The sequence below is a fragment of the Hyalella azteca genome, unplaced genomic scaffold, assembly GCF_000764305.2.
Source record: "Hyalella azteca isolate HAZT.00-mixed unplaced genomic scaffold, Hazt_2.0.2 contig9432, whole genome shotgun sequence".
NCBI lineage: Eukaryota > Metazoa > Arthropoda > Malacostraca > Amphipoda > Hyalellidae > Hyalella > Hyalella azteca.
Genome location: NW_025939504.1, coordinates 75308 through 135962, shown reverse-complemented (window position 1 = coordinate 135962; position 60655 = coordinate 75308). Strand labels below are relative to the sequence as shown.

The 60655-nt window shown below is 38.9% G+C and overlaps 4 protein-coding genes across 5 annotated transcripts in view; all 4 read left to right on the top strand.

Annotated features, from left to right (window-relative positions):
- Positions 1-4260: 4260 nt before the first annotated feature.
- Positions 4261-15314, top strand: LOC125178390 (titin homolog; the record flags this gene model as incomplete). Its single annotated transcript, XM_047882024.1, has 10 exons — positions 4261-5713; positions 6189-6449; positions 6661-6770; positions 7515-7635; positions 8159-8226; positions 8559-8647; positions 9305-9401; positions 10069-10201; positions 11025-11186; positions 12063-15314. Coding segments are annotated over exons 1-10 (5649 nt in total), but the record flags the coding sequence as incomplete, so codon positions are not given.
- On the top strand, positions 15308-20870 carry LOC108675260 (mucin-17). 2 transcript variants are annotated; one of them, XM_018163257.2, is made up of 5 exons: positions 15308-16953; positions 17191-17300; positions 17857-17968; positions 18858-19040; positions 19489-20870. In XM_018163257.2, exons 1-5 carry the CDS (start codon positions 15324-15326, stop codon positions 19569-19571), a joined length of 2118 nt encoding a protein of 705 aa, XP_018018746.1. In that variant the 5' UTR covers positions 15308-15323; the 3' UTR covers positions 19572-20870. The 2 variants fall into 2 exon arrangements, with proteins under 2 accessions (XP_018018746.1, XP_018018753.1); XM_018163264.2 differs by lacking the exon at positions 18858-19040.
- A 1160-nt stretch (positions 20871-22030) lies between these two features.
- LOC108675227 (cyclin-dependent kinase 12) lies at positions 22031-46769 on the top strand. The gene is made up of 13 exons (XM_047882022.1): positions 22031-22541; positions 28565-28698; positions 29323-31101; positions 31593-32488; positions 33027-33308; positions 33691-33860; positions 34318-34514; positions 35315-35516; positions 36290-36439; positions 38129-38250; positions 38919-38930; positions 40725-41376; positions 44397-46769. Exons 3-13 carry the CDS (start codon positions 29357-29359, stop codon positions 44403-44405), a joined length of 4437 nt encoding a protein of 1478 aa, XP_047737978.1. The 5' UTR covers positions 22031-22541; positions 28565-28698; positions 29323-29356; the 3' UTR covers positions 44406-46769.
- Positions 46770-56744: 9975 nt separating this feature from the next.
- LOC108675237 (ropporin-1-like protein) overlaps positions 56745-60655 on the top strand; it is a gene marked incomplete in the record, with an annotated part of 5729 nt that continues 1818 nt past the window's right edge. The window contains 5 exon segments of the mRNA XM_018163235.2: positions 56745-56833; positions 58562-58716; positions 59240-59348; positions 59793-59978; positions 60477-60505. Coding sequence (XP_018018724.1) covers positions 58589-58716; positions 59240-59348; positions 59793-59978; positions 60477-60505 — 452 coding nt within the window.

Sequence of the window (60655 nt, the reverse complement as noted above, 5' to 3'; positions counted from 1 at the left end):
TATTTAAAAGTCTCAAACCATAATATTCTTCCTATACAAACAGTTATTCACTATTTGGTAGAGCAAGGTCAACTGTCAAATTTGACACATTTTTCGATGATCTCACTGGTTAGCGTGCATCGTCTCTCTTTGGATCTCAATATTTTCCCACTAGATGGCCAATACCTAGTGTTTTGGAAGTAGTTTGACGCGCAAATGTATGATGTCACCATTTCAACCATCAACGAATGCATGGAACTAAAACAAAGCTTAATATAAAGAAAAAACTAGAGAGGTGACGGAATTACCCACGATGTCGGAATATACCGCATTTACCCTACTATACCTAAGTAGACCACTAAGACCAGTAAAGTATCATTGTACCTGGATATCAGCATTATCATACAATACAAAAGAAATTGGTTTAAATATTAAGTAGATGAAATAAATAATAATGAACTGATTTTACTAAATCTGTGGTTTGTCACTATGGTATTTATTGATTAGTTACTGAAACTGATGCAAAGTGTTGAACTGAGTAAATTTGCCTCTAGAGTCTAGATGAATGTCAATAGAAATTATTATTTTGGACAGGTAATAATTGCATTCAAAGTCTATTAATTCCATCTTGAATAAGAAAATTCTGAAGCTGTTTAATTGGAAATAATAGATCTCAACTGAATTTCTGAAAAGCTGACATGCTAACTCTAGGACTTGGGAGTCCATAGGACCATTAGTCCATAGCTACCTAGGTGTGCAATCTTCAAGGAAATATTTTGGGTTGACCTGTTGTTATTACATTCTGCAGGGAGTGCAGGATATTTTGGCAGGAATGTTGGGTAAACATACCATATTCTGACACATTAAGGACGTTCCAAGAAATGAATGGCTATAAAATGATCACTGTATGCGCAACTCTAGTTATAATTACTTTATGTCACTCTCAAAACACCACACTACGCGCCAGCAACAATAAAACGTCGCAAACTTTTGCCATATTTATTTAAAAGCCTTTAGAATTCAAATCTACAAAATCCCTGAATTCTGACGCTCTGTGTGACTAAATTTGGCATATTGCGAGACTAATTCTGACAGCGCTTCAAACTTTTACGAATTCGTAATTCGGACGCCCTGTGTTGGAATTTCGACGCCCTGTGTGAGCTGTATCAGAATGTGACACAGCTCGGAACAAGCTTAATTAAAAAATTTTAATTTTTTAATTAAGAGCTATTAGGCTTTTAATTAAAAAATTTTAATTTTTGAGCACAGCTCGGAACAAGCTGTGTGTGTCCAATTCCAAGCTGTGTTGGAATTAGTTTTTGTGTCTAAAACCATCTCTTAACTTAATCATCTATTAATTTATTTACCACTTAAAATCAGCAAATACAAGCATACATAAAGGATTCCTAATATATTCACAGACTTATTTAAAAGTCTCAAACCATAATATTCTTTCTACACAAACAGTTTATCGCTAATTGGTAGAGCAAGGTCAAGTATCAACTTTGACACGTGTTTCGATGTTCTCACTAGTTGACTTGGACTTTCGCTCTGAATGGTCTGAGGATCTCAACATTATCCCGCTAGACCTAGTGTTTTGTGGGAATCTGGCGCGCAATAGTATGACGTCACTATTTCAACCATCTATGCATGCGTGGAAGTAAGACAAAGCTTAATATAAAGGAAGAAGTTGAGAAGTGTCAGAATTCCCAATGATGTTGGAATATGGTGCGTTTACCCTAATAGGGTAAACGCACCATATTCCAACACTGTCACAAAGCTTAATATAAAGGAAGAAGTTGAGAAGTGTCAGAATTACCCACAATGTCGGAATATGGTACATTTACCCTTGTACTGTGGGTAATTCAGACACCCCTCAACTTTTTCCTTTATACCTATTAAGCTTGGTCTTAGTTCCACATGTGCGTAGATGGTTGAAATAGTGACGTCATACGGTCATACTATTGCGTGCCAGATTTCCACAAAACACTAGGTCTAGCGGGATAATGTTGAGATCCACAGAGCGAAAGTCCAAGTCAACTAGTGAGAACATCGAAATATATGAAAGTTGATAGTTGACCTTGCTTTACTAAATAGTGATAAACTGTTTGTGTAGAAAGAATATTATGGATAGAGACTTTTAAATAAGTCTGTGAATATATTGGGTGTCCTTTAAGTATACTTGTATTTGCTGATTTTAAGTAGAAGATAAATTAATAGATGATTGATTTAAGAGACGGTTTTAGACACGTAAGAACTAATTCTGACAAAGGGTGTTAGAATTACGACACACAGGGTGTCGTTTACTGTCATATTCTGATACAGCTCACACAGGGTGTTGGAATTCCAACACAGGGTGTCAGAATTACAATTTTGAAACGCTGTTGGAATTAGCCTTGCAATATGCCGCATTTAGTCGCAGCACAGTGTCGGAATTCAGCAATTTTGTAGATTTGAATTCTAATGGCTTTTAAATAAATATGGCAACAGTTTGTGACGTTTCATCATTGCTGGCTTGTAGTGTGGTGTTTTGAGTGACGTAAACCACTCAGAACTTGAGTTGCGCACATGGTGATCTATTTACAGCCATTTATTTCTTGCTACATCCTTAAGGTGTCTGAATATGGTGTATTTATCCTACTGCAGATTGTGCCATCATTGCGGAAGTTGAAAATTTTATGAAATAACACGTTTGCGAAGTACAAACTGAGATTTTTTCAATCAAATGAAAATGCATAACATTAGAGCCATAAGATTTAAACCTACTGAAATTTCGGGACAGTTTTGAGCGTTTTTTTGTTGATAACTTCTTATGATGATATATTTCACAAACAAGTTTAGGCTCATTTTATAGCTCTTTGCGAGGGCTATTGAATGGCATTGTCAAAAAAATTCCATATGCTATTCGTAAGGTGCCAGAAGCAAAAAAAAAGTGTCCCGAGTAGCCTCGTCAAATGGGGCTACTCGGGACACTTGGAATAAAACTTCATTTTAAAACATTTGAAGCACGCAGAGCGTACTCGTCCATTACTAACAGTACTCTGAAGTCCTCCTCTTTCATTGTAGATGATGTAGAGGTAGAATAAATGACATTTTCTGTGATTTTTACTTGTTTTTCTTTCCTTTATTGATATGATATACCATATACATTAATTAACGTATTATTGATGTGACATTATCGTATTATTGATGCAATATTACCATATCCATGAACATGCCATTGAGCATTTACAACAACCTTGCCCACTGCAAGCTTCATATCAGCAGCCTTATAGCATTTTTTCTGTATCTGTAAGCTTACAGGACGGCTTGTAATTTCACACCATTTTAATTACGTTAGGCAAATTTACTATAAAAAAAATCGTGAAAAACATACCTGAAACAGAAATTAATGTTTTAGTGGCAACCATCATATGTTTTGGAGAGATAAATCATAGTTTAGGTCAATTACTTTTCATTCTATGATGCCTGGTGCACAATTCTATATATGACATTCCATGCACAATTTTGTGATGGCCGATGATGCACTAATTTTTAGATAAGTGAAATTTTTTGCTGAGCGAGGTAAATGACTAAATGTAATAAATATTCTTTGTTTTTAATCAATTTTTTTCTTAACTGAAGCCTTTGCTAACTGGGGTTCTACTGTAAATGCGTTTTTGGTGGTGTCCCGAATAGCCCCGGGGGGGTGTCCCGAGTAGCCCTGCCGTGCGGAAATGGTCGCCATTTTTTTTGGAATGAGATAGGACAATTCTGTCAATTACTTTTTCAAGCCTACACCTGGGTGCATCTTTTATGTAAGTACCTACTTTTATGTAAGTAAAATTTTTTAATACGGCGAAAAATTTTTTTTTGCTACAGATCTTAGCAGAAGTAACTTTTCAAAATAGCATTTTTCACCATTTTTTTTCATGAATTTTTCAAAGCTAGTATATAAATGTAGTATTTTTCGACTTCCTTTATACTACATAGATAGGAAAAATGTTGTCGTTTATGCCACTATATTTAGTTTTGCAATATTCCAATTAGTTTTGCTACTATAACAGTTTTACGCCGTGTCGGAGGACTCTCCCGAGTTACCCCGGTTGACGGTATATATATAAGATTTGTTCTTAATAGGTTTCTATGAGGTTTTAACAAAAATAAAAATATAGTAGTTTGTCATTATTTATACGTACATTTTACTCTATTACCCCTGTAACTCAGGACAAATTCATTCAAGCAGTTATAATATTTCTTTAGTGTGAACTTCTTGATCATTTTTATAAATGCTGTCACTTTTTCAGAGTTCCAGCTTGGTATTTACAGGTAGGACTTTTTCAGTTAGAATATTAGGTAGGAATATTAATATTCAATTCCTAGAATTCACTTAATTACCATGAAAAAACCAGCACAAATTCCTCAGAAAAAAGAGAAGGAGCCTCTTCTCATCTCGACAATGAAGACAACCAGCAAGAAAAAGAAGCCCTCCAAGGTGAATGTAAAAGCCATGCAGTCAATGCTTGATAGTTCACTGATTACCTCAAATGTTCCCTTGAAGATAAGTTTTAATAAACCTTCAGTTGCTGTGAAGTCAAAGGATGTGAAGAAAAATGACTCATCTCAGCCTCCAAAAGTCAAGAAGAGTGAGAACATGCCACCTGTTGTTGGGTCTTCCAGCAGTTCTGCTTCAGGCGTAAAAATGAATGGCTCAAATAAAGCGTCTGTAACCAAGGCACCCGTTCCAGTTGTTAGTCAGCCAAAGAAGAATCAGAAAATTGCTACCACAACTAATGCAGAAAATAGACACAAGAATGTTCTTCCTAGAACTAAACCTTTTTCTGATGCTAGCATAAAGCAAAATATCAATTTGGAGCAGAATGAAGAAGTAGGAGTAGTGCAGAAATTGGTTAAAAAAATTAAAGATGCTCAAAAAGGTAAAAAAATTGATACAATTAAGACTAAGTCTGAAAACTTGGCTCAAAAAACTGCAGAAGTTTGTGACTCTGATGTTTCTACATCTAAAAGTCAATTAAAAAGTAATGACGGCAAGTCTGGAAGTAAACCCCTGAAGAAATCAAAGAATATTGAAGAAGTGTCTATTTTAACAGAATACAATGGCTCCTTAAAGAAGAAGTCAGTAAAAAGTAACAATCAAATGCAGAAAAGCCTTGTGAAGTTACCATTGAAGAAACTTGGGAATATTGAGCCCTGTAGTTCATCTCAATTGCCCCTCTTGAAAGTGAAGAAAGATAAATCCAAGACTTCAGAGAAGAAAGCAGTAGAAACAAAGGTGGTGGAACCCAGCAAAGCACAGCCAAACAATGAGAAAACCAAGCTGGAAAATGATATTGAAGCATTCATTGAAGCAAGCCAGGAACACTTCCAACCCAAACCTAAGCACCTAGTTTTATTGAACAGGAAGACTATCACCGAATCTTCAGAAGATGATGCTCAAAGTCATGAAGAAGCTTGCCGTCAGTATCCTATTGTTCCTAAAATTGTAAGTAGTTCCACGAGCAAGGGAGTTATTTCTTCCAAAATAATAAAGAAGGTTCTTGTGAAGGCTAACAAAAAAGTGAAAAAGATTGCCAAGTCAGAGCAATCTGTTCAAAATGCAGAGACTTTGCAGAAAGTTGAGAAGCAGTCTGAATCTCTTGATGATGGAAAGCCAACATTTGCAAGCATTATGAGTGAAGCACTACTTGCAAAGACATCTGTTCAGAGTGAAGAAAAAGCACTTGAAGAGAAAGAGGTAAGATTTATTATATAAATTCAAGTAACTTGAAGGTATCTATGATTTTCCTGCATAATTTAATTTTTTGGGTGAATATTTAAAGTAAATAAATCATATTCTATTATATGCTAACTGTTGCTTTAAGTATAATTTTCAGCCTCCTGGAAATTTTGAAGTTTTAGGCAATTTTATTTTTAAGCTAAAGTATTAACATCTATCTTCTCCCATTTTATTTTGAGCATGTATAATCTTTTTCTAAGCTTATAATGGTATTTGCAGGCTTTGAATGGTGTGTGCAGGTTTGTTCTCCATGATTCATCACTATTTGTTTGTACATGAGGTGGACGATTCAATTTTTACTGAAATAAACTTATATTGTTTGGTAAACATTTTTTTTCTGGCAGTAACTTGATAGGAAATGATTTAATAGAGGAAATGTACAAATATTCTCAACTTCATGCATGTTTTAATTGATTGTTTGCTATTATTGTAGAATGTGGCAGCTGATGCACCTCAGCTTGTAGCTGCTAAGCGCCGGCCTGGAGCTGTGTCTCTAGAGGAGAAGCAGGCTCGGCTAGCTGAGCGTGAAGCTGCCAAGAGGAAGGCTAGAGCTACCAAGAGGAAAATAAAGAATGCCCGTCTAAGAGGACTTGACCCGGCCCTCATTATCTTACGAGATGAGATCTCCTCTCCAACCTTGCCACGGAAGCGTGTTGTTGAGATCCTTGCTAAACTCACCGTCTGCAGTGAAGAAGTAAATATTTTTAAGTATTTCTTAGAAATGAATTGAGATTTCAGCTATTGGTTTATATATTGATTGTCATTGCTTTAATATGTATTGAATTACTCTTGATATTACCGAGTAACTTATTTGAATGGTAATAGGAATTTCAGTATAATTCCATGGTACCATGAAAGCTGCTAGTCATATTTTATTATTAACTTATGTTCCTTATCTTCCACAGAAACTCAACTTCCAGTGGGCAGTGGAGTGTGCTGGTTTTCTTTCCAAGTTTCCCACAAACATCTCTGCTGCCAGAACATTCTTCCTGATGTTTGAGAGGATCATTCATTTGTAGGACAGAGTATTGTATTCTTTTATTCTGGTGACACTTCTATGCTCTCATTTACAGTGTAATATCAATGTTTTAGCAATTTTTATTACATCTGATATCTCCTGGATGCCTTCAACTATGAGTCTTTCCTTTCTCTTCTTTTTATAACATTTCTCTTTAATTACACTTCTTGTTGTTTGTTTGTCTGCTACAAATCTTTTAATCAATATTTAACACACTTTTACTTGTCCAATCAATCTGAAATTTTGCACACTTGCGTAAAGCTGGAGATAATGCATGAATCAATTGACAGAATGAACAATTTTTAAAATGTATAGGTACACTTTGTTTAATATTAGACAAAATTTTGAATAAATTTTTTAAATAAATAAAAATTCATTGCAAATGTGCAAAATTGGAGACACTGGCCTCTTTAGAAGTGTTGTCTTTAAAGATAATTTTTAGACGCATATTATTTCTCAATGTTGTTCATATAAATTTCATGCAACTAAAAACGAATGAAAAAGTTGGCATTCTTCCCTGGCTCTCCTGTCATGTTAATGCCTCCCTGGCATTATTAATGCAGGGGCTGTGAGAAGATTATGATGGCTGTAATAGAATTTTTAACAGCCAATTTTTTTTTCAGGGGCTGTGAGAAGATGATGCTGGCGTAATAGAATTTTTAAAAGCCAATTTTTTTTCAGGGGCTGTGAGAAGATGATGCTGGCTGTAATAGAATTTTTAAAAGCCAATTTTTTTTTCAGGGGCTGTGAGAAGATAGTGAAGGCAGCATATAGCAGCCCTGGCTTAGTAACGCCTGGTGTTGTGTCGGCTCTCCTTGTGCTCTTCTCCAGGATGCTTTCTACCATCATTGGAGGCTCCTCGGTATGATATGAGTCTTATTTTGTTAGAATGAAACATTCTTAACATTTTTAGTGCTGCATTTTGTTACCCTGAATTTTTCTAACATCATTGGAGGCTCCTCAGTATGATAAGTCTTATTTAGTTATAATGGAACATTCTTAACATTTTTAGTACTGCATTTTGTTACCCTGAATTGTTCTTCCATCATTGAAGGCTTCTCTGTTCTATAATTCATTTTTAATTCTAATGAAATAGTCCTGAAATTTTTAGTGCTGTTATGTAGATGGCATGGATTGACTTGTATTTGTGACCATTATTGTGCTCTTTGTGTGTGGTACATGTGCGTGTTTTATGTGTCATTATTGCCCACTTTAATTATTTCTTCAAAGTCTTTGTCCTTTTCACCTGAATATTGAAGGATATTTGTTCTGATAAAACCCAATATTTTAAGGTTCCATATTTTGATGACGATTGTGCGCTGCTCACGAAAATGTTGATGTTTTCATGGCATAATGTTTCAAATTTTGATGGTAATTTCTAACAGGAATTCCACAGCAAAATGGCATCTTTGACCGGCATGGTGGCTGCAGCCTGGATTGACTTGACTGTCATGTAAGACAATATTTAATATCACTCTCTGAAGTGAATATGTATAACTTGAAATTAAACTAGAATTTGTACTCTTCACATATATATTTAGTTCATGAGCTAATTTCTAGCTAATAAGCTAGAAATTTAGTTTTCTCAATTCGTTAGTTTTTAGTTTTTCTCAGAAATAGTTTTCTCATTTTTCTCAACATTAATAACATTTTTCTGCATCAAATCGTATGTCAATGAGCTCTCATATGCAAAATTTTTCTAGTGCAACAAAATATCTTGATAGGAATATTGTGTCTTGTTATTATCTCAGTGAATTTTATTTCTGAACTGCTTTTGATTTTCAGAAGCCAGGAGGGAGTTCCTATAGATGACGACGAGGACGAACTGAAGGCCGTTGCCAAGCACATCCGTGATACCATCATCACGCCTCTGTGTCAGTTGCCATTTGTGTCACTAGTCTGTTACTTTGTCTCTGGCAGTTACTACTTTCAGCTTCTGTGTCAGTTGCCATTTGTGTCACTAGTCTGTTACTTTGTCTCTGGCAGTTACTACTTTCAGCTTCTGTGTTAGTTGCCATTTGTGTCACTAGTCTGTTACTATGCCTCTGGCAGTTACTACTTTCAGCTTTTGTGTTAGTTGCCATTTGTGTCACTAGTCTGTTACTTTGCCTCTGGCAGCTGCTACTTGTAGACTTTCTCTGTTACTGTGCACTTTCCTGTTAGTTAAAATTCGCGTCACTAGCCTGCCTCTTTGTTGCTACACTTAGAGCTATTAGTTACAAGTCTTGTCACTTCTCTGCCATGTTAATGACTGCGCTTCTTGGAGAGATTACTTAGCTGTACCTGTACTCTGAACTTTAAGCAAAGTGATGGAATTGAAATATTATGTTACTACATTTCTAGAAAATCTAATACATTAATAGCTTCATGACTACTGTAAATATCGAATATTAGGATTAGTCGCCTATACCCACCGTGAATATCATATATATTTAGTACCCCATAGACTCGTGATCACCGCAAATACTGTAAAAAAGAAGGACCTTGTATCTTGTAGTATAAGTTCTCCCGCTGATTCCATGATATTGCAGCGTCCGTGGAGCTGCTGGAGTGCGGACTGGATGCCCTGCTCTGCTCCTATACCCTTGCTGACGACGACCACAGAAAGCTGGCTAGAGCTCTTTGCGGGTATGGCTTATACTACGAAATTAATTATAAGTAAAAATTATTCTCCAATAACTTATTAATATATATAGTATCATCTAAATGATTTCTATCAAGAGCTGTTTACGAGTATGGTTTTACATTATCCTTCGAAATTAATTATTTATACCTAAACATTATTATCTAAAAACTTCAATTTATTTTCAACGCAAAAATTGAAAAAGACATGTCAGCCAATCAAATTAGTGACTGCGATGAAATAATGTTTCATTCTTTTTTTTTTACTGAAACGGGTGGCAACTGGTTAATTATGCTTTGGAATTATTGTCTAGGAACTAAAATTTTTATTTAAAGTTCTTTGCGAGTATGGCATTTTCAATGGTTCGTGTGTGGTACAATAACGCTTTACTTATTTACTACGCTAAGTCATGAGGCAACTATTTAATAATACTTAGTAATTACTATATTTGAACTATTACTTATTAAGCTCTTTTGAATGAGTTGAGAATAGCAAGTTTAGCAATTTAAGTATCGGCTAATGTAGCCACAAAAGGTATTGTTTTTCTAAAATACTCTATTTTAGCTTTTTTCAGTGATTGCGTGTCAAATAAATGATACCTACTGGTACTTCACTTGAGCTTGTGACAATGGTTGGTGGAATCATTATTAATAATTTTATCTCTTTTCACAGAAAGTACCTGCAAAAGATGCTGAACCCTAATATGGAAGTTCCCATGAACGTGCGACCTCGACTTCCTGTCGTGACGTACGTCAAACTGCTGTGCCTCATCAAGCATCTGCACAACTTGCAAGTCAAAAACAACGTCAGTAAGCCTTGATAAATTTGATAGAGCTGGTAACTAAGATTTTTCATAGGTATATATTATTGACAATTTAATAAAATTATTCAAATCTATTCTATGTGTTAGTAGCAGATGAACATCACCCAGAAGATGTCCAGATCCTTTCATACTAGAGTGTCATAGATTGTTCCAAATTATGTTTCATTAGATGTTGGCAAGTATTAGCTATCATCCTGTGATTTAGAGCACGGTTGCTGCGTCAGCTGCTGAGCTATTACCTCAGCACCAGACTCTAATAATGAGCATCATTATTTGAATCAGTCTCTAATAATGGAGTTTTTTTTATCATAACTTGCCCTAACGTGTGCTGATCAAGATATGTCTAGGTACCGTTGCTTGCCAATATATCATAACTTTATTAGGTCTGCAGGTCAAGACTTGTCTACCTTACCTTGTCAATATATCATAACTTGCACTAACGTGAGTAGGTCAAGACTTGTCTACTGTAGCTTGCCAATATATCATAACTTGCCCTAACGTGTACAGGTCAAGACTTGTCTACCGTAGCTTGCCAATATATCATAACTTGCCCTAACGTGTGCAGGTGAAGACTTATCTACCGTGCCTTGCTAATATATCATAACTTGCCCTAACGTGTGAAGGTGAAGACTTATCTACCGTGCCTTGCTAATATCATAACTAACTCGCACTAACGTGTGCAGGTGAAGACTTATCTACCGTGCCTTGCTAATATCATAACTAAGTCGCACTAACGTGTGCAGGTGAAGACTTATCTACCGTGCCTTGCTAATCTATCATAACTAACTCGCACTAACGTGTGCAGGTGAAGACTTTTCTGTCGGAGTTTGTGAAGCAGCACAGCTTGCCACGTGAGCCCCACGACCTGGTGTCCTGGTGCAAGTGCAACAAAGTATCGCTGGTGCACAAGAAGAACTCGCCCCTCATCATCACTCTGCGCACCATGGAGATTCAGTCTATGGCTCCTGTGAGTTGAACTTCATAATTTGGTAGCTTATTTTGACTTCATCCATTTCTCTACTTTTCTACATGTTGGACCATCCATCATTTTATCTGTTGATTGGTTGCATCTAATGCAAAATTTGTTTATGGTATGACCATCTAAATTCATCGTTTGTCATGAATACATAATTTAAGTCATTTCAAAAATACCCATCACCTTTTGATTGAGCTCAAACAATTTAATCTCGTACTATGTTTTTTTGATTTCTATACATAAAGTCTTGCTTGTGTTGGGAATTTTCTCTCTGGAGTGAATCTTAAAGCCATGCAGAAATCAATTTGCTGTATTTTATTCTCAAGTGTCCTAAAATTGTCTCAAGTGTCCTAAAAATCACTATTAAATATATATACTATTTCATCATTTAGAATCGCTTCGATCAGAATGGTGCTAATGACCAAGCAAATTATTTTGAAAAACCTATCGAAGGATTCCTGCTTGCTGGCTTTCACGCCACGACTTTGCATCTCTCTTTTTACAACACTTCTCTTTAACTTCACTTCTTGTTGTTTGTTTGTCTGCTACAAATCTTATAATCTAATCGATATTTAACACACTTCTACCTGTCTAATCGATCTGAAATTTTGCACACTTGCGTAAAGTCGGAGACAATGCATGAATCAATTGACAGAGTGAATAATTTTAAAAAATTAGAAATTCGTCATTAATGTGTATCATCGGAGATAATGGCCTCTTTGGAGGTGTTGTCTTTAAAAATTAATTTTTAAACGCATGTTATTTTGTAGGTAAAAATGTATACAGCAGTAGCTAAGGTTTGGCATTCAAGGTGCGCATGAATCATTTTTTTTTTTTTTTTGTTCTTATCCTTGCTTTATTAAACAGGTACTCTACTGTGACCGCTTTCACAGTTTGAAGCTTGAGAAGTACTCTAGGAAACCTAAGAAAACCAAGCTGCATGTGATCGATGACAAACCTTTGGCCAACCTCGACATTCTTCGACAACGTCTCAGGGAAGAAGATTATGATAACGACGCACAGGAATCTGGGCAGCCATCGCAGGATCTGTCTGGAGATGAAGAACAAGAGATGGCTGCTGCTGAGAAGAAGAGGAAGAGGGATGATGATGCTGACGAATTCGTAGACATCCTCAAGATTAAATCCTGGAAGCCCCCTAAACTGGTGAAGGTTGAGCAAAAACCTAAGAAGCCAAACTTGGTTAAATTGCCTGTGATAGAAACAGAAGCTGAAAAGAGAGCCAAAATTAAAGATGAGAAGAGGAAACGTATGGCTGAAAAGAAGGCGCGAAGGGAACAAGCATTGAAGGAACAGGCGCTAAATAAAGCCAAGAAGGCAGCTAGAAGTCTTGATGAGTCTAGTATCAAGGGATCTGGAATGCTTAAGAATGAAAAATCTACAAGTAACGAATCTTCTTTTGAAGTAATTGAAAAGCAGGCAGAAGAAGATAAAGCTTCCAAGTCTGTGTGCGCTTCTGAAGATGCTGATGATTCCATAATTATTGTTGAAGAGCATACAACGGAAGAGGATGAAGACCGAGACGATGATGGCGTTGAAAAGGGAAAAGGCACAGTAGATGTGACCTCAGAGCCTGAAAAAGAAATTGACCAAACAAATGAATCAAGGGAGCAAAAAGAGACCAAATTACCTGTTGTAGTTGAGAAAATGCAAGCTGAGCATAAAACGGCTAATCTGAAAATATCTGATACACGTGAGAAGATGTTCTCAGATAAGGAGATTAAAAAGTATAAGAGGAAGGCCCTCCGTGAGCTGGAGCTGCTTCGAGAGGAGGCAAAGCAAGCACGTGCCAAAGAACGTGAGGAGCAACAGGCTGCCATGGAGGCAGCTCGCCTAGAGAGTGTGTTAGCGAACAAGGCGAAGCCCGCTAAGATGGATTGGTCAAATTACAAGCAAGTCAAGGCGCCTCCGTCAGGTGGGCTGTCTAACCAGGGTAACCAATTCCTCAATGAGATGTACAAGGCCAAGACATCTAACCAGTTGGTCCAGGAAGAACGAAATGTCATTAAAGAGATTGATCGTATGGCTCATTTTGAGAAGAAAGTTAAGAGGATCAGGTCTCGCGTCAATAAACTTCAGAAGACCAATGACCCCGAGGTTAAGATTGAAGAACAGAATACAGAACTTTCAGAGACAAATGTAGAAGATGAAAACCTTGAAGTCTCTGGAATGGCAGAGAAGAAACCCGTATCTCCTCCTGCTCGTTCAGAGCAAACAAATAAATCTGATTTGGAAGTTGTTTTTGCAAGCATTCCATCACTTTCCGTCGCCGAAAAACGCAAATCTTTGGATGTCAGTGACGACGTGAATCCAAATGTCAAGAAATTGCCCAAGTCAGCAATTTGTATGGAGCAGAAATTGCACAACGGTTGCATGCGTGCAATAAAGGCGAATGAACATTATGGAAAATTTGTTTCGGCTATGGTGTCATCAAGCGCTGCTGAGAAGTACGAGAGAGAGCTTCTGGAGAAGAAAGAGAAACTTGCTAAAGGACTTCTCATCATGAGGGATGATTTTGCTCCTCATCCTGAAGAAATTCTGTTCAAAGAGGAACGCCAGGAAGAAGGAAATGAAACCTCTGAATCTGGAGATGAGGCTGAAGAATTTGAAGAAAATGACAGTGAGAGTGGAGTTGATGAATCAGAGGAGAATAATTCCGAGAGCGAGGATCTAGAGGAGGAGAAAGAACAGCAACGTGGCTCTGCCGAAGGTGAGCCCCAGGAGGAAGGCTCTGATTCGGATGTAGATGAAGAAAATACAAACGCAAACAGAGCGAATGATGCTGAGGACACTGTAAGTGTTAATAATTTTGTTGAAGCTAGTGCCAGATGTGAAGATGGCATAGATGAAGACATTCAAGTCACTGTTGAAAATGATGGTAATTATATTGAGGAATGTGATGTGCATATGAAACCTATGGATGAAGAACAGAAGTCAGATGATTCCATTGAAGAGCTGAGTGAAAATGATTGCTCAAAAGTTGTAAAAGGAAATGAGCAGACTGTTGACAGCAACAGTGACTCGTTTAGTGGAAAAACAGACCACAATTATGTATCCAAGAAAGAGCAAACTGAAGTTTCTACTGAAGAGAACGATAAAGAAACGTCTTTCAAGTTGGCGCTCAACTGTGATGACTCAGGTGACGAGGGAAAACTTCAGATTGATGATAAAGCTGACTCAGGTGACGAGGACAAACTTCAGAGTGATGATGTGAGCGCTACTGAACTAAGTCAAACAACACTTGTTGAATTAGAGGGAAATAGAACCAAGCATACTTCTTTGCAGCCAGTGTATGAAAGTACCGACGATCAGAAAACTGATGACGAAGCGCTTTTCAGCGAAGTTCCTGAAACTGATAACGAAATTGACGCGCAAGTTGAAAGTACCTTGGTGTTTTTGAATTCTCCTCAAGTCAATTCAAAGCCCTTGTCTCCATCAGTAGTTCACTCACTCCAATCAGAGCGCTCTGCCTTTAGTGAGCAAACAGCATCCACACCTAAAGTGTCACTAAGCAATACTCGTCAAGTTCCCAAACTCCGCACTCCTCTCAGTTCAATTTCTGCTCGCAGTTCTGTCTCTCCTTCATCTAGTCTCAAGTCTCCTAAAGTCTCCTTACTAAAGTCGGATTCAGCACTCAACTTGAAGGCTCTGGACTTGAATTACTCTGAGAAACCTAACGAGAGTCAATTTACTGCCCCCGACGTGGCAGAACGAAAGAGTCCCATCATCAAAACAGCAATTCAAGCCTCTCCTAAAACGAATCAAAAGAGTTCTACTTATTCTGATGAGCCCAAGACGATGAGGCAGGAATCGCCTAAGCCCATAGCTACTTTGGATTCGCCAAAACGCTTAGTTTGTCATTCCGAATCAAAACAATTGGACAAATCAACACCGATGGAAATTTCAAAAGTCGTATCCCACAAACTAGATACACTCACAACAGGAAGTCCTAAGTCCGACTCTCCTAAAGTAGGTACTCCAAAGTCAGACACTTCTAAAGTAGGTACTCCCAAGTCTGACACTTCTGAAGTGGGTACTCCCAAGTCTGTCGCTTCTAAAGTGGGTACTCCCAAGTCTGACGCTTCTANTCCCAAGTCTGCTTTATCGAAAATGGACACTCCCAAGTCTGCTTCATCGAAAATCATTTTGCAGAAAGCTGTAACGCCTTTGCTTGAACCCTCGACGCTTAAGTTTACCACGCCCTCTAAGTTAGTCGTTTCATGTAATAAATCGACTAATAGCTTTCCTTCTTCAAATGACTCTTCCATCACGTCTAAAGACAATCCTATTGCATTCACATCACCAAAAGTTGTGGCTAATGCGGGACGTGCCCATACTGAAAATATTGATCCCAACGAAGGAGATGAATTAGAGGTTCATTTCGGGGATGCGCTTATTTTTTCAACTGTGAAGAAATCCCTCGATAATTCGGCTGTTAAAAGCCCTACCCGACAACGGAGATTGTCACTCAACCGCACTCCATGCAAGCCTTCATTTTCATCATCCACAATTATGCACCGCAGTCCTTCTCCTGGTGAGCTCTTAGAAAGGCCTTTAGTGCATTCTGAGCATCACGACGAGTTAAAGGACAATGATGACGAGAATTCTTTCCAACGAGAGAGGTCATCACTCCAGAGCATTGTAAGCAAGCCTTCACCCACGATCAATCGCCGAAGCCCTTCTCCTGATGATATATTTGAAAGATCTTTGTTGCACTCTATTTCTCCTGATGATATCATCGAAAGATCTTTGTTGCACTCTGTTTCTCCTGATGAACTGAAGAGGTCGCTTACGGAAAGTCCCAGGCTAGTGTCATCCGCTGCTCTTAACAGCGAGGTGCACATAAGCCCAGACGCAAGTTGTGACGATGGTGCCGTCGTAGAACTGAATCACGAGATGCATTCAGGGAGTGAAGAAGAGTTGGTTCGTACCGCCATGGCTTCCATCAGAACCAAGTCACCCATTAAAAAGATGCGGGAGGAGCAGGAAGAGTCAACCCCTATCACAAGGAAACGCGAGCGAAGTACTTCACCCACCAAATCGGCAGTGAAGAGTAAAACTCCCGATTCTAGAAAGAAATCTAGGTCAACTGGCTTTGAAACCACACCCTTGTTAGAACATGTCAAGAGTCCCAGCCTGAAAAATTCTTCCCCTACCTTGAAAACCTATCCTTCTCCTAAGGAAGAACAGTTATTCAAGGATATCTCTAATGATTCTGTTACTCCTTCAGAGACTTTAGACTTGGAGATCAAGAAAGAAGATACTAGCAAGTCCTCAGTGACGTCGTCGAAAGTTGTCACTCCAGAAGACTCAACCGCTCGGAGAACAACTCGTCGACGTAGGAGTACGTCTGAAGGTCCTGAAAGCAAGATGCCTGACGCGGTGCTAGCACCTGTTGCTACTGACAGCATCGCATCGCGCACCCGACGCCGGAGTCTCTCTGGCATGTCCACTGACGACGAGGCTTCAGCTCCTGCTCAGGTTTCTGGTGTTGTGGGCGCAAGAACTCGTCGTCGGAGCATCTCTGATGCCGAGGCTCTTACGCCTATGAAGAGAATTGTGATCGACACCATTCCTGAAGAGGAGTCTGACGAGAGCAGCGGATCTACTGTACAACCAAATGTAAAGCCTTCCGCCCGACGTAAAAGCCTTGCTGCTAAGGCAACTCCGCAGAAGGCGCCTAACTTTGGTACTGCTGCCGTTTTACTAGAGGCGGCCGCCCCATCCCCTGTACTCGCAGGTATGCATTGCGATTTTTATGAAAAGTATCAACTGTGCTAGCTGCGTTAAATTTACCCAGGTTTTGAATTTTTTTCGTGTCACATTTTGTTATTTATTTCTTTGCCGCTTATCAAATTAGCGTGTTCGTGATCATACTAGATCAGACTTGATTAAGTAAAATATGTAATCTAAACTCTTGTACATTGTGCTACTTCAATTGTCGTCACCATTGTTTCTTAAAAACCTATCATTGCAGGTCGTGGTAACAGAAGAGCCTCTCTCACGAGCACGGCATCTACGAGCGTCTCTACTCCTACCAGACGCCGCTCCCTCGCATCCTCTTCTCGAGCCGGCAGCGTATCCAAGGTAGCGCTTCATGGACTTTGTAACTCATTATCCTTGTCTATATGTTTGATTATATTCGAACACGAAATCGGTCCCTAGTTTATATGAAGACCTGAAAGTATTTCTTATTGAAAATTTTCTTAATCTCTGGTCTTCAACGATACTTGCATAGATGAAAACTTCTGCCCAATTATGCCGATAGTGATTAAATGGTACGTAAGTAGTGTAAATAACTGAATTGCGTACAATTATGGTGAGCTCAACCGCCAGGTCTACTTGCTGCTGAAGCAGAATAGCCCATAAAATATGAATGTGATCAAATGAAAAGCATATGCATGAAGTGCAAACCTATTTTAAAAACCCTCATTAGGAGTTATTTAAATGAAGAATTCTGAGGCATCCGATAAACTCAAATATTGATATGAGTATAGTTCTCTTCACTTGATGTTAAGTGACAAAAAAGCGTTCATGATGGAGATCAACGCTTCCTAATACAATTCTAAATTACGGAGAGCTTTTTGCAGTCAAATGACTTTTTTAAAGAGAGAAAAAGTGGCTAGAGTGATGTTTGTTACAGGAACTAGACGCGGAGTCTTGTGCATCACCGCGCCGTGTATCAAAAATGCGCCGCCTCTCTGAGAGCCCCACAAAAGGGCTCATGGTCGACACCAAGGAAGATGCTACCGCAGGTTTGTGTCTACATTGAAATTATTCTGTTAAAAATATTAATGATGTTCGTTCATTATTATTTTCTGCTATGAGAAGACCCTATGAACCTGAACGAGTTTGGAGGAGTGTTTATTTACAATCAATAATAAACTGGTTTAGTACGGGATCGGCATTCATATGTCACAATTCGTATGTATCTAAATCATGTTAGTGTCACCATGTTTGTAGAATTTAATGTTATCTATACATGTTCAGAGCTGTTTTCAATTAAGAAAATTAATCTAGCAAAAATTGATTTTCTGCGATATTGAAGGTTTCAATCCGTTGCATTTTATCTAGCAAGCTTTTCTTGGCTAAAAAGAGCAAGTGCAGAAAGAACAATTCATGCTTGGATGCATGCGGATATCATCAATAATACTGACCCGTCGTAACTATTTTCTTCGCAGCTCAGTTATATTTTTGACTATGAGTAATATTCGACATCGGCATGATATTCCCTTGGTGATCATCACGTTTTAGCTGTGTTTAAAATTCACTTGTGAGTTCGATTTTATGTTGGGTTTGACTCAATTATCCATTAAAGCTTTTCCATTTCGTTCATCGAATGGAATATTGCCGAGGATCGAACGTTATCACTGTGCCTGACTTTATTATTTCGAAAGGTATAATGCATATAACTTTATTACATCGCACCTATTCCGGAGCAATGGCTTAGAGATGCCCGTTGAGTTTCTGACGGCGATGTATGTCTGTTAATGTTAGGAGATGCGAATGGAGTTTCTAGTGAGAATCGTATGTCTGTAAACAACCTCATTGAGCGTGAACACTTTCGTATTGAAAACAACAGATATTTCCTTATTGTCTCATGGTAAGTATATTGAAGCTGAGACACTCCCGTGTCTCCGTCAGGTGTCACTGCGCAACGTGTCCTGCCCAAGCGTGAGTCTCGAAGTCTTAAAGAAACCATAGGACTTAAGACTTGTCCCGTGGTTGTCTTGGAAAGACTTTCGCCTGCGTGGTACACCAACCCTGTTGTAGTCATGAGAAGATTAACTCCAAGTACAAGCTCCTTTGTTGTCCTGGGCAAAAGATGTAGGTCTTTTTCTGGTTCATCAGTAAACTTGTAGTTTGGGCCGTGTTATCAAAACTAGCGTACCTAAGTAAATGAAACCTAAGTATTACGTAAATGTTGCTGCCTAAATACGCGTCGCAAGGACAATTAGTGGCCGATTTCTTGTTTGTGATTGGTGGGTTTAGCTTGAAAAGCCGTCTGTGCTTGCTGCTTGGCTTACGCAGCGTCTGTCACGCTGAGCGAAAAAAAAACTTTTATGGTTTTTAGAATGTTTCTAATGCCTGAATGACGTGGTCTGATCTGATCAAGTAACTAGTAAAGTTGTAGACAAATGACGTACTCTAACGATATTGTCATCTTTATTCCTAAATTATCTTATTTTATTAATTATTATCCAAGGTATGTTTGAATCAAGGAATGCATTCCATTGATATTAACCCATTGTAACGTGTCTTGTGTGTCGCCCAGCTGTGGAGGACAGCGATAACACCGACAGTGACGCAGGAGTGCGCCGTACGCTACGCCGTCGCCAGCCAAAAACATACAAGTAGGAGGTGGAGGAGAAAATGTTCGCTGTTGCTACTGCTGCTTCTCAATTGGACGTCGCTTTCGTGGTCAACGAACGACTTCGTAACTTGACGTTCACCAATGTCTGTACAATTTTCAGCTAATGCTAATATTGTTTGTATGATTATCGGATGAAGCAGCCGATAATTAAACACTGGATCGTACGTTCTGAATTATGTTGTCTTCGCCTGCACTCAAGATAGTTCTCCTGGAACTGCTGAGATATTTGCGCCATAATAATTACGTGTGGGAATAGAATTTTGAGAACAATGAAGGCTTCTTTAGAAAAGGAAAATGTTTAGAGTAGATCTGCATCAAAGGTGGGCTTTGAGTCAGTGGAGCGTCTCTTTATAAGTAATTACGCTACCGGATCATTTGCTAACCTCTTTGATGCCACTTCAATTAGCACATTATTGCGCGTTTTTCACAAGTCTTCAATAATTTCAATTTTTAGTTTTTTCGTTCTATTTTTAGGTTTTAACGATTCGATTACCTGAAAAGTTGTTTGGCATTTGATTATTAATAAACGCAACCGAGATGATTTTGCTATTTGATGTAGGTAGTTAGGTAGCGTTTGGAAATAGATATTGTCATTAGCCCAGGCATAATTTCTAGTGACTGACGTCAAATGCCCACTGATTGTTTCTATTTCTCTTGATTAATCTCAAGCCAGTTTTCGAATAAAAATGGGATTGATTTTAACAAATTTTGATTGTAAAATAAAATTCTCTCATCCTTCATGTATTATTAAGCCGGTGTTTTGAATACCGAGTACTATAGAAACTTCTGTCAAATGTTCGGAGGTAATTGTTGTTGGACGGCGTATTGAAGTCGGGATGCAGTCTCTTGCGGCAGTTCTTCACTATTTACAGGACATTAGCTTATCTGCACTTGTTTCTTGTACAGAGCTCGCCGCGTTGTCGTAGATACGCTCGAGCTTTTGTCGAATTTTTGCCCACGTTTTGATTTTTATTAGACGAACAAGATGCTGCATTCTTTTGTCATAATTCATGTAAAGATTCTATCTTCTTTATAGAATCTATAGGTTGTATGTATTAATTTCTTGCAGCAACTAACTGCAAACCATTACAACAATTTTGTTAACCATGCCGTAATGTTAGATTCATAACACTAACTGATAACTTAAAAGGAAACTAATGATCGATTGAACGATGTTTGTACTTGAGGCGTTTTGATAGTTCCATATCAATTGGATTATCAATTTTTGTGATTCCGTTACTACCCTTTGTAATGAATTTTCCAATAAAGTTATTTTCTGGTTACTGAAACCACTTCTTCTCTGGTGTTTAATCGAGCTTGTGGTACTAGTTGTGTAAAAAATGCATTCATGTTGGAGGATGAGTACTCACTTTACTAACAGAAAGCTTGCCGGCTAGTATGCGCATGTCGTAAATACAAGCAGCAAATGCTACCTTTGTTTTTAAATACAAGCAGCAAATGCTACCTTTGTTTTTAAATACGAGCAGCAAATGCTACCTTTGTTTTTAAATACTAGCAGCAAATGCTACCTTTGTTTTTAAATACGAGCAGCAAATGCTACCTTTGTTTTTAAATACGAGCAGCAAATGCTACCTTTCCTATATTTACTTTTGGATATATTTGCTGTTCAACCAGCTCTTTCCGCTGCTTCCTGGAAATTCAAAAAGCATCCTATATTTTCAATTATAATAGTTTTTAGGTTTGAGTGTACATAGAAGTGAAACAAATTCTCAAGAGTCCTATTTTCATCTGGGAAGATAGTTTTAACGTCAGTCGACAACTATAACCAAAAATTTTCTAAACTAGAAAATTTGCTATTACAGCTTCATGTCCTAAAGAATGTGATCATCTTGTTGAACATTTTCTATGTCTTGAATTATCATGATTTAGATTGCAGGTCGACTCTCGTCTGGAATTCGACATTTGCGCTTGATATGTGAATTGCATTGTAACTTCAGAATTTACATTCTGCTGATAGCCTGATGAAACAACTATTTCTAATGTAAAAAGTCGTGTTATCTATCAAGATATTGGTGATTTTGTCGTTTACTCGATGAACGTCCGAATGAGAGTTTAAAATACTCAATAAACGAATTTATTATTACAGAAAAATGAATAAATTTGTTGAAAATCTATTCTACTTTGCTATCAGAATAATTTTTTAATCTGCAAACAAAAATAACAATTAACTAAAAATGTTCTAGCAAATTGACTAATCAATTTCGTACATATAGATTACCATCTTATAATTAATTATGTATTGCTTCGATTAGTAATATAAAACTTGAAGCTCGAAGCTACAAAATAATTTGAAGAAAAAATGCTTCTGTTGAATAGTTGCGACAGTTTTGCTAACTTTATATGCTAGAGGGCGCTTCACTAAAACACATTCAGAAGCTGAAATTTAGGGTATTCGAGCAGAATGTTCAGAGAAGAAAACCGACTTCATGTATGCGGCCATTATGATATTACTCCTCAAATAAACACACATTTTACAAACAACGCACTATAGATTTTGCTGAAGTCATAAATATTAGGTTTTTCGAGTACTTGCTGATACATTCTGTTCAAAAAGAATACAAATTATGTAGGAACACCAACAAAATTTGCATTATAACACATGCCGTAATGAACGCGTGTCTCGAAACTGCTGAACATTTCTGCTAAGAACGAAAAGTCTCCAACCGACCACCCGGGCACCCCTACGTCAGAACTTCAGAAGTGATATATCAAACGTGATGTGTGTGCTGTGCAATGTTAAAAGTGATTAGTTGTACTTTTATTAACGTTGTTTTCTAATCTGTAGTCCCATTTTCAATAAATGGAGTGATTTTTTGCTGCACGTCCGTGGCTGGGGAACTCGAGCTTTGGACATCTTTGTTGTTTGAGGCTTGAGCATTTGTTTACAATTTTTGGTCACTCTTCAAGCTGTGATAGAAGAATATGTGAATGTGGTATGTATAAATTTTGTAGAATTTTTTAAACCTATTGAATTTTCATCGCAACAGTTAGGTAGTGTAGCCGTAGCTGGTAGCCTTTATTTAAAAAATTGCATAGGGACAACTGGACAAGAACTGGAAAATTTGGCAGGATTCTTCAATCATTGTGGATTAAAGTTATGATTTCACAGTCCATTTTTCTGAAATTGTGGCCAAAATTATGCAATAGGCAGTGTTTTGATTTTTGTAAGATAAATTATGCTAGAGCATAGAGCCTGAGGAGGCTGAGGGCCCAGTGGGCAGTGAGGGGTCTAGCCTGGACTCACTGGAGGCTAGATTAGATGCTAGAGCAGTACCCAAATCCCAAACACTGGCAAATACAAACTATTTGGAAAATTGGTCAAAATCAAAGTGAAAAATTTGGCAGAAGGGTATGAAACCATACTTACCACAGATTTTTTAGAATCTGTTCATTTTTAATTTTTCATCTATTTAAGATTTAAACAAATTTCTTTTGTTGCATGATAATCATAATGGTTGTAGCCTATCCAAGTATCCATGATACTTTAAAGGTCTTCTTATGAGTTATAGGACTTAATAATAAACTTGAAAAGAATCTGAAAAATTCTTTGCTCTGCCACTTGGTTGAAGCCACCTATTTGAATGGAAAACAAGCTCATGGATCTAACCCATTTCTCCCTGAACTCCCATATCTACAACCTTGTCTTAATTTCTTCTATAAAATTACAAAAAAAAACCTGTTTTTATCTGTTGTTCTTGTAAATTGCCTGTGAAATTATTTTTTAATTGTAATTTTGGGAAACTTCTGCCAAATATTGCAATTTGGGCTTATGCCCTCAGTCAATTCTACTCAATTTATGGCCTTGCCAAATTTCCTGTGTTAAAAGGAAATAAAGCTATAATTCGCTAATGATTTTAAAAATCTTGCATAATAAAATAGTTTTTATGCATACAATTTCCCAAAATTGCAGTTCCATAAATTTGGGAGAATTCTGCTAGGGTAAATGCGGTATATTCCGACACTTTGAAATGAATGGCTATAAAAAATACACCGTACATGCAACTCAAGTTCTGTTTGCTTTACGTCACTCTCAAAACACCGCACTACACGCAGGCAACAATGAAACGTCACAAAATGTTGCCATATTTATTTAAAAGCCTTTAGAATGCAAACCTACCAAATCCATATATTCCGACACTTTGTGACTAAATTTGGCATTTTGTGAGACTAATTCCGGCCGCGCTTCAAACTCTACTAATTCGTAATGCCGGCACTCTTGTGTTCGAATTCCAATCGGCGATCGCTGTGTGAGCTGTATTGGAATACGACACAGGACACAGCTTGGAATTAGAACACTATTGAATATTGAACACTAGGTACTTAATTAGGCTTTTAATTAAGAGCTATTAAGCTTTTAATTAAGAACATTTTAATTTTGGCATACAGCTTGGAACGAGCTGTGTGTCTAATTCCCAATCTGTGTCGGAATTAGTTTTTATGTGTAAAACCGTTTCTTGGTTTTAACTTAATCGTCTATTAATTTTTTACCACTTGAAATCAGCAAATACAAGTACCTTAAAGGGGTATACTTAAAGGTATACATACCTTTATACTTGTAGGTATACTTAAAGGTATACCTACAAGGTATACTTAAAGGATTCCTAATAAAATTCACAGGCGTATTTAAAAGTCTCAAACCATAATATTCTTTCTACACAAACAGTCTATCACTATTTTGTAGAGCAAGGTCAACTATCAACTTTGACACATTTTTCGATGTTATCACTGGTGACGTGCACTGTCTCTCCTTGGATCTCAACATTTTCCCGCCAGATGGCCCAGACCTAGTGTTTCGGCAATAGTATGGCGCTCAAAAGTATGATGTGACTATTTCAACTATCAACGAATGCATGGAACTAAGAAGAAGCTTGATATAAGGGAAAAAAGTCGAGAAGTGTCAGAATTACCCACGATGTCGGAATATACCGCATTTACCCTATCTGCCTTATATAACATATTGGGATGGATGACAAACTAGAGGTTTTTTTACATAGCATGTCATTTTAAATTTCCTTATCTGGTTTCAAATTTTATTCAATGTCTATGATGATGCAGGTATCCATGATACTTGTATTTCAAATCTTTTTAATGCTTTTTTTGCAATGTTGTGCAGCTTTAAATTGAATTACCTATCTCATTCTTTTAGTAGGTATGAATTTTGCAACTACAAAGTCCTGTATTTTGGTTTGATCCTGTATTTTTCTTTGATTTTGGTTTTGTGGTCCACAAACATCTCAATCGGCATAATTTTTAGTGGCCGTCAAAATCACCTGCGCAATGACTATCTACATAATGTTTTGTTAATGATCAAATACATTATACATGGTGCAATTCTAGGATCGGCAGTACTTATTGGTCTTGACAAAAAGGGTCCGGTTTTAGGGGTAGTGACAGAAGACAGGACTGCAATGTTAGGAATTTAAATAATTTAATTTTGGATCATAGATAAATATTTGCCCAAAATTCTTATATTAAATCAAAATTTAACTTCAAATAAATATTTTACAATTTAATTGTTACTTGATTTTCATATTCAAAATGAAGTACAACTTTAAAAGTGTCAGTTGTCAAAGTAGCCTGTAGCCATTTTATTAAAGTTGGCAGAGCAATACAATATAATGTACATGTACACTTCCTTCCTTCAACACACACGAATCATGATCCATAAAGTAGATTAAAAAATAAAGAATTGAATAGCAAAATTTTTTGCTCCTGAAGATTGCAAAATGCCAACAATGACTGATAAAATGACCATGACATGCTTATGTAGGTTGCACAGGCTACTGTTACAACTTCAACTCGAGCACACTTTACTCTTTTGTTCATATTTCAAGCTTCATGGTTCACGCCATCAGTGCTAAAGACATTTGAACTGCGCTTCTCAACCCATTAGAACTGTAAAGTATTACAATCAATAATATTTATAATTTCACAATCAAAAATATTCACCATACCACAATTGAAAATATTCATAATTCACAGTCAAAAATATTCTCCGTATCTCAATAAAAAATATTCACCATATCACAATTGAAAATATTAATATCTGGGAAATGCAGGACAAGCTGCCATCTTCCCCATGCTCAAATGCAACTAAAGAGTTGGAGACAGGATCTTGCAGTGATGTCACATGCGATAAATATTGCAAGTGATATCACACATGATAGGTACGTCACAAAACAATTATTTTTAGGAATGTGTTTTGGGCCATTCTAGGCTTGAAATGTGCTTATCTTTTCAATAAATTTTATAGAATTGAATAATTAGAACTTGTCATTGTTATATATCAACAAATAAAATTGTTGAGCTACAATAAGTATAATTTCATATAAATAATATATTTCTCTTATTTCTTTAACTCAAAAAAATTTTCACAGAAAGACTAATTACAGACTGGTAATAGAGGAATAGGCATTTAATAGGAGACTAGTAATGGAGAAACAGGCATTTAATATTTTTTAGGCATTTAATAACTTAAAACCTTACTTCAATAAGTACTTTCATTAAAAAAAATTCAAATTTCCTGTCCATTGATTTGCGGAACTTTTGTTGTTGTTATCTCCCTTTGTTTATTTAGTATGCAGCTGTGTCTTGTGAGAGGTGGTGCTAGTGTGCTGTGGACTGGTCTGTAAACATTGAGTATTGGTTCAAAATCTCAAAATACCACGTTCTTTTATATTAACTATAGAATTGCATCATGATTGCATAGTTGCTTACCATAGTGGCATAGCAGAGAATAACCTTTTTCTTCTTGCTCTCAAACTGATTTTTGAGCTAAGAGTTCATTTTTTTATAGCCATGATTATCTTTTTCAGCCATGGAAAGTCTTTTTTGCATGCAAACTCATTTTCAAAACTTCAAACTTCATTTTCCATGCTGTGCTCATGCATTGTGCCAAATCTTTAATTTTAACCTGCAAATGAAACAGAGAATATTTATCTTCACTTAAGAGGCATTTCATGATTTTAATTACAGTACTTGATACCTATAATATAAACATTGGTGTTACCATGTTGTCAGATAGGGGTTCTCTATAGCCACAAGTGGCTATAGGGAACAGTGAAGTAAAATCCACTATCAAGGGATTTTTGTAGGTATGTAAAAAATTTAATATTTTTAATTAATGATAGAATATATATGGTTTTCTTGAAAGATGAAACCAAGTAAAAAATTATATATTTATCTATAAGTATCAATGAAATACAAAAGAAAAACACAAAAATTCTAATTTTTTATTTCCATCAAAGTTAGTCCAGAGAATTGACCAAGACCAAGAGTTGGCCATTCCAGCAGCCTCTGTTTCCCCTTTCCAGCAGCATTTGTTTCCCCTTAGATGAAAACTGGATTAATTTTTATAGATGAGCAACCCTACAAATTGGAGAACAAAAATTTATAGGAATGTATGTAACATTTGTGGTACCATATATGTAACAGTCAAGATCATTTTGGTAAAAAGATTTTCACATGTTTTACTACTACTATGTTGCGCAAAGCACTGCTGTGTTATTGTCTTTCTTCTGTGGGCCTCTCGTTGGATCCTTGGCATCTTAATCCCAACCACTGAAATTTTGAGATCATGCATATAAAACTATTGTCAATGTTCTGTTACTCAAGATAGGCAATAACAACTTTTCTTGAAGCCCTTTGTGGCAATGCATGCATAAGGCAGCCAAGCCAGTAAAAAAAATTCCTTGTAAAGATGGCATGGTCATAATTTAAAATTCATTCATTCATTTACAAGTGAGAGTTGACCAAATAATGCTGTTGAGCATAACAATCATTACAAAATGCTTTCTGCACATCAAGCCCCAAATTACCCATTTTAATATTTTTAGTACTCAGCCCAAGGTTTTTGCATATAGGTATATACATACACTTACATATGTCTTATTTGAAGGTACCTAGCTTTTACCCAAAAATTAAAAATCACCCCATAAATGTCTAAGGTGCAGAGAGCAAGCACAATATCTATAGATCTTTGGCAACTCTTCATCATTTTATGTCTTCAGACAATCTTGCCAGTACATTCATCTTCAAATACCTCTTTTCATGTATTTTTAACAAAAATTTAGAAGGTTTAGGCAGTTATGGCAACAACTACACAATAATGGTAACATTTTGGGGCCAACAACATTTTAAGGTGATGAATTGAGTGGTATTTAGTGGAATTTGTGAAATAATTTCATCTATATTAGGATATTGGTGGTTTTTCAAGATTTTTTAAATGCTCTCTGAACCTTAAATTTATGCATGTCCATGAGTACCTAATGCAAGTTCTATTGAAGTCAATTGACCAAACCAATCTAGGATAAATGACAAAAATTTTGAGAATAGCTGTTTAAACAACCATATTTATGGTTAAAAGCAGTTTTGTCATTCAAAGATACTATAAATATATATACTACAAATATATATACTACCTACCTATATATCTGTATATAAATACATATTGATTACCATGTTATCAATCAACCTTTTCATGAAACATGAAAGATCAGATGATTGCAAGTTTGCAGCTGCATATTTTTTACACAAGCAACTGTCTCCAAGAGCTTGGATATTGCATGTAACAGATTTTATGTACTGCTTTCAGTTAATGATCATGACTGATATAGGCACTGCTTTTAAAATATATTTGTATATGGTATTTTAGGTCCAGCCATTACCTATATGGCTGGATTGGTACATATACCTATGGCCATTATATTATCAATGCTACCGGTAGCTGCTATCTGAGGTAGAAATTAGGCTGTGAATGAAGTAGTGGTGCTGAAAATGTTGGTCACACTGACCAACACTTAGCATTGTTAGTTGTACCAGCTTTTATTGGAAAATGATAAATACCTCATGAATTCCTCACTTCTGTTATGTTTGTTAAAAGTTGTATTACAATCTTGTTACTGTTGAAGCTTTTCTCATAATGTAAGTCCTGCAATTTAATTTTTTCTGGTTTCAGGTGTAATAAGAAGTTGAAGCTGAGATGACGATGGTGGCTTGTCCGCTCGCATCACTGATATCTTTGACCTCTCAGCGCAGTGCTGCTCCTGCGTTGCTTGTGTTGTCCTCTGCCTTGACTGCTGGTGTACCTTGGTTAGTAATTTCTTGATTTCTTGATGTTGATTCTCATCTTTCATTTGCTGCAATTAATCACTAGTATTTCTGTCAATTTCAAGACAAAATTGATGTGTATCTTTTATTTGCTATGATTAACAATTCCACCTGAAGTAATTGATGAAGTTTAACAGCCTAGATACAAGAAATGTCTTCAATGATCTTGGATATTAAGCTCAAAACTTGTATACTTGAGAGTTGTTTACACATATCATAGTCCATTTTTCATAACTTATTTTAAATCAATGAAAAAGCATCCTTGCATAAATAAATGTTTCACAATTTCCACATATATATTTCTTTGAATAACTATTGTATATTAAACATTCCTTGGCTTGTTACCTGTACAAACATAGTATATACCAGCATGTATAGTATACATACATGCATCTATGAATAAATGTTACTCCTTGCACTCATATTTTTCAAAGGTGGACCAAATATGATCTAAACTTCTAAATTACACAACCCTAATGCCAAGAATTTAGTATCTATCTGAAAGTAATTTTTGATACCAAAAAAGTGTTAGTTGTTGCTCATTTTTTGTTTGCAAAAACCAATTTATTTACTCGTTTTTAATTTAATCTTGCTTTATTTATGCAGGTAACCAGGTCCAGGGTTCCTGAACTGAGCGGCAATGCCTAGTATCCATGAAGCTATTGAATCTGATGAGAGCTTCTCTTCTCTCTCTGATGAAGACGCTCTTGAACACAAAACTAATGCAGGCAGTGCCAAAACCTCCAGTAACACAACCACTAACACTTCTTTAGTCCCCCCTCTTACTAACAGCAGTGATAGTAAGACCTGTAACCTTATAACTGATTCTAGTGTAGTAGAAGCCCCACGTAGTGATTCTTCCTGTATATCTAGCTTAAGTGAACCTCCCTCCAACTCCAACGATAAGCCTGGTCTCCAGCCACCGCCAGATACTAGGACTCTAGATCCTATAGACAACAAAGAAAAAGACATATCCTTATCCCCTGAACCACAGAAGAAACCCAAATCCAGCAAGTCCAGGTCATCGTCTGTTAAAGACAAATCCCTTGTTGAATATTCGGATGTGAGCTCTGAGGAATTTTCTGAGCCTGAAGCTGGGGAAATTTCTGACAGCCCCAGCAGAAGTCCAATATTGCAGCATCGCGCCTCAACTTCCACAACCACCGCTCCTCTTGTGCGCAGGTATCCTCTTGTTGATCCTCTTCTTCCTCCCCACGTTACCCCTCATCCTTCAATCAAACCCCACGCCCTTGACAGCCCCAGACCTCTGCTCAATTCATCCTATCCCTCACCCCCAGTATATCGGGAACCTACAACCCCACCACACCCAATACTCAGTAAGAGTGACCTCAGCACCACACCTCACACTCCTCTCTCTAACTACACTCCCCTGTCTTCCCACACTCCTCCAATTCCTTTAAGCGCCTTCAACTCCTCACAAAGCTGTCCAGAAAATCTAAGTGAGGGTGAAGTCGATTCACCTCCTAGGAGCCTTGGAGTGAACCCACAGCCAGTGCAGCGATTGCCAGGTCACTGTGACAATACCAATAGCGGTAGTTTGCCTGGTTCTACCTTACCCCAAGGATCTGTAATCCCCGTACATTCCTTGGTACCATACCCCACAACCATGTCCCCTGACCGCACGCGGGATCCGCAGTACTACGGCAACAGTAGCGCCCGACGTCGAGACGATCATCACAGATCCCGAAGTCCTGATCATGAAGCCAGGGATTATGGCGCCAGGTCTCGTAAGAAGGAACATCGAGACAAGAAGAAAAAGAAACACGAGCGCAAGAGAAAACGTACAGATAGATCATACAGCCCCACCATGCACAAGAGAAAAAAGAAGAAGAAGTACAAGCATGGCAGCCCTGGACATGACAATGTGGACGGCAGTTCTGATGACACGGTCAGATATCCGCAAGACTCTCACAAGTCCCGACCTGCAAGTCCCCGGGCCTACGGGGATCGTGTCCCGCTGTCGCCACGCGAAGTGAATTACCGCCGAACTCCCCCTCTAAGCCCTAACATAAGCAGTGATTCCCTCACCCGAAATTATGGCAGCTCCCGTCGCCCCCACACTCCTCCTCTGACTGGGGCCAACAGAGCCCCCACGATCACCATAAGCAGTGGCTCGAGCTCCCGTCACCACAGCCCTCACCACCACCCGTTGATGGGTGGTGCACCATCACCACAGAGTAGTAATTACCCCAGTGTGGACTTGGGGTCATCACATCGTGGGGCTCATCGGGTGTCCCCACCAGCAACTGATGGGGACGGTGACCGGGGACGACATCTCTCCAAGAAGGAGGAACGCAAGAGGAGGAAGCGTGAGAAGGAGCGCAGGAATTCCTGCAGTAAAAGCAAAAGCAGATCACCTGGCAGGTGAGCACAATATCCTCTTAGATTATGATTATATATTTATATATTACTGTTGATTTTTGGTACGTAGTTATGGCTTCTATGTAGTATAGGAAATATTAATTTTTTTCTGTATCCTCTATGTGTTTTGGGGCGTGGCAGTCACAGGCCACGACTGTGCGCTGCCTGCGACATATGTAATGTGTAATTATTCATTGAATAACCAGTCTTACTTTGGTTTTTTTTAATAAGCTTATTCAATAAAAAGTTGCTTAGTATTTATTCAATATCATTTGAACACGTCGTTCGATATTTCACACCTAATTTTCTTATTTCAATAATCACCGGTCATTCCTCCATCACTCAGTTTGATTTTATCCTGATGAAAATTGAAAAATGATGGAAGGCTAAGTGAATGAAAAATTGACATGTAAATATTTATAGAAGGCTACATCATAGTTTGTTAAATTTTTGTTACGCATCCAACGGTCATAAAATAGAATCCCTATTGACAGAAGGCGACGAGGATCGCGTTCCACATCTCGGTCCCGTGCCCGACATCGACGTTCCCCATACACTCCCCCATCTAAGGGATCACGGGTACCCACGACTGGAGCCTCCCCAGCAGGCAGCTCCAGATACCCCAGCAAGGGAGGCCGTCACTCCTCGTCCAGCTCCACATCTTCGTCAGATCGTAGCTCATCTCGACGACCACAAATCGAAGCCCATCGGTTTGCGCGAGAAAACAACATGTCGAGCACAAGTTTCTTTGCCGAGCTTGTGAAATCTAAGAAAAATGCACGCAAACTCAAGGAAGTCATGACTAGAGATGGTGATGATGCTGTAGATAAAGAATCTTCTTCCAGACAAACCATCGGTGGTGATAAAGGTTCTTCTAGACCGAATGGCGTATTTGCTGATGAAGACATCCACACTTCAGTGAACGAGGCTGGAGTTATTACTATTTTAGACGGAGCTGAGAACCCGGTCAACGTGGAGGGCTCGTCACACACCTTAGCTAATGGGTCTACTGCAAACCCTGTTGTAAGAACCCCTGAACCCAACACAACTCAAACTCCTGTAAATAATAAGCACGTTAGACCACCTATTCCTTCAGCAACGACTCCAGTACCTGTAGTAGACCCTCCAATTGACAGACCACCTGGTCATATCCAGACCCCTGTCCCGGCCGTACCTAATAACCAATTAAATAACTCAACCCAAATTCCGAGCAATTCCACCACGACGCCCAGCAAGAGAACTACAAACCTCACAAAACTTCCTCTTCCGCCTGGGATTAATCTTGAAGATATTGAGTCCCCACCTTCCCCTTCCTCCCCGAACTCTGACGTCTCTGAGAAAACTAAGAAGACGCGCATCAGCCTCACTAAAGACCTGCCCATGCCTCCTGGTCAGTATCTAGGGTTTGTAACCTGAATTTCAAGAGGTTTAACCTGAATATCTCAAGAGGCTTAACCTGAATATCTCAAGAGGCTTAACCTGAATATCTCAAGAGGCTTAACCTGAATTTCAAGAGGCTTAACCTGAATTTCAAGAGGCTTAACCTGAATTTCAAGAGGTTTAACCTGAATATCTCAAGAGGTTTAACATGAATTTCAAGAGGTTTAATCTAAATTTCAAGAGTTTTCACCTGAATTTCAAGAGGTTTAACCTGAATTTTAAGAGAATTTCACAGTTAGAGGCTATGGTCTGCATTATTTAGTTTTCCTGATGCGTCTGTATTGACATGTTTTTAGTCAGTTCTGGATCATCTGCCCTGGTACCAGTAATGAACAGTTATTGAAATGTGATATACGTATTCAATTCAATATACGTAAACTTTTTGCTCATTCATAAATTGATGATGGATCAATGTCTTGATAGCTTTAATACACTAATATAACTTCCGTCTCGTCTTCATTATCTCATTTTCTAATCCGTTATTCCAGTTCTAAGCGGAAGCAACTCTCCCTCTGGATTAGAAGTGCACAACCTACGCTCCAAGTCTAGCGGCCTGCGTAAAGGTGCTGTTGACGGCCTACCCACCCCCAAAGGCAGGCCGGGCAGCCTGCAGTCATTCCCCCGGCCCAAGATATTAAATAAACGCAGGACAGATCGCTCGCACCAGGACGATGCGTGGAGCCAGCGATGCGTCGACGTGTTCGACATCATCGCACAGATCGGGGAGGGAACCTATGGCCACGTCTACAAGGCGCGCCCCAAGGATTCTTGTAAGTCTCCCAGTACTTTATTGTTATCATTTTTTATAGTGAGTCTAAATTTATTGGTTATATATATCAATTTTCGGGTAGTAATATACAATTTTTTGAAAGCAGATATCAAATTTTTAGTAGTAAATGTTACTTTTTATAGCGAGTATAAAATTGTTGGAAGTACATATAAATTTTTTGGTAATTCAGGTCTAATGAAAATAGTCAGTAGTCAGTACGAGGTCAACTTGAAAATTATGCAGTTTGCTATCTTTGATATCATCACGCAGATCTGGGCCGACACATTTAGTCTGAATTTCTAGGCTTTATAATATAATTAGCTTCTGACAGTACCTAATTCAGGAACATTCTGTTTTGAATAAAAAATGATGTGTATCAACAGTAACGGATGAGATGGTGGCGCTGAAGAAGGTGCGTTTGGAGAACGAGAAGGAAGGATTCCCGATCACGGCCGTGCGGGAAATCAAAATCCTGAAGCAGCTTCACCACAGCAACATCGTCAACCTCAAGGAGATCGTCACGGACAAGCAGGACGCCACTGACTTCAGACATGTCAGTGAAAAATAATATGCTTATAAGACGGTACTTGATGTTTGTGTAGAAAAATAATTATCTATTTGGATGTTCATGGGAGAGAAATACCAATCATGTGATGGATACCATCTTACAGATGCAGGACACAACTACTCCATACATATAATTGCTTTCTTCTTATGATATACGGTACCGTATAGGACTATAGGGACAAGCAATTATACTTATAATACCTTAGCTATTTTGTAGGTGATTATTTTAATGGTACTGTATCGCGCAGGTCATTATTCTAATGATGTATTGCGTAGGTTATTATTCAAATGGTAATGTTTCGCGCAGGTCATTATTCTAATGGTGATGTATCGCGCAGGTCATTATTCTAATGGTGATGTATCGGGCTGGTTATTATTCTAATTGTGACCTGCTTTGGTCATTATTCTAATGGTGACCTTTAATTAAATTATTCATTGTACAGGACAAAGGTTCGTTTTACCTTGTGTTCGAGTACCTGGACCACGACCTGATGGGGCTGCTGGAGTCCGGCATGGTGGAGTTCACGGAGACACACAACGCGAGCATCATGCGCCAGCTCATGGAGGGACTCAATTATTGTCATAAGAAGAACTTCCTGCACCGTGACATTAAGTGCAGTAACATCCTTATGAATAACAAGTGAGTCATGATATATACTTACTTATGAATAACAAGTGAATCATGTTACATCCTTATGAATAACAAGTTAGTTCATAAGTTCAGAGGTCAAGTTCAACTCTGAGACTTCGGTATGACCAAAATAAATTTTATTTTATGAAGTATTTGTCTATATCTAAAGTATTTAGATATTGTTGAATTGTATTAAATCTTGCGTTTTTATGTTCAGAGGTCAAGTTAAGCTCGGAGACTTTGGTCTGGTGCGTCTATATCCCTCAACCAAAATAATTTTTATTTCTTAAATATTTAAGTATATATACCTAAAGTATTTAAATATTGTTTAATTTTATTAAATCTTGTATTCTCACGTTCAGAGGTCAAGTTAAGCTCGGAGACTTTGGTCTGGTGCGCCTGTATTTCTCAACCAATTTTTTTTTATTTCTGAAGTAATTTGACCATATCAAAATTATTTAAATATTGTTTAATTGTATTAAATCTCTCATTCTCACGTTCAGAGGTCAAGTTAAGCTCGGAGACTTCAGTCTGGTGCGCCTGTATTCCTGCACCAAAATAATTTTTGATTTCTGATTTTCTGAAGTATTTGAGTATATCTAAAGTAGTTAAAATATTGTTGAATATTGTTGAATATTGTATTAAATCTCTCATTCTCACGTTCAGAGGTCAAGTTAAGCTCGGAGACTTTGATCTAGCCCGTCTGTATTCCTTAACCAAAATAATTTTTATTTCTTAAATATTTGAGTATATCTTAAGCATTTAAATATTGTTGAATATTGTATTAAATCTCTCATTCGCACGTTCAGAGGTCAAGTTAAGCTCGGAGACTTTGGTCTAGCGCGCCTGTACTCCTCTACCAACGAGCGGCCGTACACGAACAAAGTGATCACGCTGTGGTACCGCCCCCCGGAGCTCCTGCTGGGGGAGGAACGCTACGGCACTCCTATTGATGTCTGGAGCTGCGGGTGTATCCTGGGGGAACTCTTCCAGAAACGTCCTCTCTTCCAGGTGAGATAAGTGTCTTTCTTTATTTTTTGTAGTAATCCACATGTCAGTGATACACCTCCCAAAATAACACTTCTCTTCTAGGTGTGTCAAGTAAAAGGCATTTGTTTATTCCTTGGTTATAATGAAGGTAATTAATTCTACAACTTATTAAAACCAACTTTGACTACGTTAGTTAGGGACGGCATGCCCAGAGTTATTCTTGAGCTTCATATCATCTAATAATGAGGATGTTATCACATTAATCACATGAAATTAATCACCTGTTTCACATTAGTCACATAACATTAATCACCTGTTATCACATTAATCACATGAAATTAATCACCTGTTATCACATTAATCACCTGTTTTCACATTAATCATCTGTTATTCCATCAATCACATGACATTAATCACATGTTTCACATTAATCACATGCCATTAATCTCCTGTTATCATATTAGTCACATGGCATTAATCACCTGTTATCATATTAGTCACATGACATTAATCACCTGTTATCACATTAATCACATGCCATTAATCACTTGTTATCACATTAATCACATGAAATTAATCACCTGTTATCACAATAGTCACATAACATTAATCACCTGTTATCACAATAATCACATGCCATTAATCACCTGTTATCACATTAATCACATGACATTGATCATTTGTTATCACAATAGTCACATAACATTAATCACCTGTTATAACATTAATCACCTGACATTAATCACCTGTTATAACATTAATCACATGACATTAATCATGTATTACATGTACAGGGCAACAGTGAAGCGATGCAGTTGGAAGTAATATCGCGCGTGTGCGGCACCCCGACGCCCGCCGAGTGGCCCGACATCGTCAAGCTCGCAGGCTGGGCCACCATGAAGCCTAAGAAAACCTACCGTCGACGTATACTTGACGATTTCAAGGTAATTAATGCCTATAATTACTTCATTCTTATTCTCTTACTCATCAGGAGTCGTAACTGTTATAGCTCGTAATGAGATCACGTAGCGGCTTAAGTACACGTAACGGGCTAAGTTCACGGAGTGGCGTAAGCACACGTAGCGGCCTAAATACACGTAGCGGCTGAAGTTTATGTATACCTAGCGGACTAAGTTCACGAAGCGGCGATTTCTCATTTGTGATTGACGAATAAAAGTTTCAAGACGTAACTATTTTCGATAGTTATCGCTACCCAACACGTTACTAAAACACACATTGCTACTTATGAGTACTGCCGATTCATGGGTCGTGATCCGCGTTCTTCAAGAAATTCACTGGCCACTCATACAAATTGTTGGTGAAATACAAGATGACAAACAAGTGTCTGCCACTGATGTGGCAATGAGAAGACGAATGGTGTTGCGTGTTACTCCGTAGTCATGAATTCTGTATCATTCATTCATATGAACTGTCAATGTTGTGAATGACCGGTTGACATGAATTTCTTTCAGTCTGAATCATGCTAGGACATTCAGTCCTCCTCGCCACGTTGCCTTCGTTGAATATCATTCTACACTGCATATTTTCCCCTGTTTTTTTTTTTTTCTCTCTGAATCTTTTTACCCTTCCTTTGTTCACCGAGCTTTATTTTAGACCCTGCCTCTTCGTTTTATTTTGCCCCATTTTTTTACCAACGCTTCCTCTTTACCCAGCCTCCTCATTACCCAGCCTCCTCTTTACCCAGCCTCCTCATTACCCAGCCTCTTTACCAAGCCTCCTCTTTGCTCAGCCTCCTCTTTGCCCAGCCTCCTCTTTACCCAGCCTCCTCTTTACCCAGCCTCCTCTTTACCCAGCCTCCTCTTTACCCAGCCTCCTCTTTACCCAGCCTCCTCTTTACCACACGCGCCTCACTCACAGCTACCTGATCGAACGCCGTCCAATGCCGTATTGCAATGATTGTTTGGTACCCCTGACGGTCTTGCATGTTATGGCGTAATGCCCGAGCCACAGTGATACCCGGCAAAGCTACAACCCCAACACCACTGCTCTCAGCCCAAATGAAATGCTGTCTAGGATGCTGAGAGAAGTTCCCCGAAGCATCTTTGGGACTGACAACCTCAGACGATATATAATCGAGTGTAACCTGCTGCCGGATATCTAGCACGGCACCATGACATAGGTCTGAAGAGACCCACACCTCCGACTAAACACCATACTCGTGTCATCATGTTCCTGGTTGAGATGAAATAGCCGAAGACGGATAGAACCTGCGCCTTGGAAATAGAAAAGCATAAAGCTTAGACCAGATGGATCAGGCTGCGAGCCCTAGAGAAGCATACACCCTAGACCAGATGGATCAGGCTACGAGCCTGAAACCAATGAAGAAGCCTGACCCTGCAAACCGAATATTGTACCTTCGACGCGAAATAGACGACACTGATATGAAGCGCTAGAAACCTCTCTCCTACTACTACTACTACTACTCTTTACCCTCTAGTCGCTGCACATGTACAGGCCTTCAGAGACTCTTTTCTGTTTTTTTCTCACCAATGCTGGCGCTGAAGCCCATCTTAAGCATTTAATGTGGTCCCACAGGACCGCATGCCGGCTGAGGCCCTAGCCCTGCTGGACCACATGCTCAACCATCTTAAGCATTTAATGTGGTCCCACAGGACCGCATGCCGGCTGAGGCCCTGGCCCTGCTGGACCACATGCTGAGGCTGGACCCCGGTAAGCGTATCACCGCAGGCGACGCCCTCAACAGCCCCTGGCTTAAGAACGTAGACCCTGAGAAGTGAGTCATGGGCAGGAGTGGGTCATGCTGGTAAAAAGTGGGTCATGCTGGGTAAAAAGTGGGTCATGCTGAGTGAAGAGTGGGTCATGCTGGTAAAAAGTGGGTCATGCTGGGTAAAAAGTGGGTCATGCTGAGTGAAGAGTGGGTCATGCTGGGTGAAAAGTGGGTCATGTTGGGTAGAAAGTGGGTCATGCTGAGTGAAAAGTGGGCCATGCTGGGGGAAAAGTGGGTCATGCTGGGGAAAAGTGGGTCATGCTAAGTGAAAAGTGGGTCATGCCGGGTGAAAAGTGGGTCATGCTGAGTGAAAAGTGGGTCATGCATCATTATGCATATATCAGCACTCGTATCATTCAGCATAAGATATTAAATTGGATGGTAAATCTTAGAACATAAGCTATCGTTTACTTTCAAAGGGTAGGAGTGGGGGATTCAAGACAAGTAAATTGAAAAGTCCGTCTATGGACATGTAAATGCAAAAGTTTATTTATGAACATGTAAACTCGAAATTCTGTGGATATGTACGTGCTAAGTGCTATCGAAAACAATGAACATAAGTGAGTGAATCTAAGAAGCGGCGTTAGGATAATAAAGTTTGGAGTGTAAGTCTGAGACCGTGTACGTTGAGATCTACGTTTTAAAAGACGTAGAATGAGGGATAACTGCTGTAGAGTAGAACCTGAACTACAGATGTTCCGGTTACTTAAAATATTGGTCATATTACTGCAGTCCGCATACCTTGGTAACGTTGGTATTAGAACTTTAGCTTAGGGTTATCCTACTTTAACTTACGGTTATCTTACTTTAACTTACGGTTATCCTACATATCCTTATCCTTACGGCCTACATATGTCACTGGCATTTCAACTTGACATAGGAATTCTACTTTCCTAATTGATTGTACTTGTGTTCTAGGATTTTGAACTGACGATGGAGCTGGCCTTGAAGCTTCTTCTCTTAAAAAGAAATGGTTCATTTTTTCGCTATTTTCATTGCTTTTAAATTGTTGGTAAATTGGCGATTTAAATAATTAAATGATCTTAATACTTGACCTGACATGAGATGTTATCGCCCTGGTTCTGCCACAGGGTCTATTTATTCTGACCCTAATTATACATAGAGACTTGGTAACTTGTCTCTGGTCCGTACGACTGTCACTGATTTCTATGGCAGAATAACGCTCGCAAACCACAGCTCATTTTACATTACCGTCCCATAACTGAAGCGCTAGAAGGCCCTTATCTTTACATCGATATTGCTACAAATACTAGCACAACTAGTACTACGGCTACTCATTTTGCTTATGTATCCACCACCAAATTTATTATCACTCTGTCGCTGTGTGTGGCGATAAATAGCCCGCGATCGGAAAAGACAAATAACTGTTTAGCCTTCAGCGTTCATCTTGCTAATGCAAACAATGAGATATGAGTTATAACTCTGGGTCATGAAACTACAAAGTGTGCCATGAAAGTTAATGTTTGCAATACAGTAATCCTTGAGCTATCGCAGGTGTTAGGTTCCAAACCTCGACCGCGATGACGAATTGATCGACTGTTTGTAATTATCTTATTGTTTCTTTTGTAGTTATTTAGTATGTGTTCATTGTTTTAAGTGTCATTTATACCAGTCGAGTTCCGCATGTTGCTAAAATCTCCCGATTAACTAACTCAGAAACCTACGAAGATCCGTGTATAATTTTTCGCATTAATTATGCTTAAATTAACAGTTTTCATTAGTTAATGGTACTTCTGATTAATATCTCTTGACAACCTGCGATGAATCAAAACGCGATATAACGAACGATTACTGTACAAGACGTCACAGCAGTCGTACATTGTAAAGACTGGCACTGCTCCATTAGGTTTATTAGGATTTTTAAAAATTTTAGGTGAATAATATCTGTGAGAAAAAAAACGGATTCCGGAATTTGTGGTGTGCCGATCAGTGAAGAATAAACATTACCCTAAATTTGTTTTGATCAAAATATTTAAATAGCAACTGCCGTCATCAGTGAGACGCAAAATTTTCCGATCATCTTTAATGAAAGTTGATATACAAAGTCAACATTCGTTATTTGCCAGTTTTTTATGTTATTGATTGTAAAGAGAAACTTGAAAATCATTTTTACGCCGTTTTGATTCAACTAAATTAATGTACTGTTGCGAGATGCACCTAGCTGTATTAATGTATAGCTTGGGTTGATATTGTATTAGTATTACTACCAATCATTAAACAAATTTATGAAACATTTAAGGTTGCACAAATCGATGTAACAGTTGCTTTAGTTTTGCATACAATTGAGCTTTGAACTTTATAGTTAGCTACTGCGATGAAATTGCTTGCATGTCGATTGTTTTCAAGAATATTTGTTTGCTTTAAATGCTGCCATTGATATTCATTAATTGATTTCTTTTTCTCTTTCTCCACCTTCCACCTACTCTTCTTCCATCTTCCACCCACTCTTCCTCCACCTTTCCCCTCCCCCGCAATCAGGACTGCCACGAGTTGTGGAGCAAGCGACGCAAGCGGCAGCTGAAGGAGCAGCAGCAGGGCAGCAATGCTGCACCTGCTGCTGCACTGCAGCACGAGCAGCAGCAGCCGCTGAGCTACGCGCAGCACCGCGAGATGCTGCAGCGCCAGCAGCACCAGCAGGGCGCCGCTTATAAGGCCCCTGAGGAGACAAACCCCGTCGGGGAAGATCTCCCCATACTCCACAACCCCGGGGGTAACGGGGTACATATTCCCCCAGCAAATGGTGGCGGGGGTAATAATGGGGTTGGTGGATATGGTGGTGGCGGTGGTGGGGGTAATTATGGCGGTGCGGGGAACGATGGTGTTGGCGGGTTGCCGGAATTCGACGAAGATTCATCGTCTCGAGGACCGATAATTCCTGATCCCCTCGGGGGACCTTACCATCCCGACGGTCCCAATGTTGCTGGGGGGTCCTCACCCCCGCCCCGACCCCTGAACCTTCTTAACGCTTCTCGGGGGAGCATTTCCCCCGGCCTGCCCCCCCGTGGTGGGGGACCATTGGGGGTGCACAGGTCGGTGGGGCACATGGCCCACCTCATCGCCTCCCGTCAGGGCCTCAACTATGGACACGTCGCCGCCCTCACCAAGGAGCCGGTGAGTTGAAATGACGTGTCAACACGTGCAGTGACGTGTTGACGTGCAGTGACGTGTTGACGTGCAGTGACGTGTTGACGTGCAGTGACGTGTTGACGTGCAGTGACGTGTTGACGTGCGGTGACGTGTTGACGTTCGGTGACGTGTTGACGTGCAGCGACGTGTTGACATTTTCATATTAAACTGAATTTCTTAACCTGATTCATAAGTTGAATTTTGATGTCTGCATTTTATGTTGATTTATTTTTCTCTTTATCTTAGCGCGTGGCTAGAATGACGAGAGCTATTTTACATCGTACAAGTTTTTGCGAAAACTTGAATTTTTGGAACCTGTTCAAAATAAATTTACGGTACTATGGAATCATAATTTAGAAAAAAAAATTATTAGGAGTAAAACTCATAATACCTGATATATTTTTTCGAAATGTTTATACTTTGACAAAATAAAAAAAAAAGTCGATTATCGTTATGTTTGATATATTTCGTCGATAATATCCTATTAAAATTTAAGCCTTTTTATGTCTCGTCGTTCTATTTGCATGCGTCTCATGTAGAAATGTACCTATCGTTAAATGCATTGCCTTGAAAAGTAAACTTATTTATGTAATTCTTGTTGTAATAGGTCAAATGAGAATTGTATTTATAAGATTTTATAATGAGTGACATGCATCTTGCCTGCGCGTTTGAGAGCCGTGACGACTAAGGTAAGCTTTTTCGATGCATTCGTGCACTACAGGGCCCATACTATCAAAAAAAGTTAAGAGATCGTAAGTTCATCAGCCAATCATTGACGGCCTTTCAAGCAAAATCCGCCAATCATAGACAAGAAAATAGAGCGTAAGTACTTACGTTCACTTAGCGTGTTTTGAAAGTATGGCCCCAGATTTCGCTGCAAAAGCTATTTCGTTTTACAAACATTTATTGCCAGGGGCTGCAGTTCAACGGACTTCCAGCACGGAACAAGATATTTCCTATTCAACCTAATCGCGGATTTTCTTGTCCAGTTTATCTTATTAGTTTCTCAAAATTTATTTTTCTTTGAGCCAATACTGGTTTAGTTACGATTGATAATTTACAATTTCGAAGCAAATTACGACGACTCTTGACGCGTTTATTCGATGTGCAAAAATAAAATAGTGAATCGGCGTCCATTAAAATTTTTCAACAAATTCTGCAGTTTCATCAGCGAATCCTCGATATCATTTTTAGTATTAAATTCCTCACGGCACAATATTGAATGTTCCCTCCCATGACAAGCGTAATTATGTGAAGCTTCTCACACGCTTTTGCATGCCTATGACCAACAACGGCTCTGAGAACAGCTGATCCTCTGAGAACAGCGGATCCTCTGAGAACAGCTGATCCTCTGAGAACAGCTGATCCTCTGAGAGCAACTGATCCTCTGAGAGCAACTGATCCTCTGAGAACAGCTGATCCTCTGAGAGCATCTTATTCTCTGAGAACAACAGCTGATCCTCTGAGAACATCTTATTCTCTGAGAACAACAGCCGATCCTCTGAAAACAGCTGATCTTCTGAGAACAGCTGATCCTCTGAGAACATCTTATTCTCTGAGAACAACAGCTGATCCTCTGAAAACAGCTGATCCTCTGAGAACATCTTATTCTCTGAGAACAACAGCTGGACCTCTGAGAACAGCTGATCTCCTGTCTCCTCTGCCGTTAGTTCCTTGACAGGAGAAAGCCTTCATATAAAATTATAAATCATCGACGTGATGTTTTGGAAGTACAGCAGTTGTCGGGCATTTTTTCGACAACTGCGTCCATTCATGCCAGGTTTATGTATGTACCTAACTGATAAATCATTTTACTCGCGTTTGTACTGCTCGTTTTTTCGAGGATAATTTTCAGCAACGACTCGTGACGTCTTCGCTCGCGTTTCTGAATTTCTGCTATGAGGTACAAAATTATTTTTTTTTAATACATGATCATTGTGTTGTGCTTTCGATCGTGTGTACGTCTTTACCTCACTGATCTGATGCACGCGAACTTTCAACATTGGTCACTAGCGTTCTCTTGCTGAACGTCTAACTCCTTATAAAATTTCAAGGTCTGATCATTCAACACTATGAAATAAATATAATATATTTGTTTTAATTAAACAACGATATTATACCCTTATGCATACAGAACGAGGACATGAAATTATTGATGAAATTGATTGTTTTCTGAAATTTTGCTACATCGCTATCGAAAATGCTACGGTGAGCAAAATTTAAAAAGTTATCATTTTGCTTTAATTTAAAGCTAACTTTTTTCATCGTATTCCTCCTTGCCTACTTGCACGTATGCAAGCAATGAGGAGCGGTATATCTTGATAACGTGAGGAAATATTAAGAACATAATAATAATATTCATGGTATTAATCATTAAAATTAATACCATGAAGAATAAATGCATCTAACCCTACAAATGGCGATGTTTGGGACGTAGCAGTCCCAGGCCACGATGGATCGCCGCCGCTGATTATCGTTCATCCGCCCTTATTTGGGCCAGCTGATGCACGATGCTGTTGAAAACAGCTCGAATTTAGAAGCCGCGTTCGGTTTTGAAAACAAAATTTATTCACCGAATGTATTTAGGCTTGGAAGGGTTCGAGTCAGGAATTTTTGGAATCACGTAGCACCGCAATACTGTTTTATTATTATCGAAGAGTTTGGTGATCCGTTCGTGATGTTCAACAATGTCGGCTTTTCTCCTGAACTTGTAATAAGTCTAAAAACTTCCATCATCTTTCACCAATTATGAGATTTCAAGTGAAACCCAGTAGGCATATATAAATTAGTTTTTTTTTTTTTGTTATAAATTAGTTACTTGCTAATGGGCAATATATCAGTTTCGTTCGATTTTTATTTTGATATCTTAAATAATACTTCACCTATCACCAACGCACAGCATTTTGATCTCACTTTCAAATATAATTCTCGTCTCGTGAATTTTTTGTTGGTGTTATTGTATTTTTGTTGAGTAATGAGATGCTCTATTGTACCAACTCCATCAGAGAGAATAAACTCGGCCTTCATCAAGTCCTGCAGCGATCCTTCTCCTTCAAGAGGAATTCTCTTCATCCACGACCCATGAGGATGCAGCTGGAAACTCCTTTGCTTGTGTAATAATTGCCAGATTTCGGGATATGAAGCTACTTTAATGTGCATTCAGTAGCCAGTCCAGATGTGAGAACTCTGTGAAAGGTATACTTATGAGAAAGCGGTATACTCTTGAGCACTCCAATTTTAAGGCATACCGGTACTCTTTAGAACGCACATTATTGGGAGGTATGCTTCTGTGAAAAGTATACTTATGAGAAATCCGATTCAGCGGTATACTCTTAGAGCACTATCATTTTTAGGCACACTCCTTAGAACTCACCTTATTGGGAGGTATGCTTCTGAGTACTCACATGGTAAGGTATCCTCCTGAGACCTCGAATTAAGAGGGATAGTCTTGAGAATCCCATTTTAAGGCATACCGGTACTCTTTAGAACGCACATTATTGGGAGGTTTGCTTGTGAGTACTCACATGGTAAGGTATCCTCCTGAGACCTCGGATTAAGAGGTATACTCATGAGAACTCTCAACGGAGGTATATTATCGAGGACTCTCAACGGGAATTATACATACACGTGATTATTTAATGGACTGATATATTCGCAAGTACTCGCACTGGAATGAAATATCGTTGTACGTTTCCAAGTCTGCCATCGAGTGCCAGCTGAAGAGAAATAAAGGCTTCGTACACAGTTACTTGTGATGGCTAACCGGCCGCCCCTGTAAATATCTATTCATAGTGCCGTTCATGTCGGAATAAAACGAATTTCTACTACAGTTATGTTGATCATACTATTTATACCCCTACTAACCGTGTACACTCAGAGAAATGAGTGAGATTTTGTCCGAATAGCAATGCACTTTTTGCCCCGTGAGTGTCATTCTGACACCATTTTTACCCCTTAAAAAAGACGACGTTTCAGCGCGGGTGCTCGTGGTTTCAGTAATAAAGTGAATAAAAATTTGGACAAAATGACCCATTCATTTTCTGAGTCATAGAAACCCTGATGTGTAGACTATGTGATTAGTGGTAAGGCGTCTGTATCATCGTCACTATCAGTGATAGATAATTTACGAAGAAGCCATTGTTCTTTATATTTTAAATGGCAGAGAAGCAAAGGTCACCGGAAACAGATGTAGTTGACAATTGTTCAACAGTTGTTTGAAGGCCACATTATTGAGGTGTAATGGATGGTCGAGTGTGGAGACCTCGTGACAGAGATCCACCCAATTTTCGCCTTAAGGTTTAACATTGTCTCGTGATATATAACTCGTTTATAGATTAAATGTTTGTACTACTCGTATTAGCGGAAACTGCGGGCGCTGCTAATATATGTGGTTCCAGCTGACATGTGAAGTTGAATTGACTCTGATTAATCGTTTTTTCGACAAAATCGACTCGTAATAAAAGTCTTTTTACCATCATTACTCTGAAATGAAATATATTTAACGATCGCTTGTCGAGCCAACACAGCTACTTGCATCCGCAATGCATTCGTACTTTTAAAGGTGCACATTTGTAATCAAGTTAAACTTGAACAAACTCTCACCTGCAATACATTTAAATGCCAATAATAGTACGAATTAGCAGCCAATAAATTGAGACGACCATATAGTTTGACAAGGTTCTCAAGTGGGCAAAAGTTTATTCCTGTCATATTTTTGTCACCCCAGAATATATTCCTGGGAAAGATTCTCAATTATATTGGACTATTTGAATAACGAAATGTTTATAAATTCTTCAAAAAATTGCATTAACCCGTATTTTTCATACGTAAGCTCCATTGTATTTAATGAAGAAACATAGGCCTAAATTAACGACTGAAGTTGAAACTTGTATATAGTGTAAAGTTAATGGATTAAAAAAACACTTCAGTAATGTTCTAGGTTACTTATACTTAAGTATCTGCCCATGTCAGATAAATACATTTTAGAATATATTGCGCTTTCTGTTTATTTTGGAAAGGCCTTCAAGTGTACAGTAGATTTAATTGAAGAGGTTGTTTGTCGTTTTGTGGAAGTTTTTCAGTAATTTTTCAAATTTTCATTCGAAATTGATTCTATTTTCCTTCAAATTGATGATATTGCACATATATCATCAATATATTGCACATATATCACATATATCATCGTGGAGAACATGTCGTGTTGGTGGATATGCATGTCACGCATGTTCGCTGGTCGGTTATAACACCGAGTCTCTTTCTAGACATGTTCGCTATAATCCCCTTGAAAATAATAAGGATAGGAGCATATCTTCAAATACCAAGCTATTGAACTTCATGTAAGCGACCTCTTGTTCGAGTGTCTTTGTTTCTGTTGCTTTTCACCTGTCCCTCCTTGTCACTTCGTCTCTTTGTCACCTGTCCCTCCTTGTCACCTGTCCCTCCTTGTCACCTGTCCCTCCTTGTCACCTGTCCCTCCTTGTCACCTGTCCCTCCTTGTCACTTGTCCCTCCTTGTCACCTGTCCCTCCTTGTCACCTGTCCCTCCTTGTCACTTGTCCCTCCTTTTCACTTCGTCTCTTTGAGATGCTAACGCTGCTTCTTTCGAGCCAGTTTCAGCGGGCTGGACATCTGAGACCTTCCGCCCCTTGTGGGTGATGAATAATTGAGACCTTCCACCCCTTGTGGGTGAAGACCTATTTTTGATTTGAGAAACTTTTGATAATTGAGACCTTCCACCTCTTTAGTGATGTTCAAAATGACTTTCGGTGCGAGATAGCTAAATAGCTGAAGCGCTAGTAAACCTGTGGCCACTAAACTAACTAACTAAACTCATGAAGCACGTCTGTAATTGAAGAAAATATCTAAGCGTTACCGTACTCGTTATTATTACTTAACGGTTGTACATGTTACAGGTATTGCTGTTCCTTCGATTCCTCTAAGCCCAAGGTAGATAAATCCTCTTGATGATAGAAGCGCGAATATTAGGATATGTCATCAAGGATTTTGTAAATACAATAAAATATTAAGAATAATACAAAGGATCTTGAGTTTAACGCGCCTGTACTATTGTATTACTCTAAACATAGATTCAAAATCGCGTAAATGTTTTCTACGGAGATATTCATGTTCCCGCGTGCATTGATTCCTTGGATTTGGACACTTATTGTTCTTGTACATTGTTTACAATTTCAATTATTCCACGGAGAATATCGGTTTGTTCTATCCGTGTGTATTTTGTATTTATTGTATGCCTCCTACCAATATCCATACAAATGTAAAATGTATGGTACTCTTCCCTGTATCTTCTTATGTATAACATACAGCTGAAATGATGCTTCATGTTCAAGTGTTTGGGGTTAATTTAAATACAGCTTTAAAAAATTCAGTATTATTCAATTTTCCTTCAAGTACTTTTACTTTGTGTTTGAAAAGCTATCCAATATCTTGAGTATAATAACTACTGGAATAGAGAGCGTTATGTTATAAAATTGTGTTTATTGTTAAGCCGTATAATCTCGCCTTTGTAAGGAAGCAATGGAATGCATTTCAAGTTGTAATTAAACGGACGGAGAGTTTTTAGTTTAATTTAAGAAGAATTGTTTACTAAAAACGCGGTTAATGCTCATTATTTATGAAAATTATTTTGATGCGTTCTCGTGCACGTACCGAGACCCAAATTAATGATGGTTTTCACATATACGATTCTACACTCAAAAAATTTAGTGAGACTTCGTCCTAACAGCGATGCACTTTTTGCCCTAATATGGGTCATTCTGACCCAGTTGGGCCCGACAAAAGGGCGTATTAGTGCTACTTGCAAAGTGTTTATTACCCATTCATTTCTCTGCGTGTATTTTCGGTATTAGCGTAAATATAATGAGCCGCGTGCACTGACGTTATCTAGTCCTCTGAACTAACTCTTATCACTAACTACTTATCATACAAATGCTAATTACTTGCATACGAATATTAGCCTTAATTGCGCCCTATCGGTATTTATTACGACGTCTTAATCGCAATGTATTTGCTTTCTTAGAAAGATCTCACAATTAGATATTCTATCAAACAAATTTTCTGCGACAAATGTAAAAAAAATTGTAATCGTGTAGCGTCGTGGCTTGCTCTCCTATGCTTATTTTTTTTTTTTTTTTTGGGATAAANTTGTCTTGTGCGCGTGTAGACACGTCAGTGACGTGTTTGTTGTCTTGTGCGCGTGTAGACACGTCAGTGACGTGTTTGTTGTCTTGTGCGCGTGTAGACACGTCAGTGACGTGTTTGTTGTCTTATGCGCGTGTAGACACGTCAGTGACGTGTTTGTTTTGTGTGCGTGTAGACACGTCAGTAACGTGTTGGTGTTTCAATCTTCATTCTTAACCTTTCAGCGTTAAATCATAACGTTAAGTCTGAAAAATATGTCAATATATATTGTGTGTCCCGAAAACCATCGCTTCTGACCTGTGAGGGATTTAACACTTTTCATTGTAAACGAAAATCCCTCTCATCATTTTAATGGAATTTATCACTTGTTATTAAAAACGGAACTGATCCTCATCATTGTGTTGTAATTTTTCGCTTATCATTGCGAACGAAATTCTCCCTAATTATTTTAAAGGAAATTCTACCTGGTTATTCTTCTCAGTAGCATGGCTTAATAGCATAAATAGTATACTCTTTAACTATAGCATAAATAAAGGCTTCAGTTAATTATTCTCATTTCCCTACGAAAAGTCTTGTTCGATTTGTGAGTTCTCATCCTCAGATATAAAATTTAGCCCTTTAACATTACGTTATTGTAGGCGGTATTTACTTCTTACCTCGCTACACTTGGTGCAGTATTTACTGCTTACCTCGCTACACTTGAGGCGGTATTTACTTCTTACCTCGCTACACTTGAGGCGGTATTTACTGCTTACCTCGCTACACTTGGTGCGGTATTTACTTCTTACCTCGCTACACTTGGGGCGGTATTTACTTCTNCCGTACGTCTGCAGCATTAAGGGCGGCCGTACGTCTGCAGCATTAAGGGCGGCCGTACGTCTGCCGCATTAAGGGCGGCCGTACGTCTGCCGCATTAAGGGCGGCCGTACGTCTGCCGCATTAAGGGCGGCCGTACGTCTGCGGCATTAAGGGCGGCCGTACGTCTGCAGCATTAAGGGCGGCCGTACGTCTGCCATATTAAGGGCCGCTAAAATACGTCTCAATGAGTATCGGGAGGGAGGGGACTATCAACTTTAGAATAGAATAGAAGTGTCGGCGTTGAAGATATATGCCCATGGCCTTTTACCGATTCTTGAACTTTTCGTGACTTGATTCACAAGGGATCCGGCCTTTGGAACCCGATCTTTCCATAGCTGACGATTGATTGAGATAGCTGCTGGACTTATTGCCTGGTCCGTAATTTGCTAGGCATTTTAAGACTGAACATATGCTCCAGCATAGCTTCGTCTGGACTTATTGCCTGGTCCGTAATTTGCTAGGCATTTTAAGACTGAACATATGCTCCTGCTTAGCTTCGTCTAGTCTGTTTTTGAAGATGTTCATACTCGGAGCGTCAACGATGCTATCAGGGAGGCTGTTAACTTTACACCTCCTACCTCCTCTTGCGCCGATGTTGACGTGTTATGAAAATTGTTTAATTACGATTTTAGCAAATATTGTGCTCGAAGTGCTTCTGCCCCTAACGCGTTCATATATTTACAGAAAATAACCATCAGTTTCTATGCGATGATTGTTATAACTGAAGCACCTTACTAAATTACCATGGGTTAATTGAACCACTAAAATGACAAAAGTAATGAAGCCAGTAAAATTATCATGGGTTAAATGAGCAACTAAAAGTACCATAGTAATTGAGCCACTAAAATTACCAGGGGTTAATTGCATGAGGGACAATTATTATTGTTTACCATGCGTACCAATCAATAATATTTTTCACGTTTTAATGAATACTACCTCGATATTCCCTGAAGATGATGCTCTGTTAAATATAATGTTTAAATATTTTGAATATCCTTATGAAGTTCCCGGGACGTTGACCCATTATTGCCGCTGCGTTATTCCCGAGACAATGACCCGTTATTCCCGGGACGTTGACCCATTATTGCCGCTGCGTTATTCCCGGGACGTTGACCCATTATTGCCGCTGCGTTATTCCCGGGACGTTGACCCATTATTGCCGCTGCGTTATTCCCGGGACGTTGACCCATTATTGCCGCTGCGTTATTCCCGGGACGTTGACCCATTATTGCCGCTGCGTTATTCCCGGGACGTTGACCCATTATTGCCGCTGCGTTATTCCCGGGACGTTGACCCATTATTGCCGCTGCGTTATTCCCGGGACGTTGACCCATTATTGCCGCTGCGTTATTCCCGGGACGTTGACCCATTATTGCCGCTGCGTTATTCCCGGGACGTTGACCCATTATTGCCGCTGCGTTATTCCCGGGACGTTGACCCATTATTGCCGCTGCGTTATTCCCGGGACGTTGACCCATTATTGCCGCTGCGTTATTCCCGGGACGTTGACCCATTATTGCCGCTGCGTTATTCCCGGGACGTTGACCCATTATTGCCGCTGCGTTATTCCCGGGACGTTGACCCATTATTGCCGCTGCGTTATTCCCGGGACGTTGACCCATTATTGCCGCTGCGTTATTCCCGGGACGTTGACCCATTATTGCCGCTGCGTTATTCCCGGGACGTTGACCCATTATTGCCGCTGCGTTATTCCCGGGACGTTGACCCATTATTGCCGCTGCGTTATTCCCGGGACGTTGACCCATTATTGCCGCTGCGTTATTCCCGGGACGTTGACCCATTATTGCCGCTGCGTTATTCCCGGGACGTTGACCCATTATTGCCGCTGCGTTATTCCCGGGACGTTGACCCATTATTGCCGCTGCGTTATTCCCGGGACGTTGACCCATTATTGCCGCTGCGTTATTCCCGGGACGTTGACCCATTATTGCCGCTGCGTTATTCCCGGGACGTTGACCCATTATTGCCGCTGCGTTATTCCCGGGACGTTGACCCATTATTGCCGCTGCGTTATTCCCGGGACGTTGACCCATTNAGCGAGGTTTGGCAGCGTGCCATCATGAATGCGGGAAAGAAGAATCTTGGATCTTTGGAGGCGTTTGTCAACAACTTGAGCAGACAGTTGGTGTTTTTTGACATGCTTGAATGGGGACAACTTAAGGTCCTTCCGGAGAACAGTCGGCATTTTGAAAAAAAAAAACAATGTAACGTTAAATATTGATGACCCTTTATACTTATAGGTATGTAAAATCATACAATGTAATATTATCAAATATAATAATATATATTATTATATAAAATTCTGCATAATTTTTAATGGCCACATCATCAAATTAAATTAAATTAATTAATTTAATTTAATGATGTGGTGAAGGTGAGTGTGATGCATTAATGGTGACAGACGCGAGTGTGCCGCCCGACGACCTCTTCACGGAGGCCGTGCGCGTGTGTCTGGACGACCTGCTGGAGACCTGTCGCTGCCCCCCGCTGGAGGTGCTGCTCCAGGGGCACCCCGACCCCAGATAGCCCCTCTAAACCCCCCTCAGCCCCTCCTTACCCCAGCCCCTCCTTACCCCAGCCCCTCCTTATTCAGCCCCTCTTTACACAGCCTCTCATCCTTAGCCCCTCTTCCTTTGCCCCTCTTCCTTTGCCCCTCTTCCTTTGCCCCTCTTCCTTTGCCCCTCTTCCTTTGCCCCTCTTCCTCTGCCCCTCTTCCTTTGCCCCTCTTTCTTTGCCCCTCTTCCTTAGCTCCTTTTCCTTAGCCCCTCTTTCCTAGCCCCTCTTCCCTAGCCCCTCTTCCTTAGCCCCTCTTCCTCAGCCCTCCTACCCAAGCCATTCTGTCTCTCAGTTAATGTTTGTTATGTTTATTTTTATTTTCAATGTAGTCTTTTCGTTCAGTTCCACATTTTTCTTCATTGCAAGTTTTCCATGTTCCATGCTTCAACATATATTGATTTGTTGAGTAAAAAATCAGTAGGTTATGTAAATATAATCGAAACATGAAGAAAGATATGTACAAGTTTTAGCGCTATAAATCTTATGGAATATTTCACCCACATTTTTTTAATATACGTTTGCTCAGTGGAGCATAAAAAATGTGTGTCCTAATACTGTTTTTTTCATGATTGGATCGATCATAACTATTGGATTAATTTATTGATGACTTTGAACTGGTCAAAGAGATTCAGCTGCAAATAATCTTTTCTGATTTCAAAATCGATTGAATTCTAAGAGTTTGATTGCGCCTATTTTCGCGAACACTTGAATACATTCTTCTATAATTTAGAGAGCTTGTGCTTATTAACTTGATTTAATATCACCTCACCTGTTGCTACCAACAAATGTGACCGTAAACTTCAATTAAATATATTTAATTATATGAATAAATTAAAATGAAATGTAGAAAATTTTGAAATAAAAACGAAATAAAGATAAATGGTGCTCAGCAACTGAAAATATTGTTATAAAAAAAAACATCAATTTTTTTAAGCGCTCCACAAGGCAGAAAACTGGACGTCTCTAAAATATTTTAACGTTTTTTTTTTTTTAAGTTTACGCATTATATTTTTGTAACTCATGCTTGTGGAAAAGAGTGCACATTTCTGGCAGCAAATTCATTTTTCTTTATCTGATGTTATTTAGGGAATTATTCATAAATTTATCGAGTTCTTCCGCTTTAATGGATGTTCACAATTTCATCTAAGATGAACTGGTTGCTGCATAATATCTTCTGTATTGTACTTTGAATGTTATGTGTCTGTAACAATATTATTCTATTGTTACACCGCAGTACTTAATTATTACAAGTTACTTCTTGTTACATGCATTCGATTATGCGTTATACTTTACTTCGTAGTATATTTTTTTGGCCGTGTTTTACACGATTGTAATTTTTATAATTATTAATATTTTTATTATTATCATTTTTTCCCCGTGTTTTTCGCGATTGTAATGTTTTATAATTATTAATATTTTTGTTATTATAATTTTTCCTTTTTTTTCTTTTTCTGAGACGTAGTTGGGCTTTGTAGTCATCAAGTCATTTGATTTTACATATTGTAAATAATCAATACGCCATTTGAATATTGTGAATATTTAGTTCTACATGTGGCGTTAGCGTACGAATGTATATACTGCCTATTGTGTACAATACACCCACTGTATATCGGCATTGATTCTCGTGTGGGGCGGTGAGTTGTACAAAAGAAAATAACTCCCATTATTTTTCTCCGTGTTTCACCTATCTTTTTAGGTCAACATTAGCAATCGTATTGAGCTTACCTGGTCTCGCTGGTATCAAATTTGAAATGTCTTCATTATGGATGCGAGTCTTGTATAAACTCTTGAAACTACAACATTATCATCGTAAAATTTTATGCGAGACTTGTATTAACTCTTGAAACTACAACATTATCATCGTAAAATTTACGATGATTGTAAGTTGTATAGCTCTGAGTGTTTAATAGGTTAGTCAATCCTGAATGCTAGTGCGGAACTGTGGCACGGAAATGATTATATTGTGATGTGATAGTGATTAAAAGGCCAGACATCACAGTCTGATGGTTATTATTATTTATGGGTTGTTGGTACATTCCGTCAGCCCGATGTTGTTCCATAATTGTTATGGTGATATTTTTTCCATCATTTTTAATTGTTAAGTGAGATAAGTTGCTTCAATTGACATTTGATTGAAATAGAAATACATTTGTGAATACGGAAGTCTTTCACTGCCTAAATTGATTTTATTGATGAACATCGTTAGATAACATAACATAGTGATGTCGGCGCTGAAGCGTAGGCCTGATGTGGCCTGTCGCCGATTCTTTTCCTTTTCGTGCCTTGTTCACAGAAGATCTAATATCGTGTCATTTGACCGGATCTTTTCACGACTGACGATAGTTTGAAGTAGCTACTAGACTTCCACCGGGTTCGATATGGTGCTAGGCATTTCAAATCTGAACATATATTTCTCCATAGCTTTATCTAGTCTGTTCTTGAACGCGTTCATACTTGGAGCGCCAACGATGACATCGGGGAGGCTGTTCCACATGTCGCTGATTCGAAGCGAGAAGAAATTTTGTCGCGTGGAGAAGTTGCAGCGCAATTTTTTTAGCTTATAGCCGTGGCTCCTGGTGTTGGTTCTTGTTTCAAATTCTAGTAACCCTTCAGGGACCTTGTATAGACCATGAGTATACTTGTATACTTCAATGAGGTCCCCACGAAGACGAAGAGATGTTAGTTCTTAGATGCTCGTTAGTTGTCTCGATCTGAAAAGCAAATTTTTTATGCTACAAATGATGAGCTAGAAAATATTTACACGATGATGGATGTAATAAATTAGGGCAGTTTTGCAAAAAACTGCCCTAATTCTTGCAAAACAGACTTCTCTTCACATATATTTTCGAAATTCTATTGCCATTCTGCATGAAATTACTTTTTTCATTTTCTTATGTTTCAGAAAATACGCTGGTATTTTTGCTTATCCGCCTAAATCTTGCATGTTCACCTGTGAGTTCGGAAAAGTTTCGATTGTGTGTTTATTAAAAGCAAATATTACATACGATGGCAATTTGAGAATTGTGAAGATCGCTAATTGTAGCGGCCGTTCCACCCTATTTGATTTTCCACGTTCACTCGAATTAGCAGCAAGAGAATTAGCTTACTAGACGTATAGTTCATTTCACGTAGAAGTGTCGGCACTGAAGAAATAGGCCCATGGCCTGTTGCCGATTCTTGAACTTTTCGTGACTTAATTCACAAGGGATCCAGCCTTTGGAACCCGATCTTTCCATAGCTGACGATTGATTGAGATAGCTGCTGGACTTATTGCCTGGTCCGTAATTTGCTAGGCATTTTAAGACTGTCCCACGCAGACGTCGATAACTGAGGCTTGGAAGCTTCATAATCTTTAATCTTTCTTCATAGGACTTGCCTTTCAAGCCCGGAACTATCACACGCACCACAGCATTCATTATTTTTACCTAGATACTCATGCCTGCATACCCGATTAACCAAACTATTCGATTAGTTAGATTTATCGTTTGATTACTTGAATTATTGATTATCCCATTTCATTGTTTTTGATTTGTCTTGGTTCATATATTGTCGTTTCATGTATATATGGTGAGTTATTCTTCGTATATTTTTCTTATTTACTTTCTTGTTTTCTTTCTAGAAATCGTACGTAATGGAAAACTCGTCTTTTATCCTGCCATGATGGCGCGGCTTGGAATAGCTTTGCAAAGTTACCAAAGGACTTGCCTACAAGAAAGTCCTTTACAATAAGTTACAATAAGGCAATACAATAAGTAATAAGACTTTACAATAAGTAATAAGTCCTTTACAATAAGCCTGTCCAAACACCGTGGAAAACTTTAACTTCTGCGGTTCTCGTTGGTCTTTTCTACTCAGGGAACTGGATATAACTTCGTCCTAATAGCGATACACTTTTTATCCTTTAGTGTGTCATCTTGACCCAGTTTGGCCAGGTAAAAGGACTCGTCAGTTTCACGCGGCGGTCACATCATGCTGTGAGTAAGAAGTATTTATATTTTACGACCATTTCAATTGTCGAAATTGAGCCATCCTTCTACATCTTTTTATTGCCATCCTCTTCATCTATAAAATTGCTTATTATATTACACAAGATGCCATTGCTAATGATACAATAATAACGTTTTACGTTCTTGAGTAATTCTGACATAAATATTCAGTAAAACTATGCGTTGTTTTCCCGCAAATGTCGGATCTAAATATTAGAACTCGATTTCTTCTAGGCTTTTCAGTTGCCGCAATTCTTGAACAGGCAACAAAATTACTTGAAATATGTAACATTTCAACTATTGTGAATAATTTTATACCAGATTTGTTAGCAATTGAACTTTAATTTCATTCAAGTTATTTCAACTGAGTTTGCGTAATTTTCGTCAATACGACAAGATGTTGCATTCGTTGCTCAAATCCGTTGTCATGGCAACGCGAGCGCTGGTATATGCTCAATATGAACGATTTTTACACTTGTACTATATTTTGTCTATTCAGAATACATTTAAATTGTACTCCAATACAGAATTTGCATGTCTGAAGTTCATGTACATTCTAAAGCTCAATCTTTGTTGGTGGCTCATTGCATTCACAAAGTGTCTCAATCGTACAAAAACTATGCTGACTGATAAGCTACAATACTCAATATGGAGAATTTTTTATGAGATAATATTTAGGATAAATTTCTACAATTGCAAGTTAATTTATATTTTAAACTTTATGCATTCTTACGTTCTTGACTGCGCATGCGTAAGATTTATAGAAGAATGGAACGCAGACTTCGCTCGCACGCTTTGCGAACAGCAGTTGTGAGTGACTAAGGCAAGCCGTGCAACTTCCGTAGATTTTCGTCGAGTGTAAATGTAAGTTATATGTAACATACGGCTTATCAATACACGATCAATTCAACTTGTGCAATGCAATCGACAAATACGATATGTATTTTTATACTAATGCATCGTTCTTCAATTTTTCGAACACATTTGTTTACACTTGCACTTATATGTATTCATTTTTAAAGTTTCAATAAATGACATATAATAATAGTTTCTTCAATTGATTTTCTTTCGTGCTGAAAATGAAACGGTTTTGTTTTCCTTTATGCAACAAGCAATCAGAAAACCTAAACATGTTAACCCCTTTTAATTTGACCTTGTATCGATCTTGACCTATATTGTGAGACCTCACGACAACGTCGGCTGCAATATTCAGACGAATTCCTTATCCATGAATGTATGGCATTACAAATTATAATAATTCTGGGTAATTCGTACACTGTTAGAAAAAACGGTGAAAAACGGTCCCACTTGCGTTTTAGTGGCCGGTCGCCCCGTGAAAATAAACTGTTTCGCCGTTTTTATCCGATATTTTACGGATTTCTAGTGTTAAATTAGAATAAAAACGGCGACACGGTGTTTCTTTTCACGTGCCGACCGGCCGCTGAAACGCCGGTAATACCGTTAACGCCGGTAATACCATTAACGCCGGTAATACCGTTAACGCCGGTAATACCGTTAACGCCGGTAATACCGTTAACGCCGGTAATACCGTTAACGCCGGTAATACCGTTAACGCCGGTAATACCGTTAACGCCGGTAATACCGTTAACGGTAATTTTTCTAACAGTGTATGCGCTGATATTTGCAAGATTTCCTGGAATTGGTACGCTAATTTAATGTTATTGATCAGCTTAAGAATTTTTAATCGATTCTCAATGTTATGGATAAGATTAAAATTATTAATCAATTCACCTTAATATTTTATTAATATTAGGGTACTGAGCAGCGTCCATTGTAACCGATCGTTGTAATGCCAAGATATATAGTCTACCTCTTATTATTAGCATTATAATTATTAATCCCATTTCAAATTACATACTGATACAAATAAACATTCGATAGGATAATCAGTCGCTAATATGTTGCATCAGGACAAATCCAGCTTTTATTATTATATTATTATGATACATATTTATTTACATGCCATTATATTATTATATGCCGGTCTAACGGCCTAACCAAAGATGACATCGCTACACATTATGCTATATCATATACAGTATGATATATCCCATCATTACTCCGTATCATGGACCGTATGTTATTACAGTAAAGATGACATCGCTACACTATATCATATATACCATCATTTCTCAGTATGTTATTACAGTAAAGATGACACCTCTCCGTATGTTATTACAGTAAAGATGACGTCGCTACACTATATCATATATACCATCATAACTCAGTATATTATCACAGTAAAGATGACACCGCTACACTATATCATATATACCATTATTACTCAGTATGTTATTACATTAAAGATGACACTGCTACACTATATCAGATATCCCATCATTTCTTCGTGTGTTATTACAGTAAAGATGACACCTCTGCACTATATCATATATCCCATCATTACTCCGTATGTTATTACAGTAAAGATGACACCGCTACACTATATCGTACATCCCATCACACCGCTACACTATATCATATATCCCATCATTTCTTCGTATGTTATCACCGTAAAGATGTCACTGCTACACTATATCATATATCCCGTAATTTCTCCGTATGTTATTACAGTAAAGACGCAGCAGGCGTAGGCTCAGTATGGTGCTGGTCGGGTCGGGGGACGGTCACGTGCCGGCGGCGCTGCCGGCGGTGCTCAAAGAGTTCACGAAAGCTGCCATACGCACGCAGCCTCGAGATCTCCTGGTGTGGGCGCTCTCATACTTCAAGTAAATACAAATTAAAACAAAATCCTACATAATTTTACATAAAAAAATTAAAGAAAAAAATGCCCTTTTTAAGTAAATTATCTATGTAATTTTATATGACTATTGACTTTGTTTTTTTATTCATGTATCGTGAGATCATAATCAGGTAGAAATAACATTACACTCAAATTTAGTAGTGGTATTTCTACCATTACGAACCTCATACTTGAAAACGAATACCTCAGCCATCGCCGTCTATCATGGTTACTTGAATTGGTAATTCCGATAAACTACAAATTCGGTACGGTACTACACGGTCTCCGCTATCGTTTGCTGCTATAAATTAAACCCTTGTTTTGTGCGACGCTTTTGAATTTAAAGATTATTTTGTTACTTAAATTACTAAGATTAAGATTACTTTCTACTATAATAAATTTACTCTCGGAAATTTTATGTACTCTGAGATAACCAATTCAATCACTTCCCTACACCAACTTTGATGTCACATTGCAAGTGTAACGTAACGTGAATGTCGGGCACGCAGGTGCCTGGTAGACGGGACCGTCCCGCCCGTCAAAGACCGCCTGGAGTTCCCGGTACCGGTCTCGTCCGAGGGCATCTCGCCCGGCATACTGAGGGTTCTGCATCGTCAGGTAGTTGAGCGACCCTCGTAAAAACGCGAGATGAAGGAGATTTGAGGTGGTTATAAATGATGGGAGAAAATGATCAAAAACTATGAAGGGATCGGTTGAGTGGTAAAAAACGGCCGGGTGATCGGTAAAAAATAACCAAAAATGGCCGGGTGGTCGGTTTAAGCTTATAGAGTTCGGGTATAGTAGGGTTGTGAAGGGTTCAGGTAGGGTTAGGGTTATAAAGGCTTCGGCCGATGTCAAAAGGGTTCGGACTTAGACCAGCGGCAGATAGAATCGGACTTCGACCGATGTCAGAAGGGTTCAGCCGATGTTAGGAGGGTTTTACCGATGTCAAAATTGTTGATCCGATGCCAATATGATTCTATACTAAAGTCAAAAGGGTTCAGCCGATGAAAGAAGGGTTCGGCCAATGTCAAAAGGCTTAAGTCAAGTGAACCCCTGCAGCTGAGTGGCCGCAGCCCCGACGGGATGCTGGAGTGGCCGACGCTGGGGGAGGCGTGCCAGGCGATGGGTGTCCGGCGTCGCGCGGTCGAGGAGGCCTGGAACCTGACGGAGTCTCCTGACGGGGACGCGGGCAACCGCAAGCCCTGGGACCACCTCCTGTCCCACCTCGCAGGCCGCGGGGCCGCCGTTAGTATTGCACTTGTACTTTTGTGCTTAGACACTCAGAGAAATATTCTTCGATATTGTCCATATTACGATGAACTTTTGCGGCGTCACTGTTGGCATTTTGTTTATTCTTTTACGCTTTTACACGCAGGAAATGTGTGTGATACTCCATATAGCGATGAACTTTTGGCGCCGCTGACAGTATATCACTTGTACATTAGCGCTCATTCACTCAGAGAAATACGCTTGATTCTGTAACTAAAAATAAACTTTTTGCACTAGTGTGGTCCATTCAAATGGCGAAGCACTTATTGGTGCTTTTCTGGGTCATCCTGACAATTTTGCCGGGCAAAATGGTGTATTACTGCAAGGTCCGCTCTCTGCTTGAGTTATCGGCGACAAAGTGTGTCATTATTTTGATAATATGACTTTTTTTTGACTGACGGGTTAGTGACGTGTGCTGTAGAGTGTGGTGGAGGCCCTGCAGAGCGTTATGCAAGATAGTGACGTGTGCTGCAGAGTGTGGTGGAGGCCCTGCAGAGCGTTATGTAAGATAGTGACATGCTGCAGAGTGTGGTGGAGGCCCTGCAGAGCGTTATGTAAGATAGTGACGTGTGCTGCAGAGTGTGGTGGAGGCCCTGCAGAGCGTTATGTAAGATAGTGACATGCTGCAGAGTGTGGTGGAGGCCCTGCAGAGC

Coding starts and splice junctions, on each gene's coding strand:
- LOC108675227 (XM_047882022.1), top strand. CDS start 29,357: ATGCCTAGTATCCATGAAGCTATTGAATCTGATGAGAGCTTCTCTTCT. Junction 32,489..33,026: donor AGACCTGCCCATGCCTCCTG/GTCAGTATCTAG, acceptor CCGTTATTCCAG/TTCTAAGCGGAAGCAACTCT. Junction 33,309..33,690: donor GGCGCGCCCCAAGGATTCTT/GTAAGTCTCCCA, acceptor GTGTATCAACAG/TAACGGATGAGATGGTGGCG.
- LOC108675260 (XM_018163257.2), top strand. CDS start 15,324: ATGGACACTCCCAAGTCTGCTTCATCGAAAATCATTTTGCAGAAAGCT. Junction 16,954..17,190: donor CCCATCCCCTGTACTCGCAG/GTATGCATTGCG, acceptor CTATCATTGCAG/GTCGTGGTAACAGAAGAGCC. Junction 19,041..19,488: donor TGTTGTCCTGGGCAAAAGAT/GTAGGTCTTTTT, acceptor TGTGTCGCCCAG/CTGTGGAGGACAGCGATAAC.